This window comes from Oratosquilla oratoria, chromosome 17, assembly GCF_046742065.1.
Source record: "Oratosquilla oratoria isolate Oo_2021 chromosome 17, ASM4674206v1, whole genome shotgun sequence".
NCBI lineage: Eukaryota > Metazoa > Arthropoda > Malacostraca > Stomatopoda > Squillidae > Oratosquilla > Oratosquilla oratoria.
In genome coordinates this window covers 45,594,600-45,666,688 of record NC_134793.1, presented here as the reverse complement: position 1 = coordinate 45,666,688, position 72,089 = coordinate 45,594,600, and the positions used below count along the sequence as shown (strand labels likewise).

Below are 72,089 nucleotides of genomic sequence, written 5' to 3'. Positions count from 1 at the left end.
GAAAGAAAGGAAACAAAGGTCTCCAGCCAGGGAGCGATCAGAATCCTACGAAAGCCAGGTCACCAGAGAGCATGAAAGACGAAGGAACTCCAGATCTCGGTCAACAGAATTGCACCAACATAGGAACAGGTCTCGGTCTCCCTCAGATTCCTCTAGCAGTAGGAAAAAGAAAAAGAAGCCTAAAAAAAAAAACAAGAAGAAGAAGAGGGGTGCATCTTCCGCAAGCAGTTCATCGGAGAGTAGTGAATTGGATGAAGAGATAAGCCTTTTGGAACGGCTCGAAAAGGAAAGGCAAAGACATATCAAAGAAGCGATAATGCGGAAAGAAGCTGGTAAGGCAAACGAGACTCCTGAAGAAAAGCGACTTCGTAGACTTCAAAAGAAGGTGAGAAATTACAACATTTTCTTTCAAAAAATACAAGTCTGGCACTACCAGATTTTGAAAAAAGGGTAGTAAATGTTTTAGTCAAGCAGTTTGTAATTATGATAATTATTATTATTGTTATAATTGTTGCTGGTACCTTAAGTTTCAGTTCTAAGACAGTGCCAGTACCTAATAGGGTGCATAATCAAAATGCTGTGGATGGAACTGTCACATGTATAGGACAATGAGCACCTTCTCTTACACTGCCTCATACTAACTATTCCTAGAGAACAATACAACAATTCTTCTTTGAGTAACCAATGGGACTGTTTAGTGGCCACAGCCAACCTGTAGACTTCCTGCAAGAGAGACCTGGGGCAACAGATTGATTAAATGGAGAAAAAAATAGCAACATACTATTCAAACATCTACAAGAACTGCATCCAGGACCCCAAAACATATCCATGAAAAAACACAAGACACTTTTAGATCACAAAACAAGCACTCCTTAATAGACTTCCAATTTTTATACATCACCAGGCTCCTGAGACATCAGCTCAATCGAGAAATCACTCCCAATACAATTAATGAACACCCTGGTATGACTGATCAGGTCACACCCCCACATTTTAAAACAATACCCATATAGAATTGCCTTGGATAGAGAATCCAACAGCTTTAGATGCAGCCACCACACATAAGACACAAAGCCACCTCATTCCAGACTGTTCTACTCTTACCCTGTCCAGACAATACAAAACATGTTCTCTTAGTGACTTGTGAGCTGAACTGGTGGCTGTGACCATTTAATGGAAGTGATGTATCTCCTTTAAGAGATCAGTCATAATCCATTGTTCCAGAGACCCACAGCCCTCAGTAACTAGCAATAGACACAAAGTTGAGTTACCATTTGGCCAGGATTAGAGCAGGGCAGTGTAAGATGAGGTGTTCAGCATCTTCCATTAGAGCTTTATATATATATATATATATATAGCCTGGCACATTCTTTTGCCATTACAAATGACACATGATACAACAGATTCATTAAAATTCTGTATATAAGTTGTTGAAGTATAGAGCTTTAGATAAATCATTGGCTTGTCATATTTTGTAAGTACATATATATATATATATATATATATATACATATACACCCACACACACACACACCAAGGGCTTTTTCCCTCTTACGAAGGAGGTAGCCAAAGTCAAAGGCATAAATCCACTCTCACCCATGTAGTAAGCGCTGAAACTAACAGTTGTTTTAAAAAACGATTAGACAACTTTATGGATGGGGATGACAGGTGGTAATGGATACGGAGCTGCCTAGTGTAGGCCTTATGGTCTTTTGCAGTCTCCTTTATTCTTATGTTCTTATCCCCTCATACTCCACTCCCATTTAACCCCCCCCACACACACACACACACACACCTCTTTTCTTGGCTCCTCTGGATGATGGGTCATCTTGCATCTTGCCCACTGCCCTGGGTCAAAAGTAATGCCGCAAGACACAGCACATCCACAGCAAGGCTGCGTCATTTAATCAGCAAACACCCCCCCTCCATCCCCTCATATAGAGAAGAGAAGACAGGGAGAAGCCTTTCGGGCTGCATCAAAATACCATTCACATGTACTTCCTCCCCCATCCACTCCCATGCATCATAGCATCATCCATACACAATCATTTTCCACTCATCCATATCTTCTGTCATCTCCCCTCTTCAACAGACATTCCCCTCTTTACCATTGCCCCTTTTACCCCATCCACCCATCTCATCCATGGTCATCCCCTCATGTTCACTTCCTCCTCCTCTGCTGTCCACACATCTTTTACTAATCTTTTTTCACTCATTCTTTCCATGTGTCCAAACCATCCCAATGCTCTCATCAACTCTATCTCCCAACTCCCTTTCCACTCCCACTCTCCTCCTCACCTCATTTCTCACTCTATCCAGCCTAGTAACCCCTTCCATACTTCTCAGGCATTTCATCTCAAATACATTTAAACTCTTTCTTCCTCTCTTATGATTCATGTCTATTTCTCATTACACTTTTTAATCCTCCAAGGCATTTACTTGCTTCTCTCAATCTACATTCTACCTCCACTCCTCCCCTCCTTTCCTGCCACATTTGACTCCAAGTATAAAACTATCCACTTCCTCCAGTCTCTCTCCCTTAATATTCTCTTCAAATTTGCTGCCATCCTCTTCCCATGTACATCTCATCACCTTATTTTTGCCCACATTCTTTCACACACCTTCCCAATCTCTGTCAATAACTTCTTTAATCTCTCCTCTGATCCTGCCACAAGCACATTGTCGTCAGCAAACAACTGGCTTATCTCCCATTTTTCTCCATTTTCTTCAACCATTTCCGATCCCCAACCCATTACCCTTGCATTTACCTCTCGCACCACCCCATCCATGTATAAATTGAACAGCCATGGTGACATAACACATACCTGGTGATGTCCCACCTTTACCTCAAACCAAACTCACCATTTCTAATTCTAGCACATGCTCTACTACTCTCATAGAAATTCTTGACTGCTCTTAACAGCTTTCTCCAATCCCATAAATCTGCAATACCTCCTACAGTGCCTTCCTGTCTACCCTGTCCTAAGCCTTTTCTAAACCCATAAAAAAAATCCTTACCTTTTCTTTTTTAAAGCTTTCTCACATACCAGCCAATTGGGGTCGCCAATTTAATGAAGCAGCCTTGCTGTGGATGTGCTGTGTCTTGTGGCACTGCTTCTACCCCAGGGCAGTTGACAAGATGCAAGGATGACCCATCATCCAGGAGGTGCCAAGATAAGAGGGTAGAGGGGAGTGGAGTATATAGGGAATGGAATGGGTGGGAGTGGTTTCTATGCCTTTATTTTTTGGCTACCTCCCTTGTAAAAGGGAAAAAGCCTTTGATATATGTATGTATGTACCTCATCTTTTGTTATTTCTCCTCCATTTCTTCATTCATCACTGAAGTGTTCAAGTGGATCAAAGGCTATAACAAGGGTGATGCAAACAAGGTCATCATAACAAAACAACAGGGCAGGACTCGCAGTAATGGGTATAAACTGGACAAATTTAGATTTAAGAAGGAAATAGGCAAGAATTGGTTTACAAATAGGGTGGTCGATGAATGGAATAAACTTAGTAACCACGTAGTAAGCGCTGAAACTATCAGTTGTTTTAAAAAACGATTAGACAACTTTATGGATGGGGACGACAGGTGGTGATGGATACAGAGCTGCCTAGTGTAGGCCTTATGGTCTTTTGCAGTCTCCTTTATTTCTTATGTTCTTATGTTCTTATGTCATTTTCTTAGCACTTCCCATTGCAACTACCCATCCCTTCCTATCCTCCTTCACATTTAGTAACTCCCTAAAATACTCTGCCCATCTTCCTCTTATTGCTGTCTCTTCCATTATCATCTCTCCATCTACACCTTTTACCTTTTCTTCTCTACTTGATTCACCTCTTCTTCCTCTCTTAATTTCCTTCCAAAACATCTTTTTTTATTACTTTCTGTCATACTCATACCCCATTTCACATCTACTCTCCTCATTGCCTCCTTTATCTTATGTTTTATTTAGTTTTTTTTTTTTTTTTTTTCTTTTTTTGCCTCTCGTATGATTCCCTCATACTAATTTGCAACCAATCTGTGAATGCTCATTTCCTCTCTTCTACAACCTTCTTTTCTTCATTATCCCACCACTTACTACCCTTCCTTCTATTTCCTCCCATCCTCCTTGTTCCACACCATCTTTGCATACCATGTGACTCCCTCCTTGAACCATCCCCATTCCTCCTCCATTCCTTGTTCTACTTTATCCCTCACCCTCCCACTCTTTTCCCAGCTTCTTGTACTCCTCCTTTTCTGTCTTATATAAGCAGTTTACTCTAAGCACCTCCCTACCTTCTGTCCTTTTCTTTCTCCACCAAAAAATGATCTCATATTCCCCCACTCTCTTCCCTAAGAACATGTACATCCAAAACTCTTCCTACTTTTCTCCTGGTTACCACTATATAGTCAATCAAAGCCCTATCCACCACTCTCTCCCATGTGTACTCATGCTTGACTTTCTTCCTAAATACTGTGTTTACTATCATCAGCTCTCTTTTTAGACATATCTCCACCATCAACTCTCCATAGCATTGAGATCTCCCAATACCACTACATTGGCAGTTCTCCCTAAAGCCTCTATGCACTTTTTTAAATCTATCCAAAAAGCCTCCCTTTCCTGTACACTTTTCTCACTACCAGGCCCATATGCTTGTAAGTAACAAGTATTATTTCTCCTGAAGCAGTGATCAAGAGGTAGTGTGGTGACCCTTAGGTGACCTCTAGTAGCACTACTCCCCTGATTGTACTCCATATTTCTTTCATATACTGGCATGGATGATGGAAAAAAGTAAAGAGAACAAAGATAGGCAGTTGCAATTCTTTATCTTTGGTGGATCTTCCAATGTTATTCAGGACCCCAAAATCAAATAATAAGGGAAAAAGGGAGTAGTATCCTTCCCATATGCAATATGTTTCATTATAGCATTTGTGAAGAACAGCAATTGTATTGTTATTTTTTTCAGGAAGCAAAGGAGAGAGGCCGCAAAGAGAAGATGGGATGGGACAGTGACTACCTCCACTTCACCAATGCTGACAATCCTTATGGGGACAATAACCTCCTGGAGACATTTGTTTGGAGAAGGAAGCTAGAAAAAGAGGGTCTTTCGGACATCAGCAAAGAAGAAATCGAGAAGAGAAATCGGGCTAAAATGGAGGAAAACAAAAGAGAGCTGGAAAAGGTGAAGAAACGAAGACAGGAGAGGGAACTGGAGAGAGCAGAGAGGGAAAAGGCCATGGAACTTGAACAGAGACAGAGAGAAGCCGCTCAGTTTTCACAGTTTTCAAAACAAGAAGATCAGTTTCAACTGGAACAAGCAAGGTCAGGAGAAATTTTCTTTGGGTGTATTCTCAAACTCTATTTTTTCTTCTTTTGATTAAATCCTGATTATCTGCACATGGGGTGCTGTATAAAAGTAAGGGCAATACTATTAAACCTGTGATTTAATAAATGGCATCAGATTTGAACATGTATTACTGAACAACTCCCAACCCCTTGACATAGCAACAAGCATTTGGTAAAGACCCATAGATAATTAATGAACTGGCTTTACCAAATCCTGAGCTTTGTTGATTGAACCCCCATGTCCCAATCCATTCATTACATCTAGGATTTACTGTATTTGATGACTTATTCCATATATTTGAATGATGCCTGATGCAATGATTAGAAATTGAGTTAGTAAACCAAATGTGCAGACCTTTTCTATTCAAAATATAGCTGGAACCAATGATAGGTAACCATCATTGTTTCTGTAGCTAGGCATAGGGGCAAGAAATCCTCATCCCTGACATTAATGTCATCCATTTCACTTCTTCCTGCTCTAAACGAAGAGGAAAATTGCATCCATTTTCATCCTCAGCAGTACTGCCAGTTCATCCATAGTACCTCCTCTCATGGAACAGGTTGTCAACTTGATCTGGACATTCATTTTCAACACCTTTACACATTTTAACTTGTTCACAACCTAACCTTGACAAAAGAAGGATGATGATCACTTTCAATTTCTATTATTCCTCCTCTCAACACTTCTCCTTGAATTTCTCCTTCACTTCCTCTTGATTCCACCTCTGGTGTAATGGTTTCCCAAAGGGCAGAAGCACTAGTTATTACCAGTGAATTATATTACTAAGGGACCTTTTCCATGAGAAAGGTGCACCGGAGATAAGTTGGCAGTATTGCCAGGAAAGAAATGAGGTCCAGTTTTCATACAAGTAGGAAAGAATAATAGTTGTGAGATTTTTCATCACCAATGCTCCTTTGCACTAAGATTGGCAGTATGTAGAATTTTGTATTTAGATTGTATGTGATCAACCTGAGAAGACCAAATGATTAAAATATGCTTTTTTCCTCCAACAGGTTGAGATCGTACATTCGTATCCAGGATAGCCGAGCCAAACCAATTGATCTGTTGGCACAATATGTTAGTTCGGAAGGTGATGTGTCAGCAGTGGATATGCACGAACCATACACTCACCTCACTGGCCTTACCCTCAGGGATCTAGAAGATTTACTGGAAGACATCAAAGTGTATATGCAGCTGGAAAAGGAGGTAGGAATACTATATCCTCCCTTTCACTGCTAAATGATTGCCATGGAAATGAATATAATAATATGGTGTGGTAGTCAGAATATAAGGAAAAGGTCACCTAGTATGGAAGGGAGTAATCAAAATAAGCTATACTTTCTTCACTAGTGTGGGGATTCTGTGGAGGTGAATGAAATAGCCTGTCAGTAACCAGAATAAATATTCTTCCTTAAGTTTATTAATATTATCCTGAAGTACTCAGATTAAACCAAATAGTAAAGGGAATAATTGAGTGTCTTAAAATGCCAGGACTGGTTTTGTCTTAAGTCAATCACTGGTGACATTCCTTAGTTTTCACATTAGAGAAACTTGATAACAATTGGTTGATAGAAAAAGCCTTTTCTGAAACTAGAAACAAAGAAACATTGATTATTTTCTTGGTGTGTATTTTATGGACCAAGGACATTATAATGTATGTTGACCCCTATATTTTTCAAGGGGTGATTGTGCCAAATAGAATAGCCTAGTAGCAGTAAGAAAAAAAAATTAATATAGGAGATGATATAACACATTCATTATTCATTTCATTATTCATTTCTGAAAGGAAAATCTCATTGGAGTATCCAAACTCACCAGTCCCTTGTTCAATCCACAGAATGAGAACCAGGCCTACTGGACGGATCTGACCGTCATTGTGCAGGATGAGGTACGCAGGCTGAGGCAGAGAGATCTACCCCCAGATGCCACTGCCCACAGACAAGGCATCCACATGGCTGTGGCAAGTGATGTGTCTTCCATCTTCAAGAACAAAAGTGTAGCAGAGCTGAGCAAACTGCAACTAAATATTGAGAACAAGCTGGCAGGACCCACGGCTGGGTTGGATGTAGGGTACTGGGAGTCACTCCTTTCACAACTCAAAGGTAAGCTGTTTATGGATCTTTGCAGCCTTGCTGTGGATGTGCTGTGTCTTGCGACACTGCTTCTGACCCAGGGCAGTGGACAGGATGCAGGGATGACCCATCATCCAGGAGGTGCCAAGATATGAGGGAGGGAGGAGGGTGGAGGGGAGTGGAATATGTAGGAAATGGAATGGGTAGGAGTGGTTTCCATGCCTTTTTCATTTTGGCCACCCCCCGTGTAGGAGGAAAAAGCCTTTGGTACATGTATGTATGCATCTGTGGTGCAGTCATCACAACAGTCCATTTGTATTTGAGGTTAACCTGTTCCTAGTTGAAAGGATCCTGCAGAGATGAGTGGAATAGCCTGGGAGGATTAAAAAGGTAAATATTCCTTAGTATGGAAGGAGTTAATCAAGAGATGCCTGAGAGAAAGAGGATGAATATTTTTTTAAATAAAGTGTTTGAAAAATATCTATTACAAAAATGGATAGTGAAAAATGTGGTGATGCAGAGTACATGGGTGGAAAGGAAGTTGTTAGGATAAATCGGTGCTGGTCTGGGGATGTAGGAAGAACAAATAAGAAGAAAAAAAGTGGAAAACAGAATTAGATGGAGTTAATTTGAAAGGAAGACAGAATGAGCGGGAAGGTGGGAAAGGGTTTGAATATACATGAAATGTGTATGTGTGTATGTCTATGTATAAAATAAAAGAGACCATAACATGCAAATGTAATTATGGTGAACCACGTCTCACTTTCAGCACACCAGGCTCGCGCTCGACTCCGAGAGAGACACAGAGATAACTTGAGGAAGAAGCTGGAGCTTCTGAAGGCTGAACAAGGAGTGAAGGAAGAAAGAGAAGAGGATGAGGATGTGAAACCTCCAGTCCCAGAGGAAGGTGCTGAAGAACAAACTTCAGAAAAAGATAACGAAAGGTATGTAAGGGAAGGGGGAGGGGGATAGGTGGGGAAGTAGGGAGGGGTTGTGTGTGAATGATATTTTGGTGCAGCCCAGAGGGATTTCTCCCCATCTTCTTTATTTTCTGCATGAGGTGCACAGAGAAGTTGGGGCCACTGATTAACCTCTTCACTACGGGGCACATCGCACGTCTGGCAGCATTAGCTGCCCGACGTGCAATGTTGCGTCATAATAATCGCATTATAAAAAATAAAGTCAGTGCTCAATCGTTCGTTCTCTTTCACCTGTGTATTTTGATAACCATAGAAAACTGATGAAGCCAGTTTAGAGAGAATGAAAATTACGTAGGTATGACTACAATAAATATAATCAAGATGGCGACGTTGGCAACATCGAGTACCCATTTGCTCCTCATGCCGCCTACGTAAGCGTCACCGTATGGAAGTGGTTAAGTGGAGTGACCTTGCTGTGTCTTGCCATGTTGCTTCTGACCCAGGACAGTGGGCTGGAGATGGGAAGACCCTCCATCTACAAAGAGCTCAAATGAGAGGGAGGACAGGGTGGTGCATGGAAGTGGAATGAGTGGGAGAGGGTACAGGCCTTTTGATTTGATTACCTCTCTTATAAGGTATAGATAGATGCAGGCCATATATATATAGATAGCCTAGTTGGAAAGTCACTGTTGCACTTGTCATGAGGATACCGGGTTTGAGTCTTGGGCAGTACCGCATTTCAATTTCAGCATGCTGGCCTTTGATGGCTTAGAATTAAAGTGCATTGTGGTTGTTAAAATGTATCTCTAATCACTGGGACCCATTCAGTGTTGTACATACACTGTAGATATATGTATATGTATATATATATATATATATTTTTTTTTTTTTTTTTTTTTAATATAGTCACAAAGTGTGCAAAGGTGGTGTGTGGAACAAGGAGGATGGGAGGAAATCAAAGGAAGGGTAGCAAGTGGTGGGATGAGGAACCAAAGAAGGTTGTAGAAGAGCATTCACAGATTGGTTACAAAATAGGATGAGGTAGTCATATGAGAGATACAAAGAAAAGAAAAGAGAAGTAAAGCATAAGATAAAGGAGGCAAAGAGGAGAGTAGACATGAAATGGGGTAAGAGTATGACAGAAAATTTTGAAAGTAATAAAAAGATGTTTTGGAAAGAAATTAAGAGAGGAAGAAGAGGTGAATCAAGTAGAGAAGAAAAGGCAAAAGGTGCTGATGGAAAGATGATAATGGAAGAGACAGCAGTAAGAGGAAGATGGGCAGAGTATTTTAGGGAGTTGCTATATGTGAAGGAGGATAGGGAGGGAAAGATAGTTGCAGTGGGAAGTGCTAAGAAAATGGCCATGATGAGTGAGGAAAATGGAGGAGAAATAAGGAAGGATGAAATGAAGGCAGTTGTTAAGATGATGAGAGCAGGTGTCATGCAGAATGTCTGAAAAAAGGAGGTACAGTGATGGTGGACTGACTGGTGAGGTTATTTAATGTTTGTTTAAGAGAGGGTAGAGTGCCAGGGAACTGGAGGAGTGCCTATATAGTTCCACTTTACAATGGAAGAGGGGACAAGTGTGAGTGTAGTAGCTTCAGAGGGATCAGTTTATGTGTAGTTGAGAAGGCATATGGGAGGGTTTTGATTGAGAGGATTAGGAGAGGAACAGAGGGAATAATTGGTGAGGAACAGTGTGGGTTTAGGACAGGTAGGGGTTCCATGGATCAGATTTTTGTGGTAAGGCAAATATGTGAGAAAGTTTTAGGAAAAGGTATGTTTTTGGGTCTTTATGGATTTGGAAAAGGCTTTTGACAGGGTAGACAGGAAGGAACTGTGGGAAGTATTGTAGATATATGGGATAGGAGAAGGGGAACAAAGCCTTTGGTATATGTATGTAGTACAACCTGTGTTAGAATCAGAAATGGAGAGATATGGACCAAAAGGTCTCCTGTCGGCATGCTTCGCCTTTGTGAGTGGTTTGATGTAAAGGTGGGACTTAGCTAAGGATGTGTTATGTTGCCTTGGCTGTTCAATTTATACAAGGATGGGGTGGCACAAGAGGTAAATGCAAGGATAATGAGTCAGGGATTGGAGATGGTTAAGGAAAATGGAGAAAAGTGGGAGATAAGTCAGTTGTTCTTTACTGACAACACTGCTTGTGGCAGGATCAGAAGAGGGATTGAGAAAGTTAGTAACAGTTTGGGGAGATGTGCAAAAAAAGGAAGTTGAAGATAAATGTGGGTAAAATTAAGGTGATGAGATGTACAAGGGCAGAAAGTGGAAGCAGATTGGAAGTGAGTATTAAGGGAGACTGGAGGAAATGGATAGTTTTAGATACTTGGGGTCGAATGTGGCAGGAAAGGGAGGAGTGGAGGTTGAGATATAATGTAGATAGAGAAAAGCAAGTTAATGCCTTGGTGGATTAAAAAGTGTAATGATAGACATTTGGGAATGGATGCTAAGAGGAGATTGTATGAAGGAGTGATTGTGCTGACAGCAATGTATGGTGCAGAAACATGGAAAATAAGAGAAGAGAGGAGGAGTTTGAATGTGTTTGAGATGAAATGCCTGAGAAGTATGATAGGGATTACTAGGCTGGATGTACAGTGATGGTGGACTGACTGGTGAGGTTATTTAATGTTTGTTTAAGAGAGGGTAGAGTGCCAGAGGACTGGAGTAGTGCCTGTATAGTTCCACTTTAATAATGGAAGAGGGGACAAGTGTGAGTGTAGTAGCTTCAGAGGGATTAGCTTGTTAAGTGTAGTTGGGAGGGTCTTGAATGAGAGGATTAGAAGAAGAACAGAGGGAGTAATTGGTGAGTAACAGTGTGGGTTTAGGATAGGTAGAGGTTGCATAGATCAGATTTTTGTGGTAAGACAGGTATATGAGAAAGCTAAAGGAAAAGGTAAGGATGATTTTTGGGTTTTTATGAATTTGGAAAAGGCTTATGACAGGGTAGACAGGAAGGCACTGTGGGAGGTATTGCAGATATACGGGATAGGAGGAAAGCTTCTAGGAGCTGTCGAGTTTTTATGAGAGTAGTAGTGCATGTGTCAGGATTAGAAATGGAGAGAGTGAGTGGTTTGAGTTAAAGGTGGGCTTTCATCAGGGGTGTGTTATGTCACCCTGGCTGCTCAATTTATTCATGGATGGGGTGGTGCAAGAGGTAAATACAAGGGTGGTGGGTCAGGGATTGGAGATGGTTAATGAAAACAGAGATAAGTGGGAGATAAGCCAGTTATTTTTTATGGACAACACTGTGCTTGTAGCAGGATCAGAGGAGGGATTGAGGAAGTTAGTGACAGAGTTTGGGAAAGTGTGAAAGAAGGAAGTTGAAGATAAATGTGGGTAAAAGTAAGGTGATGAGATACACAAGGGGTGAAAGTGGCAGCAGAAGTGAGTATTAAGGGAGACTGGAAGAAGTGGATAGTTTTAGATACTTAGGTGCGAATGTGGCAGGAAAGGGAGGAGTGGAAGTGGAGGTAGAGTGTAATTTGAGAGAAGCGAGTAAATACCTTGGTGGATTAAAAAGTGTAATTAGAACTAGACATTTGGGAATGGATGCTTAGAGGAGATTGTATGAAGGAATGATTTGCCGACAGAACTGTATGGGGCAGAAACATGGAATATAAGAGAGGAAGAGAGAAGGAGTTTGAGATGAGGTGTCTGAGAAGTATGATAAGGGTTACTAGGCTGGATAGAGTGAGAAATGAGGTGAGGAGGAGAACAGTGGTGGTAAGGGAGTTGGGAGATAGGGTGGATGAAAGAGTATTGGGATGGTTTGGACACATGGAAAGAATGAATGAAGAAAGACTAGTAAAAGAGGTGTGGAAGGAGTGAACATGAGGGGTCGACCTAGGATGAGATGGATGGATGGGGTAAAAGGGGCTTTGGGGAAGAGGGGAATGTCTATTTAGGAAGGATGGGAGAGGACAGAAGACAGGGGTGAATGGAGAATGGTTTTGTATGGATGATGCTCTCATGCATGGAAAGTATTGGGTGGGGGATGGTGGGTGAGGGAGTATGTATGAGAAAAATTTGACGCAGCCCAAAGGGATTTCTCACCGTCTTCTCCATTTCTGCATGTGGGGATGGAGAGGGGAGGTCACCAATATAATGAAGTGGCCTTGCTGTGGATGTGCTGAGTCTTGCAACACTGCTTCTGACCCAGGGCAGTGGACAAGATGCAGGGATGACCCATCATCCAGGAGGTGCCAAAATAAAAGGGAGGGAATAGTGTGGAGTGTGATAGGGATGGAATGGGTGAACTGATTTTTATACCTTTGTTTTTTTGGCTTTTTTGGCTATCTCCCTTATAAGGGGGAAAAAGCCTTTGGTATATGTATGTATGTATATATATATACTGTATATATATACATACATACAGCAAAATTCCGATTATCCAATGTCCAGTATAATGGCAATCCTGATATAACACCTTTTTGACAGGCCCTATTAATAAGATTAAATGTAAATATTAATGCACGACAATGCCAGTATTTGAATTTCATGCACATTCTTGGCAGGCAAACAATGTGGGTAGAGCAACAATGTTCTAGTAACAGTCATCCAAGCTACTGGGCACAGCCCTCTGAGTCACTGCTATATTACCTGTTGCATCCACTGTGTTTGTCTCCTCTTTATCAGCTTATATTGGTGTGTCTATGCTAGCTACTATATCTCACCATGGCCCCACCACAGAATAAGACTATGGAGAAGAGCAGGCACTTTGTTGTGACGCTGTCAAAGAAGATAGTGCTTGTAAAACAGATGGAGAAGGGAGAGAGCTGAAGCAAGGTGGTAGTGGAATTCAATGTGAGTTTGTCGATGCTGTATGACCTCAAGAAACAGAAGGACAAGCTCCAGTCTTTCGTTGCTAACACAGAAGCCCCTCTATTGTTAACCACTTCACTCCAGGTCAAAATCTTGAGGGCAGCATTAGCTGCCAGACAGACGATGTTGCATCATAATACTCGCATTATAAAAAATAAAGTCATGACTGTATCGATCGTTCTCTCTTTCACCCGTGAATCTTGTTACCATAGAAAATGTGATGAAGCCAGTTTACAGAGTATGGGGGTCACACAGGTACAACTACAATGAATATAATCAAGACGCCAACATCGGCATCCTCGCGTACCCACTTCCTCCTCATGACGCTTATGTAGGCATCACCGTATGGAAGGGGTTAATTGACAAGAGGAAGTCATTGAAGAGACCTAAGTGGACGAATTGGACTGGGTTCTCTACATTTGGTTTACCAGTCAATGCTCCAAAGTTAAACCTGTCATCGGGCCTATGCTCATTGAGGAGGCCAAGAAGCTATGGGCAGATTTGGAGATTGAAAATGAATGTAATTTTTCCATCAGATGGCTGCACAACTGTAAGACTCGTCACGGCATCAGGAAGCTGGAAATCAGTGGTGAACATTGCTCAGCAAATCATGATGTAGCTGAAAATTATGCTGAAATTTTCTCTAGCCTCATATGTGAGCATAATGTTAACCCAGACCATGTTTATAATGCTGAAGAAACAGCACTTTTTAGGCGTTTGCTCAGCTCAACTGTAGCTGGACTCAAGGAAAAGGGGGCTGTTGGATTCAAGCACAACAAGGACCAGATTACCATTTTTCCATGTGGACTGGAACCCACAAGCTTACTTTATTTGTGATTGGCAAATTTAAGAAACCCAGGGCATTTAAAAATGTCCATCATTTGCTAGTCCATTATAATGCTAACAGCAATGTGTGGATGACGGCAGAACTTTTCAAGTGGTGGTTCTTCCATGCTTTTGTAGTGGAAGTGAAGGAGCATCTTCATCAGCAGAGGTTGAGTAAGGATTCCAAAGTCCTTCTTGTACTGGACAGTTGCACCGCTCATCAACTCTTTTTGAAGGAAAAGTACATAAGGACAGTAGTAAAAGACAAGATGAGCTGGAGAGCAGTAAGGAGTGGAGTTCCACAAGGTTCAGTGCCTGCACCAATAATGTTTCTTGTCTATGTTAACCCCTTCCATACGGTGCCGCATACGTAGGCGGCATGAGGAGCAAGTGGATATGCGAGGCTGCCATATCGGCGTCTTGATTATATTTATTGTAGTTGCCCCTGCATAATGACATACTCTCTAAACTGTCTTCATCACATTTTCTATGGTTATCAAAATTCACGGGTGAAAGAGAGAACGATCGATATAAGCGGTGACTATATTTTATGATGCGAGTATTATTACGACACATACATCTGACAGCTAATGCTGCCCTCGAGATTTTGGCCCGGAGTGAAGAGGTTAATGACATGATGGAAGGAACAACAAGCTATGCCAACATGTTTGCAGATGATGCAAAAATCATGAGAAGAGTGAAGAATAAGAAGGACAGTAGAATATTGCGAAAAGATCTAGATACTATTTTTGCATGGAGCCAAGAATGATAAATTCAGTTCAGTACTAAAAAAAAAAATGCAAAATACTGGAAATTGACAATAGCGGCAAAGGGCCATCCTTAAACAATTCCTTGGAAAGCGAACACATTACAAAAGCAAAAGAGGAGAAAGACATGGGAGGGATGAAAAAAGACAACCTGTCACCTGACATACATACATACATACATATACCAAAGGCTTTTTCCCCCTACACAGGGTGGTAGCCAAAAAGAAAAAGGCATAGAAACCACTCCCATCCATTCCATTTCCTATATATTCCACTCCCCTCCACCCTCCTCCCTCCCTCTTATCTTGGCACCTCCTGACATACATATCAGAAAGATTGTGGGAGAGACATATGGACTACAGCATAAGATTAAAGTGGTATTCCATTATATGGATGGAGAGATAATGAAAAAGCTTATTGAAACCCTGATATGACCAAGACTGGAATAAGTTTCAGTAATATGATACCCACACAGTGAAGGATATAAGCAAGGTTGAGAAAATACAAAGGGTAGCAACCAAACTGGTCCTCTGCCTGGCAAATAAGCCATATGTGGAAAGACTAAAAGTACTGGGTCTGTACCTTTGAAAGATCAGAGAGAAAGAGGTGACATAATTACCATATTCAGGTCACTAAAAGGGATAGATTGCATTATTAGAAGAAATCTCCTGATTAAGGATTGAAGGGCTCTAAGAGGCCATGGAAGTAAATTAAGAAAAAACATATATCAAAAGGATGGCAAGAAATACAGTTTTCCATATAGATGTATATGTGGAATAGCATAAGTGATATAGCCCAAGCTCAAACAATACATGAGTTCAAATTTAAGTATGATAATTGGAAATCAAAGATAAAGATTAAGTTGGAACCATACATGAATGATATTTTGATGCAGCCCAGAGAGAACTCCCCATCTGTCTCTCTCTTTTTTCTGCAAAATGGGACAGAGGGGGGGGGGGCATTTAATTGAAGCAGCCGTGCTGTGGATATGTTGTGTCTGGCTCCATTGCTTTTGACCCAGGGCAGTGAGTGGGATACAGGGACGACCCATCATCCATAAGGACCTACAATAAGATGAGAGGGAGGAAAGGGGGGGGTGGATGGGAGTGGGTGTACTTGCCTTTAGATTTGGCTATCTCCCTTGTAAGGGAGAAGAAGCCCTTGGTTTGTAGATAGATAGATCTGTTCATTCATTTATTGTGTATCTGGCCATGTTGTGCCAAAAAATCCTTCTGCTAGCATATTTATCAATTGTAATCCATTTCATCCAGCAGTGACAAGGAAGACACAGATAGCTGGGACTCAGGGTGTGAAGGTGATGCCATCATAGATGCTGCCATCACAGCCTATGACTCAGGACGCTATTCTCCAACAAGGCTGCAGCAAGATTCTTTAGAGCCGGGAACTGTGGTCGTTGATGAGGCTGAGGATGCGCAGAGACTGGTATGGGCAAGAGGACGGGTGGTAGGCGCAGGCCAGGCAGTGGAAAGTGTCATGACGGCAGAGGAAAAGGCCATGCAACAGGAGGCTCGGCGAGCTATGACCAAGTAAGTTATTTGATTATTCGTTACCTTCTGTTCTCATTACATGAAATCTATTAGCATGGGGTTAGGCCTTCAGTCATTTGACATCTTCCTTTCTTAAGGGATACCATAAAGGTGGATATGTTTGAAAACACATAGTCCTATATTAGTGAGCAATAGTTCTTGTTGCATCAAGAGTCACCTAGTGGAAAACCTACAGCCCCACAGTGGCTGGCAAAATCCACAGGCCCTCCCACATATCTTTCTGGGAGGAAACTTCAGACTGTATTCTATAAGTGTGGGACAGTTTCCATTTCACCAGCTGAAAGTTGTACAGTGAGTCCTCCTTATATGGTAATTCTTTATCCAGTAAATTCACAGTTATGGTATTTGGTAATTACTACCCTCGATTCTATTTACGGTAAGAAAAATTCACAGATACGGTATCCGCTCATGTTTTGGAGGTAAAATTAGATATTTTGAAGAGGAAAGAGCAGGGAGAAGGTACGTCAAAACTTGGGTTCAGTATACAGTAATTTCAATTTGGAGTAAGGTGTTCAGGAATGCATATGTACCGTATAACAAGGACTCACTGTACAGGAAAGGAAGCATTTGCAGGTTGTCAGCTGTCCACATGTAAAAAAGTTTAAGAAATACATTTAAAAGTTGATAGAAAGAGATCCTGGGCCTAGTCTGAAAACCAGGTGTCAGCATCTGAGACCTCCTGATGGAGGTGAAAGGGTGGACAGGTTTTGAAGATGGGTGACAAGAAGAAGATTCTCTGGTGGTATCTGTCTTGCGGGACCACCACACATATAGCTGTCATTAGTTCCAGGGGGTGGTAATGGCTGAATATCACCTTTAGACTTTCCTGTAATTCAAGCTTCTGTATTCCCCATTTCAGTGATGAAGCACAGTTCAGTGTTGAAGCCAAGCTGGAGAACTCCCAGTATCTGTGGTCAGACAAGTACCGACCCAGAAAACCCAGGTACTTCAATCGTGTGCACACAGGCTTCGAGTGGAACAAATATAACCAGACTCATTACGACATGGATAACCCACCTCCCAAGATTGTTCAAGGGTACAAGTTCAACATTTTCTATCCTGACCTTATGGACAAGGGCAAGACTCCACAGTATGAGCTCATTCCATGTGAAGGAAACAAAGATTTTGCCTTGCTCAAATTCACTGCTGGACCTCCGTATGAAGATATTGCTTTTAAGATTGTAAATCGTGAATGGGAGTATTCATACAAGAGAGGATTTAGATGTCAGTTTCATAACAATATATTTCAGCTGTGGTTTCACTTCAAAAGATACAGATATAGGCGATAAAGTTGCTGTAGGGCAGGGTTCATCATATGTGGTCCAGATATTATATTGAACCCTTTGTTCTAACAGTGTTTTTATCACATATTGTAGGAATAACACAAAAATCTTTGATGTAACGTGAAATTTTGTAATCTCACATTGCAGGATTTGTGAATGTAGTACCAACTTTGGAAGAGTCTTACAGCTGTGCTAGTAATCAAGTGTTTACCATTTATAAGCATTGCATAGAACTGAGAATTTGTACATTTCTTAAAAGCTTTGTGATTATATCTCAAGGATTAATATGTTTGATATTGTTGGGATTCAGCAGAAAAGTGTTGGATAGCTGTATTTACAGTATTCTTTTGGAGCTAAGAAATGCTGGTAGATGTTTTATTTCATTGCCTATAAACAGTTTTTATCTTTGGGGCAATATCATGCTGAAGAGGAGAAATTATACAGGTGGTAAATGAAAGATTTAAGAAGGGTAGCAGAACATAGGGATAGTAGAATTTGAAAGTGATCAGCATTCTTTCAGTGGCTGTTAGATAGCATTGAGATAAACATGTATGTAAAAAAAGTGGCAGTAGTGGTATTAGTCTGCAAATTGATCAAATTAGAAGGTTCTTGGAAGGGAAAATTAACATGTTAGTGCTACTGGTGGGATTTTATATATATATATATATATGTATGTATGTATATATGTATATGTAGGTATGTATATATGTATACGTATGTATGTATATATGTATACATATGTATGTATATATGTGTATATATGTATATGTATGTATATATATGTATGTAAATATGTATATGTACATACATATACATGTATATGTATGTATATATATATATATATGTGTATGTATATATATATATATATATATAATATATATAGACACACACACACACAAAGAAAGAATATGTAGCTTGGGACTTTGGTTAAGCAAAGTTTTGAAAAATATCCCATTGTTATATAACAACTGGTCTTTTATTTTTGCTAAAGTAGATTAGAAACATGAATAACAATTTCATCTTCAGGGCTTCATCCCATTGGTATTTGTAGGATGGAAATCATGAAATGATATTCTCAGGAAATTTACCTCTTCCAACATGGATTCCCTGTATGATCCTTATGTGGGAGTGAAATTTGGAGATTGAATTGCTTGGAAGGGGCTTTTTAAGTTATAATTTCATGGAAACCTTGGTATCGGTGAATAGGTATGATCCATTGACTTTTTGTTTGATTCAACTTAACTTTACAAGAGTTCACTCTCAAAAAGGTTTTGGACGGTGCCTCCTTGAAAAGGACTTTTGAGGCAGGGAATTTAATGTAGTGTGCCCTTACTAAAAACTCGCCACCTGGCAGCCTCGAACCACCTCTACTTTAGTTGAGATAGAAGCACATATGTATCAGTTTAAGTGTGAAATCTATGTTCATATTGGGATATAGTATTACATCTGTGCATCCGTTATTGTGAAATCTTTGTTCAAAAGTGCATCCTTTTGTATTGTCTTATGGTATTAGAACGGAACTTAATTTATGTGAAACTCGTTGAAAATTATCCCAGTTCATAATCGCATTAATGCTTTAACTATTACGTCTTCATTTTCTTTGTGAATAAAGAAAATTGTGAATAAACGAAAGTGATCTTATTTGATGAGCACAGTGGTTATGGTTATTTTTAAAGGGCCACTTCTGCCAAGGGAAATAAACATGAATTTTTGTCATCATTTATGTGTCGTTGAGTTGCTCTAATTTCTCAAATAAATTTTATAAATAGTAAAGTTGTTCTCCTTGAGCTTGGTTTTATTTTTGAAACCGAATTTTTTCAAGTACTTGTAGAAAGGGGGAGAAGAGAGGAGGGGATGGCATTTGCCTTCCCTGCCTAACCACTCCTTCCATGCCTTCCCCCTCACCTTCTCCCCATCTCTCTCTTCTCATCTCTCTCTTCTCAGATCTCTCTTCTCATCTCTCTCTTCACTTAGAATTCTTTCTCTATCTCCTTTTCTCCTTCCTTCCCTCCAACCCCTCCTCCTGTTCCTCCTTTCCCTCTTCCTTACCCTCCTCCTCTTTCTCTTTCCCCACCTCATCTTCCTCCTTCCCTACCTCCTCTTACTCCTTCCCCACCTCCTCTTACTCCTTCCCCTCCTCTTCCTCTTACTCCTTCCCCTCCTCCTCCTTCATTTCCTCCTACCCTCTCTTCTTCCATCTCTTCTTCCCCTCTTACTTCCACTTCTCCCCTTCCCTTCTTCCTCCTCCTCCCTGCCCATTTCCCTTTTCCCTCTCCCCATCATCACCTCTTCCCACTTCACTTCCTTGATGCCTCCTGCTCCCCCGGCAGATCAAAGACCAACTTTCCCAGGTATCCTGTACCTGTCAGGAATTTTGGTTTGGGGTCCTGGAACTCTTCATCTCGTCTTCCAGCACAGAAGAGGATCTCGAGGTGAGACTCTGGAATAGGGCAGCTTGGGGAGGAGGGCCAACTGTTGCCCCACCTTGTAGGTGGAGCTCCTTGGTACCTGCTCCTACCTGGGAGGTTCCAAAGGTGAGTCAGTGTCTGAGACTGGCAGTATAATCAGTCATTATCAAATTTCCCTCCAACTCGCTTTAACTTCCCTTCTCCCTTCTCATCCCCAAATGTATCCCTATCTGTCTCGTCTACTGCCTACAAAAGTGGAGGCGAGGTCTTAAGTGGGTTTCAAAAATACATACATATACATATACCAAGGCTTTACCCCCCTTACAAAGGGAGGTAGCCAAAAAGAAAAAGGCATAAAAACTATTCCCACCCATTCCATCCCTAAATGCCCTCCACTCCCCTCCACCCTCCCTCTTATCTTGGCACCTCCTGGATGATGGGTCATCCCTGCACCGTGTCCACTGCCCTGGGTCAGAGGCAGTGTCGCAAGACACAGCACATCTACAGCAAAGCTGCTTCATTAAATCAGTGAACCCCCCTCTCCGTTCCCCCATGCAGAAAAGCAGATGGGGAGAAATCCCTTCGGGCTGCATCAAATTTTTCTCACACACATTACCTCACCCCACCCATTCCACCTCATGCATCACAACATCCATATATTCTCCATTCACCCCTGTCTTCTGTCCTCTCCCTTCCTTCCTCAACAGACATTCCCCTCTTCCCCAAAGCCCCCTTCACCCCATCCATCCATCTCATCCTAGGATGCCCCCCCCCCATGTTCACTCCCTCCACATCTGCCTTCCATACCTCTTTTAATAGTCTTTCTTCACTCATTCTTTTCATGTGTCCAAACCATCCTAATACTCTTTCATTAACCCTATCTCCCAACTCCCTTACCACCCCTTTTCTCCTCTTCACCTCCTCCTTTCTCACTCTATCCAGCCTAGTAACTCCCATCATACTTCTCAAACACAATAAAACTCCTTCTCTCTTCCTCTTATGTTCCATGTTTCTGCCCCATACTGTGTTGTTGGCACAATCACTCCTTCATACAGTCTCCTCTTAGCATCCATTCCCAAATGTCTCTTCCTCATTACACTTTTTAATCCACCAAAGCATTTACTCACTTCTCTCAATCTACATTCTACCTCCACTCCACCCTTTCCTGCCACATTTGCACCCAAGTATCTAAAACTATCCACTTCCTCCAGTCACTCTCCCTTAATGCTCACTTCCAGTCTGCTACCACTTTCACCCCTTGTACATCTCATCACCTTACTTTTACCCATATTTATCTTCAACTTACTTCTTTCACACACTTTCCCAAACTCTGTCACCAATGTCCTCAATCCCTCCTCTGATCATGCTGCAAGCACAGTGTCATCCGCAAACAACAGCTGGCTCACCCCCACTTTTCTCCATTTTCTTTAAACGTCTCCAATCCCTGCCCCACCACCTTGTATAAGTTGAACAGCCAAGGCGACATAACACATCCCTGATGAAGTCCCACTTTTACCTCAAACCACTCGCTCTCTCCATTTCTAATCCTGACACATGCTCTACTACGCTCGTAAAAACTCTTGACAGCAACTAGAAGCTTTCCCCCTATCCCATATATCTGCAAAACCTTCCACAGTGCCTTCCTGTCTACCCTGTCATAAGCCTTTTCCAGATCCATAAAAGCCCCCAAAAAATTCCTTACCTTTTTCTATAGCTTTCTCACATAGCTGTCTTACCACAAAAATCTGATCTACACGACTTCTACCTGTCCTAAATCCACACTGTTTCTTGCCAATTACTCCCTCTGTTCATCTCCTAATCCTCTCAATCAATATCCTTCCGTAAGCCTTCCCAACTACACTTAACAAGCTAATCCCTCTAAAACCCCTTTTCCCTTGTAAAGTGGAACTATACAGGCACTCCAGTCCCCCAGCACTCTACCCTCTCTCCAACAAACATTAAATAACCTTACCAGCCAGTCCACCATCACTGTACCTCCTTTTTTTAGACATTCTGCATGGCATCCATCCAGACCAGGTGCCTTACCTGCTCTCATCATCTTAACAACTGCCTTCACTTCATCCTTCCTTATTTCTCCTACATTTTCCTCACTCATCATGGTCATTTTCTTAGCACTTCCCACTGCAACTATCTTCCCCGCCTATCCTCCTTCATATTTAGCAACTCCCTAAAATACTCTGCCTATCTTCCCCTTACTGCCTTCTCTTCCATTATCATCTCTCCATCTGCACCTTTTACCTTTCCTTCTCTACTTGATTCGCCTCCTCTTCCTCTCTTAATTTTGAAAATAGGTTGAAGGAAAACCACTAACTACTGCCTCTAAGTGGTTCCCTTGGGCTAGACTGCCATCTGGGAGTTGAGGCCGGAAATGACCAACCAACTGAGACTGACAGTATTGCCAGACACTGTCAAACTTCTCCCCCACCTAATGACAAATTTAGTCTTCCAACTCGTACAGCAGGAGCTAGAGCCCCAGTGGTCACGCTGCTTGAGGATCGGGAGTAGCACAGCCCTGCAGGGGCCTAGACAGAATCCTATCTCTCTACCCTGCACAGGGAAGAGACAAGAATACATTCCCTAAACCTGACATATAAACAACATTTTCAAACCTGACATATGAACTAAGACTGGCTGAACTGGAATTGCCAACCCTGGAACAAAGAATAGAACAAATGGACCTACTAGCCATCTACAAAATTATGAAAGGAAAAGAATGCCTTGATAGAGAGGACTTATTAAAGTGGGACAGAGGAAAAACAAGAGAACATGCAATGAAACTCAAAAAGGATAACTACAGAAGAGACCTGAAAAAGAACAGCTTCCCACACAGAGTGATAGATATATGGAACAAATTGGATGAAGAAATAGTGTGTGCAAACACAATACAAGAATTTACGAATTTGATCTTGCGAGATACAAAAACAGGTCACCACGAGCATAGCTCCCCTTCCCGTATAATGCAACTAGGTAAATACACACACATACACCAAAAAACATAAAAAATAAATAAATGAATAAATAAAAGTGGCATACACAAACATGGACGGTATGATTTCTGGAATAAATGAATTAAATGACTATTTGTTAATAGAGATACCAGATATAATGGGAATTGTGGAGACCAAATTGAAAGGTCTTATATCATCAAGTATGGTGGAACAAGGTTTATACAACCACTGGTTGAAAACTAGAATGGATAAGCAGGGGGGAGGAGTCATGTTAACTGACTAGAAAGGGCTTAACTGTGATAAAGATAACAGAAAGTAGATATAATGTGGAATTGATCACAAAGTTGAAAATAGCAGAAAATTTATCAAATTTATAGTAGCATATGTGCCCCCCAAAACACAGGCTTGGTCTGATAGCGATCATTCAAAATCACTGGAAGACACAAAGATTGAATTATCTGAGATACTGATTGAGGAGGAAACAAAGTTATTAAGGGTGACTTTAATGCAAAGGAAATAAATTGGGAAGAAATGACAATGAAAGGTGGAGAGGAACTCTGGGGCAACATTCTACTGGATTTAACCATTGATTATACATTGACTTAATGGGTCAAGGAAGATACCAGATATAGAAACAATGAAGAACCATTGAGACTAGACTTGATATTCACTTCTAAGCCTGAAATTGTGGATAAAATGAATTACAAGACACTAATTGGGGAGAGTGACCACATACTAATAGAGTTCAAACTTAAAGAACAAAATTATGTGAGAAGAATTGATAAACATAGAGAAGGAAGATTACTCTACAACAAAATAGACTTTGGAAAACTAAGATTTTTTATAAAGGTTAACTGGACTTTTTTTTTCAAATGAAACAAAGATGGAAGAGAAATGGAATATATTTAGAGAAAAGTACAATTTCAGGCTTAGAAGTGAATATCAATGTCTGAAAAAGGGAGGTTCAGTGATGGTGGACTGGTTGGTGAGGTTATTTAATGTTTGCTGGAGAGAGGGTAGACTACCGGAGGACTGGAGAAGTGCCTGTATAGTTCCTCTTTACAAGGGAAAAGGGGACAAGTGTGAATGTAGTAGTTTCAGAGGGATTAGCCTGTTAAGTGTAGTAGGGAAGGCTTATGGGAGGATCTTAATTGAGAGGTTTAGGAGAGGAACAGAAGGAGTAATTGGTGAGGAACAGTGTGGATTTAGGACAGGTAGAGGTTGTGTAGATCAGATCTTTGTGGTAAGACAGATATGTGAGAAAGCTATAGGAAAGGGGAAGGATGTTTTTTGGGCTTTTATGGATCTGGAAAAGGCTTATGATAGGGTAGACAGAAAGGCACTGTGGGAGGTTATGCAGATTTATGGGATAGGAGGAAAGCTTTTGGGAGCTGTCAAGAGTTTTTATGAGAGTAGTAGAGCTTGTGTCAGGATTAGAAATGGAGAGAGTGAGTGGTTTGAAGTAAAGGTGGGACTTCGTCAAGGATGCGTTATGTCGCCCTGGCTGTTCAACTTATACATGGATGGGGTGGTGCGAGAGGTGAATGCTAGGGTAGTGGGTCAGGGATTGGAGATGGTTAAAGAAAATGGAGAAAAGTGGGAGGTGAGCCAGCTGTTGTTTGCGGACGACACTGCGCTTGTGGCAGGGTCAGAGGAGGGATTGAGGAAGCTGGTGGCAGAGTTTGGGAGAGTATGTGATAGAAGAAAGCTAAAGATAAATGTGGGTAAAAGTAAGGTGATGAGATGTACAAGGGGTGAAAGTGGCAGTAGACTGGAAGTGAACATTAAGGGAGAGCGACTGGAGGAAGTGGATAGTTTTAGATACTTGGGTGCAAGTGTAGCAGGAAAAGGTGGAGGTAGAATGTAGATTGAGAGAAGCGAGTAAATGCCTTGGTGGATTAAAGAGTGTAATGAGGAATAGACATTTGGGAATGGATGCGAAGAGGAGACTGTATGAAGGAGTGATTGTGCCAACAGCACTGTATGGGGCAGAAACGTGGAACATAAGAGAAGAAGAGAGAAGGAGTTTGAATGTGTTTGAGATGAGGTGTCTGAGAAGTATGGTGGGGGTTACTAGGCTAGATACAGTGAGAAATGAGGTGAGGAGGAGAACGGGTGAAAAAGGATTTGGGAGATAGGGTTGATGAAAGAATATTAGGATGGTTTGGACACATGGAAAGAATGAGTGAAGAAAGACTAGTAAAAGAGGTATGGAAGGCAGATGTGGAGGGAGTGAACATGAGGGGACGTCCTAGGATGAGGTGGATGGATGGGGTGAAGGGGGCTTTGGGGAAGAGGGGAATGTCTGTTGAGGAAGGAAGGGAGAGGACGGAAGACAGAGGTGAGTGGAGAATGGTTGTATATGGATGATGTTGTAATTGCATGAGGAGGAATGGGCGGGGGGGTTGGGGGTGGTGTAGTATGTGTGAGTAAATTTTGACGCAGCCCGAAGGGATTCCTCCCCGTCCTCTTCTTATATGCAAGGGGGGGGGGACGGATAGGGGGGGGGGTCGCCGATTAAATGAAGCGGCCTTGCTGTGGATGTGCTGTGTCTTGCGACACTGCTTCTGACCCAGGGCGGTGGGCAGGGTGCAGGGATGACCCGTCATCCAGGAGGTGCTCAGATGAGAGGGAGGGTGGGAGGGGTGTGGAGTGTATTTAGGGATGAAATGGGTGGGAGTGTTTTTATGCCTTTCCCTTTTTGGCTACCTCCCTTGGAAGGGGGAAAAAGCCTTGGTATATGTATGTATGTATGTACAAGGAGGGAACAGATAAATAAATATGTACCTAAGAAGAAACAAAAAATGGTTTACATAAAGTGTTGGTATAACAAAAAGTGTACTGGTGCTAAAGATAGAAGAGACAAAGCCTGGAAAAGATGGAAAAAAGACAACAACAAAAAAAATCCAAATGGCAAACATACATCAAACTGAGAAATGAATATGTAGATCACAGGGAGGAAAAAAGAATTAAACTACAAAAAATATGTAATAGACAAATGCAAAGACCAACCTAAACTATTTTACAGATATGTAAATGACAAACTAAAAGACAAACATGAAATAGTGAAACTGCGCGAAGGAAATAAAGAATATATAGAAGATGTAGAAATGGCTGAAGTAATGACCAGGCATTTTAGGTCTGTATTTACAATTGAAAGCTCACAAATTTGTGATGAAGGACAGTGAGAAAGATCCCCCGAAATGAAAGAAATAACAGTGATACAGAAAGAAATAAGGGGTTAAATAAAGAACCTAGACTTCAGAACGTCATACGGGCAGGATGGAATTGCGAACTGGATATTGAAAGAATGTATAGATGAACTAACAGACAAAATGCACAAGATAATAGACTTCTCGCTCAAAGAAGGAAAAGTACCACAAGATTGGAAAACTGCAAATAATGTACCAATATACAAAGGAGACAAAGAAAATCCAACAAATTATAGACAGGTATCCCTTACATGCACAATAGCAAAAATATGCGAAAAGGTTATTAAAAATAAATGGATTAAAAGCTTGGAAGAGAACAAAATACTAAATCCTAAATTTGGTTTTAGAAGTAAAAGATCATGTACTACAAACTTTATATGCTTTTGCTCAAGATTAATAGAAATAATACAAGAAAGAGATGGATGGGCAGATTGTGCTTTCTTGGACTTACAAAAGGCTTTTGACAAAGTACCACACAGAAAGCTACTAAGAAAAATTGAAACAATAGGTGGAATACAAGGAAAATTATTGGAATGGATGAAAGATTTATTGAACGGAAGAAAAATGAGGGTGGCACTTATAGACAAGAACTCAAATTGAGAAGATATGATAAGCGGAGTACCCCAAGGCTCTGTATTGGCTCTGATAATGTTTGCTATTTATATAAATGACATGGATAAAGGCGTGGAATGTTATATGAACTTTTTTTGCAGACGATGCGAAACTATTAAAGAGAGTAAGTACAGAGGAAGACTGCAAATCTTTTCAAGAAGACCTGGACAAAATCTGGAAATGGAGTCAGAAGAGTGAAATAAACATCAATATTAAGAAATGTAATATTCCATTATATTTGGAAAAGGCAAAAATAGAATCTTGGGTCAATATAGAATTGGTACAAAGGAAGTTAAAAAAGTAAACATGACACTAAACAGTCAACAAATTAGTCGGAGAAACTTTTAACTTGTTAAAATCACTTAAACTAGCCTTTGACTACATGTAGCATAGCTCTCTTCCCGCAAAATACAAGTAAATGAAAACTATGTGTATATATATATATATATATATATAATATATATATATATGTACATATATATATATATATAAATATATATATATATATATATATATATATATATATATATATATATATATATATATATATATATATATATATATATATATATATATATATATATTTATATCACGAAACTTAATAATTTTTTGTTGCCAATGAAATGTTATGAGGCAGGGTGGGAGTGCAAGAGGAATTTCGTTTTGGGAAGTTTGTGAGCGATTGTGCCGACAACACTGTATGGGGCAAAACATGGAACGTAAGAGAGGAAGAGTTTAAATGTGTTTGGGATGAAATGCCTGAGAAGTATGATAGGGGTTATTAGGCTGGATAGAGTGAGAAACGAGGGGGTGAGAATGAATTAGGGGGTGAGAATGAATTAAGGGGTGGAAAGGGAGTTAGAAGATAGGGTTGATGAAATAATCTGTCCACACACTGCCGCAACCAGTCTCATGCATGATCTCGTGGATGATTACTCGTCGGTCTTCCAGGATAAGATCCTCCACTTTCTTCATTGTGGCCGCATTGTCCGTGAGAGATGGTCGTCCAGTTCTTGGATTGTCTGTAAGGGACATGTGCCCAGTTTGGAAATTCCTTTTCCATCTCACAACAGTGTCATATGACGGGCAATCATCACCATAACCTTTATTTCATCACGGATTTGCCGGGCACTGTAAAACCCTTGAAATGCTGCGAGCCTCAATCTTCTCCATCTTGCAGTTTAGTGACATCTAGCGTCACCTGTATAAAAAAGAGAACATTTTTGCACCATCATTCACATGAGGACCAGTGATTACACTGACAAAATTTCATCGACATAGCTGAATAACTTCAGTGATAATTAACACTTTACGATAAACTGTCGTTTGTGTACACACACACACACACACACACATATATATATATATATATATATATATATATATATATATATATATATATATATATAATTCCGTCTATAGCCCCGGGATTAGAACCTGGGCTCGTAAATTCTTACTGCCGTTGCCTTACCGACTGAGCAATTGTTTTCATTCTGGAAGTTAACCAAGTTCCCGAGGAACTAACTCGACTGCTAACTGCCGTCCGTACTTATTATTTCACAGTGACCCAGGGCATCTTAGATAGCGATTAAGACTGTTACGTTTCCTTGGTGGACTTATCGTCGTTGTCACACCTGAATTGGATTCACCAGCGACGGTGATGTCGATCAAATAATCCCGACTATCGTACCCGGATTTCAACCTGGGCTCATGAATTCCCCCTGGCGTCGCCCTACCGACTGAGCTATTGACCCTATGAAAGTAATCAACCTGGAAGTTAATCTACTTCCCGAGGAACTACGTCGAATGCTAACTGCCGTCCGCACTTGTTATTTCACAGTGACCCAGGGCATCTTAGATAGTGGTTAAGACTGTTACGTTTCCTTGATGGAACTATCGTTGTTATCATACCTGAATGGAATCAGCAGTGACAGTGATGTCGATCAAATAATTCCAAATGTTGTCCCCGGGATCGGACCTGGGTTCGTGATTTCCGCAGCCGTCGCCTTACCTACTGAGCTATTGACTCTATAAAATTCTTTACCTTGGAAGTTAATCTAGTTGCCAAGGAACTATGTCGACTGCTGACTGCCGTCCGTACTTATTATTTCACGAGCCCAAGTTCTAATCCGGGGACAACAGTCGGAATTATTGGATCGACATCACCGTCACTGGTGATTCCATTCAGGTATGACAACGACGACAAGTCCATCAAGGAAACGTAACAGTCTTAACCACTATCTAAGATGTCCTGGGTTGCTGTGAAACAATAAGTACTGACGGCAGTTAGCAGTCGACTCAGTTCCTCGCGAAGTAGATTAACTTCTAGGGTGATAACTTACATAGGGTCAATAGCTCAGTTCATAAGGTGACGGCAGTAGAACTTAACGAACTCAGGTTCAAATCCGGGGACTACAGTCGGATGTAATTGATCGACATCATCGTCACTGATGATTCCATTCATATATATATAAATATGTATATAATATATGTATATATATATAAATATATATATATATATATATATAAACATACATATATATTTAAAGGGGAGAAGCGTAAACACTAGACTTTGAGTCTGGTGTTTACGCTTCTCCCTTTTCAACATGGATTCCAGACTCCAGATCGGCGCATATATATATATATATATATATATATACATATATATATATATACATATATATATACATATATATATATATATATATATATATATATATATATATTACAAAGGATTACAAAGGCGGAGCATACCGACAGGAGACCTTTTGATCCATTTCTAGGTCGGATGCGAAAAAAAATCATATTAATAATAAAATAATAAATAAAAACTATAATAATGTAAATAACAAATAAAATACATAAATAAATGCATAGGTATAGTTAAATAATAAACAAACAGGTAAATAGTAAATAATAATAAATTGACATATAACTAATAATAAATGAAAATCAGACAGACAAAAGATAACAAAACAAAAACAAATAATATATGATAAATTATAATCATTACAGCATCTTACTTAGGTATTTATCTAAATGATTCTTAAAGCTTCGAACTGAACTACATTGCACTACCTGTGCAGGAAGTTTATTCCATTCATTAACTACACGGTTGGCAAAGTTGTTTCTACCCACTTCCAAATTGAATCTATTTCCGGACAGTTTGAGACCATTGTTTCTTGTCTGATTCTCATTCAATGTGAAAATGTTGTCACTTTTGATGTTGTCAATTCCCTTTAAAATCTTAAAGACCTGTATCAAGTCACTTCTGAGTCTACGCTTTTTTAGGGAAAACAGATTCATGCGTTTTAGTCGATTTTCGTATGATTTATTTTTGATATTTGGAATCAGTTTTGTGGCTCGCCGTTGTACTTTTTCCAGTCTGTCAATGTCTTTAATGAGATTCGGTGACCATACGGAAACAGCATATTCCAAATGTGGACGAACTAACGATTTATATAGCTTGTTTATGAGTGATGGACTTTTGAAATCAAAAGATCGCGCAATCAATGAGTGGTAGGTTGGTGAGATATACGCCGAGAATCGTTGGAGTTTTTTTTCACTGACGTTTCACTCTTAACAGAACTTCTTGAGAGAGTGCATACATGGGCAGAAAATCAACATATTTACTCGTATAACTCGCATCATGCCACGTTCCTTTCCTAGCCTACCCTATTCCTCTCTCTCATTACCCTTCAAGTTATAAATGTGTTGATATTCTGTCCATGTATGAGCCCACCGTAGAAACCTCGTGGCGTATGTACCTGTGGCGGGCTTGTGGCCCGAGGATTTGTGTGTGTGTGTGTGTGTGCGCGTGTGTGTGTGTGCCTGTGTGTGCCTGTGTATATATATATATATATATATATATATATATATATATATATATATATATAATATATATATACAGTATATATATATATATATATATATATATATATATATATATATATATATATATATAGTGTGTGGGTTCACAATTATGTATATATGTATGTACTTATGTCAAATAAAGAAAGGAGCACATGTATGCACACTTTGAAGAAGTTCTGTTAAGAGCGAAACGTCATTAACACTCCAGCAAGGGGAGTAAGCATCACAATTTATCCCGGTAGACGGTTCCACTGTACCATCAGTCGTAGTAAACATACAATGGCGTCCTATGAAAACTGGGCAGTTCAGCGTTTAAAAGTTGAATTGGCAACAAGAGGAGCACTTGTCTCAGGGAGGAAAGAAAATTTGATAGAAAAGTAAGATATCGTACTTATTTTTAACACGATTCCAAGTAACAATAGTCCTTTGTTATTGTGTAAATATCCATTTTATTGGTCGGAGTGTTCACCTCAACGTCTAACGAAGCAAATAAATCTTGTACTCTAATACCACGGTCTGCCATAATACTGTCCCCAGATTCAAACATATGTCCTTGTATTAAACAAGATCTTTCGATTATCTGTCTGTCAGATGCGCTGCCACCGTAGCTATCACTCACGTAAGAAATTAGTCCACCTGGAGTGCAGCCGATCATTGTCTTCAATGTGTTGCGATTTTTACAAGTCGAAAAAGTTGCACTTTGTGCATTAACATTACTGGGTTTTTTAATCTGCACCTCTTTTGCATCCAAAATTACTCTTGTTGATGAAAATTGTTTTTTGAAGTTCACTGGCATTAAGTCCTGCACTGTGTTTCTTTCTGGCCAAAAATTGATTTTTTGGAGTTGGAAGAACATAAAATTAATCCATACATTCACAACTTTTGACGCATAAGTTTGACTGATTCTGAACAAAATAGATAATTCAATATCATCTTTAGCTTGTCTTTACTTGATTATAGTTAAAAACAACTGATATTTCGCTAATAATAAACCATAGTCCATTCCATCAATATTATTGACAGCTGGACCAAGCACAGAGAATATTAAGGAAAAATGTGCAAAGTCATTAAATCCTGTATAATACTGAATGGCCTTATTTTCATTTTTAAACCGGAAGATAGAGAATCCAGCATTCATAGAATTTAGTATCTCACACTGGATTCCGTGGTCCTGTGGCTATTTCTCTCCGTCAGCGTCACTTTGTAGAATCTCATTTTCCCTTTCAGCTGACACTACCTCTTCGTTGCCAACAACTTGAATATCTGGTTCATTTTGAAATAAACGTCTCCTCTTAGCTACCCTTTCTACTCTTTCTGCATTTAGTGTTGAGGTAAACGTGGATGGTGTTGTATTAAAATTAAAAATAGATGGAACCGCACCAGGTTTCAGCCTCTTACGAGAACCTGAAATTAAAGCAAAGAAAAATTTAGTTCTTTGTTTATCTTAGGAAGCAATAGAGTAATGTTAGGGTAAGTGGTAAGGTCAGGGTTTGAGTTTGGGAGTCATAAAAGAACTTTGAAAAAAAAAACGTAGCTCTAATGATTTTTACATAATAGACATCACAATGAAAGTGTGTTAAAAACCTACGTAACTGTAGACATATCCTAATTTAAATAGTAAACCTTTAAAATCATAATTACCTTCATGAGAATATAAACAATGTCAGGTACATGGGTTGAAAAATAATGGCTGTTCCCCATAACAAAATTCCTACTACTACACACACTTGACATGATGACACAGCATGGGGAACGGGTTATCTTGCTGAATTGTTAAAAAAAGAATAGTGCCTGTTATTTTTCTTTATATATAAATGGCAACAAAGTTGAATATCACTTACCTAAAAGAACAGCAGGCGTGTTGTCATCTGCTGTAAAATGTTTTTCACAGACAACACTGTATTTCCTTGGAATCCATGACTTATTTGTACCTGGTTCAAGGCGTTTTATCGCTATCATCCACTTCATATTCATCTCATCTGACGGAAACTTGTGTCCATCCTTATGTGCTGAACACAGTGGAACAGAGCAATACTGCGGCATTTTAAAGTTAGTTTTATCACGTTTGGAAACAAGACTGTAAAACAGGAAATGAACTACACGACTCATCACACAGTGCTGCCATCTGGTGAGGTAATGCGTGCTTACTCTCATTCTCGGTGTTAATCTCACCACCCTACCACTCATTTTGTCGTCCATCCTTCCATATATATATATATATATGTATATATATATACATATATATATATATATATATATACATATATATATATATATATGTGTGTGTGCGTGTGTGTGTGTGTGTGTGTGTGTGTGTGTGTGTGTGTGTGTGTGTGTGTGTGTGTGTGTGTGTGTGTGTGTGTGTGTATTTACCTAGTTGTATTTACCTAGTTGTATTTTACGGGAAGGGGAGCTATGCTCGTGGGGTCCCGTCTTCATATCTCATTTTATCTAAACTATTTTTAAATTCATGTATTGTTTTTGCACACACCACTTTCTCATCTAACTTGTTCCAACTGTCTATTACTCTGTGAGGAAAGCTGTTCTTTTTCAAATCTCTTCTATAGCTGTCTTTTTTTATTTTCTTTCCGTGTCCTCTTGTATTTCTGTCATCCCATTTTATCAGATTCTCTCTGTCAGTAAATTCTATGCCTTTCATGATTCTGTAAATAGCTATCAAATCTCCTCTCTCTCTTCTTTGCTCTAGTGTCTGTAGTTCAAGTTTTTCTAGTCTCTCTTCATATGATAGTTTTGAGAGTGTTGGTGCCAGTTTTGTAATTGCTCTTTGTATTCTTTCAAGTTTTTTTATACATTTTTTTGTACTTGGTGACCATATCGTTGCTGCATATTCCAATCTTGGTCTTATCAGGGTGATTAGGATTTTCTTCACCATTTCTTCATCCAGGTATGTAAATGCAACTTTGATTGTTCTTATTAGATTATAAGTTTCTCCAAAAATCTTATTTATATGTTTCTCAGGTGACATATTATTCATAACAATGACTCCCAGGTCCTTCTCATTTTCTACTTTTTTTATTCCTTCTTCTCCCAATTTATATGCTCCTGTTATTCTGTTTTTGCTTTCTCCAAATTCCATTATACTACACTTTTTTGTATTGAACTCCATCTCCCACTTCCTACTCCATTCTTGTACTTTATTTAGATCTCTCTGTAGTGATTCACAATCTTCTTCAATTTTCACTCTTTTCAGTAGTTTTGCATCATCTGCAAAGAAGCTCATATAGCTTTCAATTCCTTCATCCATATCATTAATAAAGATAGCAAACATTATTGGGGCCAGAACTGTTCCCTGCGGAACACCGCTTATTACTTCATCCCATTTTGAGTGCTGGTTTCTTATCACTACTCTCATTTTTCTTTCTTGCAAAAAGTCCTCCATCCAATTTAGTAGTTTGCCCTGTATTCCTCCTTCAGCTTCTAATTTCTTAAGCAACTTCTTATGTGGTACTTTGTCAAACGCTTTCTTTAGATCTAAAAATGCACAGTCCGCCCATCCATCTCTTTCTTGTATTATATCGATTAGCCTTGAATAGAAACATATTAAATTGGTGACGCATGATCGTCCTTGTCTGAATTCAAATTGCCTTGGATTTAACACTTTGTTTTTTTCTAAATATTTTACCCATCTACTTTTGATCATTCTTTCACAAAATTTTGTTATTGTACTTGTTAGAGAGACTGGTCTATAGTTGGTAGGTTCATCTTTATTTCCTCCTTTATATATAGGTACTATATTTGCTTTTTTCCAATCTTCTGGAACTTTTCCTTCTTTCAAGGAACTATTTAGTATGCTATGTATTTTGTCTGCCAGTTCATTCCTGCATTCTTTCAGTATCCAGTTTGCTATTTCATCTGGTCCATGCGATTTTCTGACATCAAGATTACTCAAGTGTGTTAATATTTCATTTTTTGTTACTTCTATTTCTTCCATAGGGGGGACTTTCTCTTTCCATTCAATCTCTTCAGGTTGTAAACACTGATTTAAAATGTTTGTTCATAATTTCCGCCATTTCCATTTCTTCAGTGTATTCAACTCCCTCTTGTCTTAATTTCTCCAAGTCTTGTTTGTTTTTCAGTTTATTGTTTGCAAATCTGTAGAATAGTTTTGGTTGATCTTTACACTTTTCTATGATATCTTTTTCATATTTTCTCTTTTCCTCTCTGCACATATTCATTTCTATAACAGGTATATATTTTCCATTTTTCAGGTCTTCTGTCTTTTTTCCATCTGGTCCAGGCTTTGTCTCTTTTGTCTTTTAACTCCCTACAACTTTTGTTGTACCAGCATTTTACATATTCTTTTTCTTGTTTTTGTCTTGGGACATACTTTTCCACTCCTTTTTTTGTAAATTTTTGTCAAAATATTCCATTTCTCTTCCACTGTTGTTTCTTCTTTGTATATTTCTTCCCAGTTTTCTTGTTGAAAGAATTCTCTTATTTTATCAAAGTTTGTTTTTTCATACATCATTCTTCCTTTTCTATATTGTTCATTTCTTTTCATATATTTTTCTTCATTAAGTTCCAGTTCAATCAATATGTGGTCACTTTTACTTATTGGTGTTTTATATTCAAATTTGTCCACTATTCTAGGTTCGGATGTAATTACTAGGTCTAGTCTCGATGGCTCTTCTTCATTTCTATACCTAGTGTTCTCCTGTATCCATTGTGTCATTGTATGGTCAGTAACCATCTCAAGTAGAGCGTTTCCCCATGAGCCGTCTCCACCCTTTACTGTCATTTCTTCCCAGCAGATTTCTTTGCAATTAAAGTCGCCCATCATAACTATTTTTCCTCCCTCTTCCATTATCTTGTTTAATGTTATCTTTGTGTCCTCTAACATACTTTTATGTTTACTCTCTTTCCATGAGGCTGTTTTCGGGGGCACATAATTTATCACAAACTTTCTGTTCTTCTTATCTCTGTCTTCTACTTCCATCATTATCATCTCTACTGTATTCTTTCCATATGTGACACACTTCACGTTTATATCCTTCTTAGTCAGGAACATAACTCCACCCCCTTCCTTTTTCACTCTGTTTCTAATCCAATAATTATATGCATCATGTCCTACACTGTTGGGTGGTAGTGGACCTTTTAATTTTGTTTCTACAATTCCCATTATGTCCGGTTCTTTTTCTTTCAAATAATCATTCAGCTCATTCAATCCTGTTATTAATCCATCTATATTTGTGTAAGACACTCTTAGTTTTCTGTCACTTCCATTGTGTTCTCTGTTTCCCTTTTGTTTTTCTCTTGTATGTCGACTTTCTTTAGTTTCATATTCACTACTCTCCAATAGAATCTCTCTTTTTCTAACTCCGTTCTTATCTCGTCTTTTCTGTTTTTCTTCCTCTCTTTCCTCTTTATTCATTTCCCTTTTTATCCATACCTTTTTATATTGTTCACTTGTTGCTAGTTTCCCTGTTTTGGATAAGATATTCTCAGCCGTAGTTTGTGACCTGAATTTAATCTTAATTGGTCTGGTCTTGTCTGTACTATATTTCCCTAGCCTGAATTTCTCTTCGATTTGTTTCATTATTTCTGGTTCATCTTCCTGAACTAATTCTAGTAAATTTCTTACTTTTTCATTTTCCTCTTTGATTCTTGTGGTTCTATCTGGGTTATGTTTCTCTTCCATTCCTAATATAATTATACATTTCTTTTTGTCTGCTAAGTCTCTTACTATATTCTCCTTCTGTCTCATCACTTTAATAACTGAGTTTTCAGTTTGTTCATTCATTTGCTGTCTGATTATGTCAGTGAATGCAACTTTGCTATTTTCTTGAATTTTTTCCAACCCTCCTTGTTCTCCTTATTATTCTCCTTTAAGACTTTATTCTCATCTTTTACTTCTTTTAACTGTTTTTTTAATTCTTCAATTTCCTTAGTTAAGTTTTTGTTCGCCTTCTCTAGTTCTTCCAATTTTTCAACTCTCCGTATAATATTGTTAACATGACCGAACCTACGCTCCAAGTCCTCGATCATCTTATCGACCTTCTCTTCTAGTCTTGTCAGTCGGGGGGTGGGGGGTGGGGGGTGGGGTGGGGGGGGGGGTTGTGTCCCCCCCCACCCTCTTTAAATCCCTGGAAAATATTCTCATCACTTTCTACTGTATTGCTCTTATCTATACTTCTAATCTTTACATTTTTATTAGACATTTCATCGTCGCTCAGCTGGTCGGGGGGCCGTTTGTTTACCTTTCGCCTGTCTGCCTGGGCCAAGTCTACTCCTTCTTCATTTCCTTCCATTTCCCTCAGTAATCCCTCCCCTTTTCCTCTTTCCCTACTTTCCTACTACCCCACGAGCAATTCCCCCCCCACCCTGTAAATACAATAGGCACTTCTCTTTGCGTTGGGATTCACAAAACTTCAATTTTCTTCAGAACGTCTTCTAAGCCGTCCATTCGTTGAAGTGTGTGTGTGTGTGTGTGTGTGTGTGTGTGTGTGTGTGTGTTTGTGTGTGTGTGTGTATTCACCTCGGATCTGCTGCAGTCTCTGTCGAGACAGCCAGACACCACCCTACGGCAGTGAGCTCAGAGCTCCTTATTAGCCGATCTCTGGGTAGGTCTGAGACCACTCACACACCACACACCAGGACAGCAAGGTCACAACTCCTTGACTAATGTCCCGTACATAACAGTGACTTCCAGGTCCTTCTCATTTTCTACTTTTTTTATTCCTTCATCTCCCAAATTATATGATCCTGTTATTCTGTTTTTTGCTTTTTCCAAATTCCATTATACTACACTTTTTTGTATTGAACTCCATCTCCTACTTCCTACTCCATTCCTGTACTTTATATAGATCTCTCTGTAGTGATTCACAATCTTCTTCAGTTTTCACTCTTTTTAGTAGTTTTGCATCATCTGCAAAGAAGCTCATATAGCTTTCAATTCCTTCATCCATATCATTAATATATATAGCAAACATTATTGGGGCCAGTACTGTTCCCTGCAGAACACCGCTTATTACTTTATCCCATTTTGAGTGCTGGTCTCTTATCACTACTCTCATTTTTCTTTCTTGCAAAAAGTCTTCCATCCAATTTAGCAGTTTGCCCTGTATTCCTCCTTCAGTTTCTAATTTCTTAAGCAACTTCTTATGTGGTACTTTGTCAAACGCTTTCTTTAGGTCTAGAAATGCACAGTCCGCCCATCCATCTCTTTCTTGTATTATATCTATTAGCCTTGAATAGAAACATATTAAATTGGTGACGCATGATCGTCCTTGTCTGAATCCAAATTGCCTTGGATTTAACACTGTTTTTTTCTAAATATTTTACCCATCTACTTTTGATAATTCTTTCACAAATTTTTGCTATTGTACTTGTTAGAGAGACTGGTCTATAGTTTGTAGGTTCTTCTTTATTTCCTCCTTTATATATAGGTACTATATTTGCTTTTTTCCAATCTTCTGGAACTTTTCCTTCCTTCAAGGAACTGTTTAGTATGCTATGTATTTTGTCTGCCAGTTCATTCCTGCATTCCTTCAGAATCCAGTTTGCTATTTCATCTGGTCCATGCGATTTTCTGACATCAAGATTACTCAAGTGTGTCAATATTTCATTTTTTGTTACTTCTATTTCTTCCATGGGGGGGACTTTCTCTTTCCATTCAATCTCTTCAGGTTGTATGTTCTCCCTTGTAAACACTGATTTAAAATGTTTGTTCATAATTTCCGCCATTTCCATTTCCTCAGTGTATTCAACTCCCCCTTGTCTTAATTTCTCCAAGTCTTGTTTGTTTTTCAGTTTATTGTTTACAAATCTGTAGAATAGTTTTGGTTGATCTTTACACTTTTCGATGACACCTTTTTCATATTTTCTCTTTTCCTCTCTGCACGTTTGTACATATTCATTTATATAACCGGTATATATTTTCAATTTTTCAGGTTTTCTGTCTTTTTTCCATCTGGTCCAGGCTTTGTCTCTTTTGTCTTTTAACTCCCTACAACTTTTGTTGTACCAGCATTTTACATATTCTTTTTCTTGTTTTTGTCTTGGGACATACTTTTCCACTCCTTTTTTGTAAATTTTTGTCAAAATATTCCATTTCTCTTCCACTGTTGTTTCTTCTTTGTATATTTCTTCCCAGTTTTCTTGTTGAAAGAATTCTCTTATTTCATCAAAGTTTGTTTTTTCATACATCATTCTTCCTTTTCTATATTGTTCATTTCTTTTCATATATTTTTCTTCATTAAGTTGTGTGTGTGTGTGTGTATTTACCTAGTTGTATTTTACGGGAAGGGGAGCTATGCTCGTGGGGTCCCGTCTTCATATCTCATTTTATCTAAACTATTTTTAAATTCATGTATTGTTTTTGCACACACCACTTTCTCATCTAACTTGTTCCAACTGTCTATTACTCTGTGAGGAAAGCTGTTCTTTTTCAAATCTCTTCTATAGCTGTCTTTTTTTATTTTCTTTCCGTGTCCTCTTGTATTTCTGTCATCCCATTTTATCAGATTCTCTCTGTCAGTAATTTCTATGCCTTTCATGATTCTGTAAATAGCTATCAAATCTCCTCTCTCCCTTCTTTGCTCTAGTGTCTGTAGTTCAAGTTTTTCTAGTCTCTCTTCATATGATAGTTTTGAGAGTGTTGGTGCCAGTTTTGTAATTGCTCTTTGTATTCTTTCAAGTTTTTTTTATACATTTTTTTGTACTTGGTGACCATATCGTTGCTGCATATTCCAATCTTGGTCTTATCAGGGTGATTAGGATTTTCTTCACCATTTCTTCATCCAGGTATGTAAATGCAACTTTGATTGTTCTTATTAAATTATAAGTTTCTCCAAAAATCTTATTTATATGTTTCTCAGGTGACATATTATTCATAACAATGACTCCCAGGTCCTTCTCATTTTCTACTTTTTTTATTCCTTCTTCTCCCAAATTATATGCTTCTGTTATTCTGTTTTTGCTTTTTCCAAATTCCATTATACTACCCCTTTTTTGTATTGAACTCCATCTCCTACTTCCTACTCCATTCCTGTACTATATTTAGATCTCTCTGTAGTGATTCACAATCTTCTTCAGTTTTCACTCTTTTCAGTAGTTTTGCATCATCTGCAAAGAAGCTCATATAGCCTTCAATTCCTTCATCCATATCATTAATATATATAGCAAACATTATTGGGGCCAGAACTGTTCCCTGCGGAACACCGCTTATTACTTCATCCCATTTTGAGTGCTGGTTTCTTATCACTACTCTCATTTTTCTTTCTTGCAAAAAGTCCTCCATCCAATTTAGTAGTTTGCCCTGTATTCCTCCTTCAGCTTCTAATTTCTTAAGCAACTTCTTATGTGGTACTTTGTCAAACGCTTTCTTTAGATCTAAAAATGCACAGTCCGCCCATCCATCTCTTTCTTGTATTATATCTATTAGCCTTGAATAGAAACATATTAAATTGGTGACGCATGATCGTCCTTGTCTGAATCCAAATTGCCTTGGATTTAACACTTTGTTTTTTTTTTTCTAAATATTTTACCCATCTACTTTTGATAATTCTTTCACAAATTTTTGCTATTGTACTTGTTAGAGAGACTGGTCTATAGTTGGTAGGTTCTTCTTTATTTCCTCCTTTATATATAGGTACTATATTTGCTTTTTTCCAATCTTCTGGAACTTTTCCTTCTTTCAAGGAACTCTTTATTATGCTATGTATTTTGTCTGCCAGTTCATTCCTGCATTCCTTCAGAATACAGTTTGCTATTTCATCTGGTCCATGCGATTTTCTGACATCAAGATTACTCAAGTGTGTCAATATTTCATTCTTTGTTACTTCTATTTCTTCCATAGGGGGGACTTTCTCTTTCCATTCAATCTCTTCAGGTTGTATGTTCTCCCTTGTAAACACTGATTTAAAATGTTTGTTCATAATTTCCGCCATTTCCATTTCCTCAGTGTATTCAACTCCTTCCTGTCTTAATTTCTCCAAGTCTTGTTTGTTTTTCAGTTTATTGTTTACAAATCTGTAGAATAGTTTTGGTTGATCTTTACACTTTTCTATGACATCTTTTTCATATTTTCTCTTTTCCTCTCTGCACGTTTGTACATATTCATTTATATAACCGGTATATATTTTCCATTTTTCAGGTCTTCTGTCTTTTTTCCATCTGGTCCAGGCTTTGTCTCTTTTGTCTTTTAACTCCCTACAACTTTTGTTGTACCAGCATTTTACATATTCTTTTTCTTGTTTTTGTCTTGGGACATACTTTTCCACTCCTTTTTTGTAAATTTTTGTCAAAATATTCCATTTCTCTTCCACTGTTGTTTCTTCTTTGTATATTTCTTCCCAGTTTTCTTGTTGAAAGAATTCTCTTATTTGATCAAAGTTTGTTTTTTCATACATCATTCTTCCTTTTCTATATTGCTCATTTCTTTTCATATATTTTTCTTCATTAAGAAAACACACCTGACTCTCGTGCCGTTCACACCCTCCGCTCAGCGCTCCCGACGAGAAAAGTAATTCAACATGGCACATACCAGAAACAGCAACAGCTCCAAGAAACTTGAAGATATGGTGGAGAGTCTTGTGAAAGCAAGAGAAGAGGACAGACAGTTCCAGATGCAAGCAAGGAAAGAAGACCAACAGTTCCTAAGCGAGTTGAAAGAGATAGTTAAACAACAAAGGCAGGAGATACAATATCTCAAATCGACTGTAGTTAATCTCCAAGCTAGAGTGGAAGACCTAGAGCAGTACACGAGGAGAGAAGATATAATCATTAGTGGTTTAAAGATTGTGAAAACGTATTCGGAAGCTGTGAAAGGTGACTCCGACTATAGTGCAGATAACAGTGGTCAGAACATTGTAGAAAATCAAGTGATCCATTCTCTAAGTAACAAGGGAATACAGATCAGAGACACAGAGATATCAGCTTGCCATACACTGGGAAAAAGAAAACAGGACGGTACCCAAAATGTGATCGTGAGATTCGTTTCAAGAAAGTCGAAGGTGAACGTGCTGAAAAACGCCAAGAAATTGAAGGGGACGGGCGTCTACGTGAATGAACACCTGACAAAACGAACTGGAGAGATTGCCAAAACAGCACGCGACATGAGGAAACAAGGGAAGATCATCTCGACATGGACAAGAGACTGCAAGGTGTATATCAAGTGCAAGGATGAAAAAGTACATCAAGTAAGTAATCTTGAACAATTAGTTGAATTTCAATAGTTCACATTCCTTAATCTTCTAACACAAACATAACCATGAACACTACAACTAACACAAAAACTAAAACAAACATATCAAAAAACTGTTCTTCATGCCATACCCTTGTCCCTACCAATCACCTCAAATGTACATTATGCAAACATTTATATCATCTCATGTGTGCAAATATACCCGTAAATACTGCCAAAAATAACCCCAATATTTTCAATAATTGGTTCTGCCTAGACTGCTCAAAAACATTTCCCTATCATGCCATCTCAAACACAGAAATTAATATTTTGTTTTCCGCGCCAAATCTCGCATCAAAAAACCCAGATGTATATACCGCCATTAAGAAGTATAAAGAAATAGACAAAATATCAGAAAAGGAATTTTCGATATTTAATCACAATAATACCCAAATTGACCCCGAATTAAATTTTTACTCAAAATTAACAAAAGACAGCGATTACTATAGTGATACACAATTTGACACGGTATTTCGTGATATTGATGGTTTCACACTAATTCACATCAATGCAAGGAGCCTAAACGCCAATTATCAGAAAATTGACTGTTATCTCAAGTTACTCAATAAAAGCTTTGACGTTATAGTGATAAGCGAAACATGGATTGACCCAGGATGTCTAGTAAACTTCTTACAAGACTATACTCCTTACAGTGCTAATAGACAGATCCAAAAAGGCGGCGGAGTCTCTATCTTCATAAAAAAATCAATTTCATGCAAACTAATAAATCAATCCACTAATTCGTATGAAAACCTATTTGATTGCGTAGCTGTTGAGATTTTCAGTAAAACTAAAAAGAATACCGTCATAACAAGTATTTACAGAAAGCCAGGCACAAACATCAATGAGTTCACAAATATGCTTGAAGAAATCATAACTCCATTTAGAAATAAAAATCTATATCTCTGTGGTGACTTCAACATAGATTTACTTAAGTATGAGACTCATGAACAAACAAGACACTTTACAGATATGATTTTCTCTTTAGGTATATATCCTTTGATAAATAAACCAACCCGAATAACAAATACAAGTGAAACATTGATAGATAACATTTTCACCAATATTGTAAACTCCGAGATTCATAGTGGTATCTTAATAAGTGATATAAGTGACCATCTACCGGTATTCACTATCAGTCCAAAAGAAATGCACTGCATAACAAAACCCAGAATTGTACTTAAACGTAAAATTGACGAAAAAGATATTGCAAAATTAAATCAATGCTTAAAAGAAGAAAATTGGGATCAGGTTTACGAGTCAGAAAATGCCAATCTATCATATAACGAATTTGTAAGCATTATCATGAGTAATGTAAACAAATGCTGCCCAGAGAGAGAAGTAGAAATAAAACCACGTAACGTAAACTCAAAACCATGGTTTACAAACGGTCTTAAGAACGCGTGTCGAAAGAAAAACCAACTTTACAAGAAATCAATTCAAAGCAAGTCCTTGACAGACGAAAACAAATACAAAGTGTACAAAAACAAACTTACAACAATTTTACGCAACTGTGAAAAAAAATACTATGACACACTGCTTGAAGGTTATAAAGGTAATATAAAAAAGACATGGGAAGTAATAAACAACTTAACTAGGCACAAAATTAATAACACCAATGAATTCATAGACATTATTAAAAAAGGAAAAACTAAAAAAGAAGTGGCAAACGAATTTAATGAATTTTTCTCCCATGTAGGACTTAACCTCGCGAAACAAATAAAGACAACACATCAAACTTACGAGACATTTTTGAAACACCGAATAAATAACACTATGTTTTTAAAACCCGTCACGGAAAACGAACTTATGAACACAGTAAAATCAATGCAGAACAAGAAATCACTCGATTGCACAGGAATCAATATGAACCTCATAAAACAAATTATGCCTATCATCAAAGATCATTTTCTGACAATATGCAATAAATCATTTGAACAAGGGATATTTCCAGATGCAATGAAAATAGCAAAAGTAATACCGATATTCAAATCAGCCGACAAATCAAGTTATAATAACTATAGACCAATTTCACTATTACCACAGTTTTCCAAAATTCTTGAAAAGTTATTCACAATTCGCCTTGACTCATTTCTAAAAAAAAATGACGTCATTTACCATAGTCAATATGGATTTCAACGAAATCATTCAACGTCTACAGCAGTAATGGAATTAATTGAAGAGATAACTAACAATATAGAACAAAAGAAAAAGACAGCCGGCATATTTATTGATCTTAAAAAGGCATTTGACACAGTAAATCATGAAATCCTAATTCGAAAGGCCGAATACTATGGGCTAAGAGGTAAAGTTAATGACTGGTTAAAAAGTTATCTAAAAAACAGGAAACAATATGTGGCCATTGAGGAAGAAAGATCACACATTCTACCAGTTACATGCGGAGTACCTCAAGGTTCAGTTCTAGGACCCAAACTATTCTTACTATACATTAATGACATTACAAATGTATCCAACCTTATGAAATTTATACTGTTCGCCGACGATACCACCATTCTATGCTCCGATACAAATTCCGACAAACTGATCAAGACAATTAATGAAGGATTATGTCAACTATCCAACTGGTTTTCAGCCAATAAGCTATCCTTAAACGTATCAAAAACTAACTACCTGCTTTTCTACAAAAATAATGAAAGTACTAAGCCGATCAAAATAAACAACGAAATTATTGAAAAAGCGTCCGTCAGTAAATTCCTAGGCGTGTATTTAGACGATCAACTTAATTGGAAACATCATATAAATCACGTGATAAATAAGATATCCAAAACTTTAGGAATTATGCATAAAATGAGAAATATTCTCAATGAAAATACCCTACGTACCATTTATTGTAGTCTACTACTACCATACTTAAACTATTGTTCAGAAATTTGGGGTAATACTTATCAAACTAATCTTCAACGCATAATTACCTCTCAAAAAAGGGCACTGCGTATAATCTGCAATGTAGGTCGTTTGGAACATACAAATAATTTATTTAAAAAACTAAATCTACTCAAATTCAATGACTTAATAAAGTACAAAACTGCTATTGTTATGCACCAAATCTACAATAAACACATGAATCAAAACATATTGAAATTTTACTCAACTTACGAAACTCGCTATGCGACTAGGCAAACAAACGACTTCTTTAAAACTCAATACAGAACAACCAAAAAAAGCCAATGCTTATCTATTATAGGTGTTAACACATGGAATAAACTGGAAAAGGATTTACCTAAGACAAAATGTTTATCATCATTCAAACGATACTTAAAAAAGTCTTTAATCTATAAGTATTAGTATATTGAACACTTCAGGTCCATTTCATGGTTGTATTCATGGAGAAACTGCCCAAGTCTGCCGCTCTTTTTTTTTTTTTTCTATTCCAGCAGGTCACGGTGACCCAGATCTGCGCATTAAGCAATTATCGTCCCGTCAACAATCGACCTGACCTCTCACCTCTCACCTGACCCCCACAAGTTGCGATGCTCGCTCGTGCCCCCGATTTCTACGTGAGGTCGGAGTTAGCGGACGTCGTGACGCATGCCATTGTGTGTGTGTGTATGCATGTATGTGTGTATATCGTGGACGGCTCGTCCGCGGGACTGGGAGGTGGGACAGCTCGTCCACAGGAATATGGACATCTCGTCCAATGACTTTTTTTTTTAAGAATAATAAACATAATTTGCAGAACAATTAAACTTTATTTACATATTTATATATACAGAATACAGGTGTGATTATTTCTTTTTTATCATAGTTGGAGCTATTCTAGGGTGTTAAAATAAGCATGTCCATAACATTTATAAACACATCTATTACTTACCAGAATATATCATCTAAAGCAAATTTTAATGAAATAACATGAAATATCATTAAAAAAAGGTAATAAAATAATTGTCTAAAAGTTTTTTGAAATCTTGTCCGTGGACGAGTCGACCACCCATGGTGGTGTCTGTGGACGGGTTGTCCTGCTTTGCAGTTTTGTGGACGGGGTGTCCGTGGACGAGTTGTCCTACGATCGTGTATATATGTGTGTAGATGTGTATGTACCATACTACCATGTAACAAAAATAAATAAATTAAAATAATTTTTTCCTTAAGGGAGAGCAACTCCCCATAAGCTTTGCTTCTCGCTCTCCCTTTTCAACTACCAATTTTATAAAAAAAAAAAATGTATATATGTATGTCTAATTGTATTTAATATTGTTGAATAAACCTATAATAATAATAATAATAAACAGTTCCAGTTCAATCAATATGTGGTCACTTTTACTTATTGGTGTTTTATATTCAATTTTGTCCATTATTCTAGGTTCAGATGTAATTATTAAGTCTAGTCTCGATGATTCTTCTTCATTTCTATACCTGGTGTTCTCCTGTATCCATTGTGTCATTGTATGGTCAGTAATCATCTCAAGTAGAGCGTTTCCCCATGAGCCGTCTCCACCCTTTACTGTCATTTCTTCCCAGCAGATTTCTTTGCAATTAAAGTCGCCCATTATAACTATTCTTCCTCCATCTTCCATTATTTTATTTAATGTTATCTTTGTGTCCTCTAACATACTTTTATGTTCACTCTCCTCCCATGAGGCTGTTTTCGGAGGCACATAATTTATCACAAATTTTCTGTTCTTCTTATCTCTGTCTTCCACTTCTATCATAATCATCTCTACTGTATTCTTTCCATATATGACACCCTTCACGTTTATATCCTTCTTAGTCAGGAACATAACTCCACCCCCTTCCTTTTTCTCTCTGTTTTTAATCCAATAATTATATGCATCATGTCCTACACTGTTGGGTGGTAGTGGGCCTTTTAATTTTGTTTCTACAATTCCCATTATGTCCGGTTCTTTTTCTTTCAAATAATCATTCAGCTCATTCAATCCTGTTATTAATCCATCTATATTTGTGTAAGACACTCTTAGTTTTCTGTCACTTCTATTGTGTTCTCTGTTTCCCTTTTGTTTTTCGCTTGTATGTCGAACTGCCTTAGTTTCATATTCACTACTCTCCAATAGAATCTTTCTTTCTCTGACTCCGTTCTGTTCTCGTTTTTTTTTTCTTAGCTTCAAGTCTTTTCTGCTTTTCTTCCTCTCTTTCCTCTTTATTCATTTCCCTTTTTATCCATACCTTTTTATATTGTTCACTTGTTGCTAGTTTCCCTGTTTTGGATAAGATATTCTCTGCCGTCGTTTGTGACCTGAATTTAATCTTAATTGGTCTTGTCTTATCTGTACTATACTTTCCGAGCCTGAATTTGTCCTCAATTTACATCAAAATTTCTTGTTCATCTTACTGAACTAATTTTTAGTAAACTGCTTACTTTTTAATTTTCCTCATTGGTTCTTGAGGTTCTATCTGGGTTATGTTTCTCTTCCATTCCTAATATAATTATACATTTCTTTTTGTCAGCTAAGTCTCTTACTATATTCTCCTTCTGTCTCATCACTTTAATAACTGAGTCTTCAGTTTGTTCTCTCATTTGCTGTTTAATTATGTCCGTAAATGCAACTTTACTGTTTTCTTTTATCGACTTCCATCCCTCTCTGTTTTCTTTACTATTCCTCTTCAATTCCTCATTCTCCACCTTTACTTCTTTTAACTGTCTTTTCAGGTTTTCTATTTCATCAGTTAAGTTTTTGTTCGCCTTCTCTAGTTCTTCCAATTTTTCAACCCTTTGTAGAATGTTGTTAACATGACCGAACCTACGCTCCAAGTCCTCGATCATCTTATCGACCTTCTCTTCTAGTCTTGTCAGTCGGGGGGGGGGGGGTTGTGTCCCCCCCACCCTCTTTAAATCCCTGGAAAATATTCTCATCACTTTCTACTGTATTGCTCTTATCTATACTTCTAATCTTTACATTTTTATTAGACATTTCATCGTCGCTCAGCTGGTCGGGGGGCCGTTTGTTTACCTTTCGCCTGTCTGCCTGGGCCAAGTCTACTCCTTCCTCATTTCCTTCCATTTCCCCCAGCAATCCCTCCCCTTCTCCTCTTTCCCTACTTTCCCACTACCCCACGAGCAATTTTCCCCCCACCCTGCAAATACAATAGGCACTTCTCTTTGCGTTGGGATCCACAAAACTTCAATTTTCTTCAGAACGTCTTCTAAGCCGTCCGTTCGTTGAAGTGTGTGTGTGTGTGTATTCACCTCGGATCTGCTGCAGCCTCTTTTCGAGACAGCCAGACACCACCCTACGGCAGTGAGCTCAGAGCTCATTATTAGCAGATCTCTGGGTAGGTCTGAGACCACTCACACTCCACACACCGGGAATGCAAGGTCACAACTCCTCGACTAACGTCCCGTACCTACTCGCTGCTAGGTGAACAGGGGCTACACGTGAAAGGAGACAAACCCAACTTGTCTCCGCCCGGCCGGGGAATCGAACCCCGGTTCTCCGGCTTGTGAGGCCAGTGCCTTACCATTCCGCCACCGGGCGGTGTGTGTGTGTGTGTGTGTGTGTGTGTGTGTGTGTGTGTGTGTGTGTGTGTGTGTGTGTGTGTGTGTGTGTGTGTGTGTGTGTGTGTGTGTGTGTGTGTGTGTGTGTGTGTGTGTGTGTGTGTGTGTGTGTGTGTACTTATACTCATGGTTGATGGGTTTATGTTTGCTTGCGTTCTTCCTATGGCTTGTGAATTAAAAACCATACAAGTGATGAAAAACTTCGTCTGAATTGAACGTGCGCACGTCATCGACCTTCGGTTACAACTTTTAAAATATATTTTCTATATACATAATTAATCTTTCAAATAATTAGTAACCGGCTAATTTGATATTTTGCTCTTGGCTGGTCTACGGATTAAGACTGAACGAGTTTGGAAGTTTCATGAACTATTTATGAATGCCCAGTGAACGATTCAGTCTTGTGCCAATGCTTTTATTGTAACAAGTTGCATCATTTAAATATGCCTTACTTTACAAGCTTTATAGCCGGAAATTAAACATATGTATATTAAAAGCTGACCAACTATAAGAGAATTTTAATCAAGTTTCGAATCTTATAACTCAACTAGGTATACGAATCGCCAAGTGAGCCGGTACAACGGCAGGGATGTGATATTAAGGAAATACGTCATCAACGTCGTCTGCTAGAGGTGTTTCTGGACCCTATGACGTCACACTTCCAGACGCAAGGAAATTACGGAAATTTTAAAAACTCTTTGTTTACAGGCACTGAATGGTTAATATATCAACGACATATTTATACCAATTAAGGCAAGAATGACATTCTCTTAATTAGTAATCCTATGGCATCTTTACAGTATCGATGATATATTAAGTGGAATTGGATCATAAAGATATTAACCTATATATTAGTCCATCATTAAATTTACATTTTCTCTTTTCGACAAGAAAATGGATGGAGAGCTGTAGAAGGCTGACTATTGTATAATAATTAATATGTAGCGTCGCACGGGCTTTTACGTCAAATAAAAATTAATGATGCAGATATATTAACATGCAGTTTCTTAACAGGGCACTATATATAATTAAATGTTTATCGACAACAGTCACTGTGAAATTACTGATAATATACGTAAAATCAGGAATATTTGTGGTCAAAACCAGACTAGCCAATCACTGGGCAGGAATGAGGAGCATTGTGGGAGCAGTGACAACCAATCACAACATACGGACAACCAGGTGCGGATAAACGGCAGCCCTGCCCTGTACAACGGTCACTTGGTCAGTTGCCCTCAGAAGCCGGAGCAGCTCATACAACTGGAAGATGGGGACGACAAAACCCGTTAGTTGGTGTACACTTCTTCTAACCCTGTGTGCGTCTCTTAACGTCAGGGGAAGTGTGATATCGTGCCCAACTGGCTCTGCTTGTTTACCCAAGACTCAGTGCGACACAGGTGAGACTAATACGGATTTTGTATTTTCTAAGGAATTGTTGCATCTAGATGGACCTTGCTTACGAAATAAGAGACCTGTATTTACAAATTTGTTCGGTTCCATGAACTTAGAAACCAGAATCGGTTGAGTGTGGATTAATTTGTATGGTAAAATTTTTGTTAGAATGCAGGATAGATAAGATGGGGGAGAGGGAGGGGGAATTGGGGGTTTAGTGGTAGGAAAGAATGAAATGGAAGGAAGTAAGAGTTGATAGATGTGGGGCAGACCCACTTGCTCGACTAGTTTAGTCTTTTGGACTTTTATTTGTGCACAACTACGCGATATAGCAATAGAAAATCACAAATTTTGTGAATTATATATAAACGTAATGTGCAATTTTCGGTAAATTCTTAGTTTCGACCATGGGCGCAATATAGCAATAGAAAATTAAATTTGTAAATTACAATGCATCAACGCAATATGCAATTTTGTGAGCGGAAATAAAAACCAAAGGTACTAAAACAGATTTCGTGAGTAACGAATTCGTGTCGGACGATTGGTACGCCATGTTTGATAGATGCCGACGTCGAAGAAATGAAAGGATGACAAATTCGTCCAACCTAAACTAAACTAACCTGTTTAATAAATTGTTACCCGCAAATTAAATGTCATCCGGCTCGTCCTCGTTGTCGTCGTGAGACGGTGGCGGGCTTTTCAACCACTCGGCTTGCTGGTTATACAAAGTTCTTGCAGCTTATAGGAATGCATTTATCTCCGCTCCATAACATTCCATCAAGAAAATGTACCTGGCGAGGTACTGTCGGAAGTACCGAGGCCGTAAATTGAGGCAAGATGGCTACAGACTTCGTTCATTGGCATATTTGCTTGTAGCAAGGTATTTATTTTCATTTCCGCCCACAAAATTGCATATTACGTTGTTACATTTTAATTTACAAAATTAATAATTAATTTTCTATTGCTATATTGCGCCCTAGTCGAAACTAAAAAAATGCCCTTTTTTATTATTCCTGGCGCATGCAATATAATACGTGCACATCCGCATGCTGATCTGCACTGAAACAGGATGGCTTATTACACTTCGGGCAATTAACCGTGGATGGCAGAACCCCGTGTTCTCTATAGAAGTCTCGCCTTTGCAACACCGCTTGTTAACATCACCTGGAGTGGGAGAACCGGTGCACAAGTAATGTCCATGTAACTGAATTTCAGCTGGACCGGGCAGACGACAAACGCTTGACAAACAATATGGCGTACCGATCCTATGCTAGACTTCGTTAGTATATTTGCTTGTAGCAAGGCATTTTATTTCCCCCAAGAAAATGTCAATACGTTCATGCATTATAATTTACAAAATCAATATTTAATTTTCAAATGCTAGATCGCGTAGCTGTGCACAATTGAAATACCATTGTATATATGAAAGTGCATTGCAAAATATAACTTACTATAGTCTATCTGAAATTGACGGATGGAAAACGACAGGCGGCAACAAGAAAAAGTATGAAGTGGTACGTGTTTAATACGGTGATCCTGGTCTCTTCCCTTGTGTATTAGAGGCTTGTGTATGCGTGTACATTATGGTCATGGCTAAATGTAATGGTAATCTACATTAGTGAAGGCGATGTGTAGCTAAAAGTTTAGTGGACGTAAACGCGTATGGACTTTGCGTACCCATAACGGCTACAAATTAACTTTTCTCTAACATTACTTGCAACGCTTGTTTTGCGGCTAGCAATAAACCGTATTACTTTAATACACACTGGACTACTTTGATAGGCATAAAGTACCGATAAACGGCACCGCTTTAGGCCTAAACTTTCGTGCGAGGCGCAATTACTAGACTAGATCCATATGACGTATCTTATTACTCGATACATTGTAGTTGTAGCAGTGACCCTATTATGCATGTGAACAGGCTTGATCACTTTCAGTGGTTACATTCTGAGTGAAAGGGAAATAGTGTAACGGCTGTAACTTTGTATTTTATGCGCGTATTGTGAGGAATCGTCACGTCAGGCAGCTAATGTTCGCGCCAATTGATTTGTTCTTGGCTTCTAGAGAACAGCGCGTAATTCTCGTAGGTATCCGATCTTAAAGGGCCCCATTCACGACAACGATTTTCAACCCCAACCCAGATTTCGAACATGGTCGGGGTTGGACTTGTGGTTGGCGGCTTCGTCCAATTTTTCGCAGTTGATCCGCAGTTCTATTGTGATAAGATGTCTGATCTCGACTCTGACGATCTTTTTAATATTGCTGTTTTTTTTAGGGGCAGATAGAAAGAGCAAAAAAAAAAAAAAAGTCAGTGGTGTAAGTCTTGGCTTCAAAAAAAGAAACAAGGTATCCCATAATCAATTTATTCGAGTATTCTTTACTTTTAACTTTCCATAGGCATGGATGTTGACGGTATATATCAATAATCTCTTACGAAATCTTTACTGTACGCTTCCATTTTTTTTTTTTTTTAGTTAGGCAGCACAACTGTAGCTACAAACGCACGGTACGAAATTTTGGGCACAAGTGATAGATTTGGTTGTCCGCACCCATCCACCACTCCAACCCCAAGACAGACAGACAGCCCCGCCCACAAAATATCAGGAAAATCTGAACGACTCCAACCCTAACCACGACCTGCAAATCGGGGTTGCGATGTAGGTTGTTGAAAATCGTTGTCGTGAATGGGGCCCTTAAGCTGATTACTAGGGTACCCCAGGGCAGTCTTTGGGACCTTTTCTTGCATGATCTCCCATTATCACTTTCTCCATATTTAGATTTTACGGACGATAGTTTAGTATATAGGCAGATTAAACTGAAGATGGGCTTTGACAAGACCTATGTGCCCTTGAAAACTGAATAACGGTGACAAATGACACTTGGACCTGATAAATGTCGCAATAGATTCACCATCCCATCCAATTTACCTATACACTACACGAATCTAGTTTCCAAACATGTACTTGTGGTCATTTCTGCGGACATGAACTTGGTCAGGAAATGAGGTGCTGCACACGGGCAGCGTCTGGAATACAGCCACAGCCTTGGGATTCTTACGCAGGAACCTTGGGAGATGTATAATGCAGACGTAAAGTCTTGACGCTCGGCCGGCCACACTTGAGTATTGAGACAGTCTGAGGTCCACATGCTAAGACTTGTATAAATTAGTCCACACAAAATAACTGCGAGATGCACGCTACACCAGTCATTAGATTAAAATGTTAAATTTGAACCACTTGAATAGAGGCTAATACAACGAATGAGTATAAATTTGAACGATGTAGTTCATATAAACTGGCTTGCATCAAACGAATGCACGATTTAGAGGTACTCATGGCTTAATGCTATACATACCAGTATCACCTAAGCGATATATCTATTAAAATTCATATTGTAAATTAAAATGTGTCGACGTAATGTTTTTCTTGGAAATCGATCAATGCTAAAGGAGACGGTAGCTACAACTGGGACGTCGGCAAGGTTTTAGACAATGTTGCCGAAGACAAACTAACAGGAGTCTGAAAGTCAATCTTGACCTCTAGATGTCAAATCCATAACCCATGTGTATTTTTCTTAGAAGTGCACACCTGCGCCATATAGGACTAAAATTGAGTTTTAATTTTGTAAACTATAAAATCATCGTAAAACTTTTCTGGTTAGAAACTTGTAACTGAAAGTTGCTAAAAACGATACACAAAATGAAGTCGTGGACTCCTTGATACGCCATATTTTTTTTAGATTCGGAGGTCGAAGAATTGCTTTTAGCAACATTTTCGATTCTTGATTTCCGCCAAGAAAAATGGTACGTTGGTGTATAATAATTTACAAAATTGTTTTTTCTTGCTATACCGCGTAGGTGTGCACTTTCTAAACTATACCGTCCTCTTGACTACCCTTAACAGCTTTCCCCCAGTCTCGTATATCTGCAACACCTCCCACAGTGCCTTGCTCTCTACCCTGTTATAAGACTTTTCCTAATACATACAGGCTCAAACGTTCTTGGCTATTGTTAAAGCTTTCTCGCGTATCTGCTGTACCTCGTAAATATAATCCACACAACCCTACCTTTCCTAAGCCCACACTTCTGTTCCTTTCCTTATTCTCTCGATTAAAAATTCTCCCATAAGCCTTCACAAGTGCACTAACAAACTACCACATTTTCCACTTTTCTCTTGTAAAGTGGAATTATACAGGCATGCCTCTAGTCCTCCGGCAATCTCGTCGTCGTTGGCAGCACTCGTGTCCGAGTATATGCAGCTCACTGACATTTCCTATGTGAGATGAGCCCTATCTGGGCTTGGAAGAGGCGGCCGCAGCCACCACAGGGAATGGTCGGGGGGGTTCTGGCAATCTACCCACTATTTCTGTACCTTCCTTTTTCACGCTTCACATGACGCCCATCTTATCCCGGTGGCTTGCATGTTCTACCGTAATTCATTTTCTTAGCGCCTCCCAGCCATACGTTTCTCTTGTTCTACTTTGCAACCAACCCCATAATTTTCTTTACTTCATTCCACCACTCGCTACCCTTCCTATACTCCTTAACTTGGTCGTTTTCGGCCAACCAAAACAAACCTATCTAGACACTTTATTTTGCTGCAAAATTTGATCCAAGCACCCTTGTTCCTAAACACTTCCCAATTTACATTTGTCCCCTCCTATTCTCAAAGTCCGGACAATCCTACTCCTGTCAAACTACTCATAGATCACTGAAACTACATTAGTATCTAGGCGTCTATGGATAGTGGAGCTAAAACGGCTAGTCTTGTTCCCCCCCCCCCCTCTTAATCACGTATTAACATTTTCAGCCAATACAATTCAACTGTTCATTTATTATACTCCACTTAACACTTGTCTAGCCCAGGTATCTTGCCAGCATTCATCACTTTCTTATGGTTGACATTTTCTTCAATTTTCTAGGAACTCCCAATGCTAATCAATCCTTCCCTGAGCTGTACACCTAACAAATTCCTGAGGTACACTACCATGTTCCTCTTACTGGTCTTACTTCAGTTGTCAGTCTGCGCTTTATCTATCCCAGCTCCCCTTTTCAATCTCGTCTCCCTTCACCCACGTTATCCATGAAGACTCTCCACTCAACAGATATTTATTGCTCATCTTGATGCATTTCTTCCGACCTGATGATCCATGATGACCCAAGATGTGAAGAACAAGAGTTTTTGGCAGTGTAGGTTGGATCTATGCATACTTGACCAACCCACCCCTTTAAAGAGTTTTGGTATACTTTATGAAACTTGGTGCATGAGCAAGGCAACTAATATTGTTTTAATGTACTGGTAATGGTGAATTCTAATTCTAGGGCATGTGGGAGTACCATGTGGGGATGGAGGCTTCTGCTGCACTTCTCTGTAAGTTTCCACTTGTTGCTGATATATGGGTGGGTTGTGGTCGCAAGGCAAGAGTTAACATTTTCCTTTTTCTTAGTCAATCGCCAGTGAGTCCTCAATTGCAAGAAGCAGCATCCCAAGGAGGCTTGCCCACAACTCAACAGGGAACTCCAGTTCTCCAGGTAGATGCTGAACAAGTTGGTACTCCGAAAGAGGGGACAGTCCCTGTCGTCCAGAAAACTACTGCAATACCAGCTGTACCTTCCTACTATGTGGACTACTATGACCCAAAATACCCACACCTGATATCTAAAGAAGCATGGTATTTTATCAAATCATACAGATACACGAAGGCGAGTCTTTTTTTTTTCCCAGTAGTTTTAAAAGAAATTGCGATGGAGCATTAGGTCATGTACCAGTGGCAGACAAACCCCTTATGGTTAATAGTGATGAAAAATTAATTAGAAATGTGAAACTATAGCAAACTAAAATTTGTGCTTGGGGATTGGAGTATGGGGCAGGGCCTCCATGGTGGTGGGGATTAGTATGTGCTTATTAACTTGGTTATAAGAACTTCGAAGGTGTTGCACAAGTTATGGCATGGCTGCACTTGAATTAAGATCTTGTGGCTGTTAACCCATTATGTGATCTTAATTTTACAATTACCAGGAGTGTGGGCTCCGGAAGACTCGTGACCATCACCACCACCACCACCAACACCACCATCACAATCATAATAAATATGGTCATGACCATGGATTTGCATTGTTTGGAGAATTTCCTTGGATGGTAGGTGCAGTTGTAATGTTTAAAACTTGTACTGATATTCTGAATTTGCTATGTATGCATATCTTACAAAAGTACCTTTCACTTTGGTAGACTTCAATACATGTTTGAAAAGTTGTCTGAATACTTGACTAGTACTATTATTGCAGGTTGCAATCTTGGTGAAGAAATCAAAATTATCGTACGAAAAGTTACCAGGTTATGGCCATGATCATTACCATGGCAGTCATGGTCATTATGGTCCTGGTCCCTATCATGGTGGCCATGCTCTGTACTCCGATCCCCACCACCATGGCGGCCCAGGCCCATACTCCGATGCCCACCACCATGGCAGCCCAGCCCCATACCCAGATCACCACCATGGCGGCCCAGCCCCATACCCTGATCACCACCATGGCGGCCCAGCCCCATACCCTGATCACCACCATGGCGGCCCAGCCCCATACCCTGATCACCACCATGGCGGCCCAGCCCCATACCCAGATCACCACCATGGCGGCCCAGCCCCATACCCAGATCACCACCATGGCGGCCCAGCCCCGTACCCTGATCACCACCATGGCGGCCCAGCCCCGTACCCTGATCACCACCATGGCGGCCCAGCCCCGTACCCTGATCACCACCATGGCGGCCCAGCCCCGTACCCTGATCACCACCATGGCGGCCCAGCCCCGTACCCTGATCACCACCATGGCGGCCCAGCCCCGTACCCTGATCACCACCATGGCGGCCCAGCCCCGTACCCTGATCACCACCACCATGGCGGCCCAGCCCCGTACCCTGATCACCACCACCATGGCGGCCCAGCCCCGTACCCTGATCACCACCATGGTGGCCCAGCCCCATACCCTGATCACCACCATGGGGGCCCAGCCCCATACACTGATCCCCACCACCATGGGGGCCCAACCCCGTACTCTCATTCTCACCAAGGTGGACATACTTATGGAGGGTCACATCTGTACAGTGGGCATGGTCATTACCCAGGCCATGTGCGTTTAACAGAATACAAATTCCAATGTGGAGGTACACTGATAACAGATCAGGTGGTGTTGACAGCAGCACATTGTGTCAAAGGTAAACCATTCAAAACTTTAAACCTTTTATTTAGCCAACAGAAGCAAAGATTAAGAAATCTAATTTTATATTCATCCCTTTCTTGCATAGCCACAGCTTGGGTGTTATTGATCTTGGATAAATGGATAATGGGTTTCTACAGCCCAGGATCTCGAGTTGTCTGAACTAGAATAAATTGAAATATGCACTTCTACCATGGTAGACTACACTTCTAAGAGGCGAGTTTGACTATACAAACCTTTCTCTTGCAGCTATAAGGATCTACTACCTACTAGTGACTCTTGGTGACCTTCACCTAGGACACAGCTACTCCGAGATCTTGCCACATCTTGAGCGAGAAGTTTCCTATGTTGCAATTCATGAGAAGTAAGATATCAGGAAGGACATGTAAAACTGATTTACCAGACTACCGTACAGATTTGACTTGATCTAGAATAACTCTAAATGCACAGGAAGTTTAAAGAACATACTTTACAGTTGTACTAAGGAAATTCCTTAACTGTACAAAGTAAATCTGGACTAGCTGATAGTTAAATCTTTGACGAAACTTTAATTTTTCAGATATGATCCTGGCTTGTACAAGAATGATGTGGCTCTCTTGGTTCTGGCAAAGCCTGTTTGGCTCCCATACACACCACACATTGGTCCCGCTTGCTTGCCACCTCCCAAGTTCAACTTTGGTGGAGGCAAAGGATGCATTGTTGTTGGCTGGGGAAAGGCACCATATAAAGTAGGTGTTATAGGATTTCTTTTGTACTGCTGGATTGTTAGGGGTCTATTTCTATTGCTGGTGGCTGCTGCTGGAATGTTGGGGCTTTTGGATTTTGTTTGCACTTTGTTGGGGGTGCTTGGTGTTGGGGGCACCCACCCTTGCGCTGGAGCGTTGGCGGCACCCACCCTTGCGCTGGAGCGTTGGCGGCACCCACCCTTGCGCTGGAGCGTTGGCGGCACCCACCCTTGCGCTGGAGCGTTGGCGGCACCCACCCTTGCGCTGGAGCGTTGGCGGCACCCACCCTTGCGCTGGAGCGTTGGGGGCACCCACCCTTGCGCTGGAGCGTTGGGGGCACCCACCCTTGCGCTGGAGCGTTGGTGTTGGGGGCACCCACCCTTGCGCTGGAGCGTTGGTGTTGGGGGCACCCACCCTTGCGCTGGAGCGTTGGTGTTGGGGGCACCCACCCTTGCGCTGGAGCGTTGGTGTTGGGGGGCACCCACCCTTGCGCCGGAGCGTTGGTGTTGGGGGCACCCACCCTTGCGCCGGAGCGTTGGTGTTGGGGGCACCCACCCTTGCGCCGGAGCGTTGGTGTTGGGGGCACCCACCCTTGCGCCGGAGCGTTGGTGTTGGGGGCACCCACCCTTGCGCCGGAGCGTTGGTGTGGGGTGCACCCGCCCTTGCACTGGAACATTTGGGAGGGGGCATCCGCCTTTGCACTGGAACATTGGGGGGGGGGACACCCGCCCTTGTGCTGGAGCATTTGCGGGGGGCACTTGCCCTTGTGCTGGAGCATTTGCGGGGGGCACTTGCCCTTGTGCTGGAGCATTTGCGGGGGGCACTTGCCCTTGTGCTGGAGCATTTGCAGGGGGGCACCCGCTCTTGCGCTGGAGTGTTTGGGGGGGGACCTGCCCTTGCGTTAGTGTTTGGGGGGGGGGGGCACCTGCGCTTGAGCGTTTGGGGGGGGCACCTGCCCTTGCGCTTGAGCGTTTGCGGGGGGCACTTGCCCTTGTGCTGGAGCATTTGCGGGGGGCACTTGCCCTTGTGCTGGAGCATTTGCGGGGGGCACTTGCCCTTGTGCTGGAGCATTTGCGGGGGGCACTTGCCCTTGTGCTGGAGCATTTGCAGGGGGGCACCTGCCCTTGCGCTTGAGCGTTTGGGGGGCACCTGCCCTTGCGCTTGAGCGTTTGGGGGGCACCTGCCCTTGTGCTTGAGCATTTGGGGGGGCACCCGCCCTTGCGCTGGAGCATTGGGGGGTGTTGCACTGGAGCATTGGGGGGTGTTGCACTGGAGCATTGGGGGGTGTTGCACTGGAGCATTGGGGGGTGTTGCACTGGAGCATTGGGGGGTGTTGCACTGGAGCATTGGGGGGTGTTGCACTGGAGCATTGGGGGGTGTGGCCTGGAGCATTGGGGGGTGTTGCGCTGGAGCATTGGGGGGTGCCTTGCGCTGGAGCATTGGGGAGGTGTTGCACTGGAGCATTGGGGGGTGTTGCACTGGAGCATTGGGGGGTGTTGCCCTGGAGCATTGGGGGGCTGGGGCGCCTGGAGCATTGGGCTGGGGCACTGGAGCCTTGGGGGCTGGGGCACTGGAGCGTTGGGGGGTGGGGCACTGGAGCTTTGGGGGGCTGGGGCACTGGAGCGTTGGGGGGCTGGGGCACTGGAGCGTTGGGGGGGGGGCACCTGGAGCGTTGGGGGGGGGGCACCTGGAGCTTTGGGGGGTGGGGCACCTGGAGCGTTGGGGGGGGGCACCTGGAGCTTTGGGGGGCCTGGAGCGTTGGGGGGTGGGGCACCTGCCTTTGGGGCTGGGGCTGGACTTTGGGGGGGGGGGCCTGGAGCGTTGGGGGGGGGGGGCTGCCTTTGGGCTGGGGCCTGGAGCGTTGGGGGGGTGGGGCCTGGAGCTTTGGGGGGTGGGCCACTGGCCTTGGGGGGCTGGGGCGCTGGAGCGTGTGGGGGGGGCACTTGCCTTTGCGCTGGAGTGTTGGGGGGGGGGGGAGGCACCTGCCTTTGCGCTGGAGCGTTGGGGGGGGGGGAGGCACCTGCCTTTGCGCTGGAGCGTGGGGGGGGGGGAGGCACCTGCCTTTGCACTGGAGCGTTGGGGGGTGGGGCACCTGCCTTTGCACTGGAGCGTTGGGGGGGGGGGCACCTGCCTTTGCACTGGAGCAGTGGGGGGGGGGCACCTGCCTTTGCACTGGAGCATTGGGGGGTGGGGTACATGCCCTTGTGCTGGAGCATTGGGGGGGGGCACCTGCCTTTGCACTGGAGCATTGGGGGGGGGGCACCTGCCTTTGCGCTGGAGCATTGGGGGGGGAGGCACCTGCCTTTGCGCTGGAGCGTTGGGGGGGGGGCACCTGCCTTTGCGCTGGAGCGTTGGGGGGGGGGCCGGCACCTGCCTTTGCGCTGGAGCGTTGGGGGGGGGGGGCACCTGCCTTTGTGTTGAAGCATTGGGGGGAGGGGCACCTGCCCTTGCACTGGAGCATTGGGGGCACCACATTATAATGGGTACTTGTGTTGCAGGTCAAGCTGTTTAGTGCCAGTCCCATAATGATGAAAATACTTTGCACAAGAACTTTTTCATGTGGTTCAGGTGCATGCGCCTACACAATTCTAAACTAAATGAATACTTTGCGCACATATTGTTTTAACTGGTTGGATTGTAATGGTAACAATTTTGTTGCAGTATCACCATTATGACAACTACTTAGGGTGGACTACTGTATCATTCTACAAGGGTGATGACTGTGATGCCAACAAAAATGAATTCTGTATTGTTGGCGAGGACCAACGTGGAGCATGCAAAGTAGGTGGTATTGCTCAACTCTCAACAGAATTTGCACTTGTACAACAAACACTGAAGGCTTAGCATGGGTCATGGGTTGTACTTCTATCAGTGCATGGAGTGGTTTCTGCAGTTGTACAAATGCAATTCTTGAAGTTGCTTTAGTTTTACTGTATGGCTGAAACTGAGTGTCGGGTTACCTGTTGCTTTTAGAACTGGGGTCATTACTGGAACAACTTCATACTTGCATGTAGTTTGTAGTTGTGGCACAGTACTAAAAAGTTTTGTATTAAATTGAACGTTTTAGTCCAGGGTTAATAAAGTATTGGGTGGAGTTAGCTAAGTACTTTGGGTTTGATGTTAATGTTGGTAACTTTTTGCAGGGTGATGGGGGTGGAGCAGTTCTATGTCCAGTGTCCACACAAGAGATACCAGATGTATGTCGCCACAAGTACTGTGCATACGAGCACTACTTTGTGGCAGGAGTCATCAGCAGAGGTCCTGAACATTGCTCAAAATCCTCTGCCACTGTGGTTGTCAATGTTGTCGATCATATAGATTGGATATACGATTTTCTTGATCACTGGCACAAGTACTACGGTGGTTATGGCGGTTACGGTGGTTACAGTGGATATGGTGGCTCTTATGGCAGCTACGGTGGCTACGGTGGACAAGGTGGCTATGGTCACTCTCATGATAGTCATGGCTATGGAGCATATGGCCATGGTGTAGCTGCTCCCTATGGTGGTCCTGCTCATTAAGGAATTTGTACATGAGTACCAATGGTATGGCCAGTGTATAGTCATCAGTCATAAACTGAAGTCATAGTATATGGCCAGATGCAAAATTGTAGCCTGAAATATTGCAATGCCACATTTACCAGCTGTTATGCCAAAGAGTGACTTAAAATAAAATTTAAACTTAAATGTTTGTGTTGAAAGCCTATACAGAAGAGCATTGGTGGCCTTACAAAACATATTGTAGGCAATTCAAACTTGTCTGCTAAAGACGGTTTGTCCTGAGCTGTCCCTACTACATAGTGGGGCCCTTGTTAACTTTCTGGGGATGTTATTGCCAAATTGTCCTACCAAGGCATTCTGGCTAGTTTAAGATGCTAGGAAAGTTTTGAACAAATTGTATGTTTGGTACTAGAAAAGATTGGAAGAGTTTTGGATGTAAATTTATTTAGGGGGCTGAAAACTCCATATTTTGGACAAGGGGGAATGGTGCAAATCAGAGTGGGAGGAAGAAGGGATTCATTGAAATTGAAATTAAATTTAGGTTGAAATAAAATGGCCCAAAAATGTTGAGGTATTGATGGGACAATGAAACTTCAAAATTCCTGTGCATGTACCCACTTCTATCCATCACTTTCCTCCCTCTCATCTTAGCTCCTCCTAGATCATGGGTCATCCCTGAATCCCACCCACTGCCCTGGGTCAGAAACAATGCAGCAAGACAGCTTCACATAACACCCTTAATTGTCCCCTCATGCAGAAAGATGGAGAAATCCCTTAGGGCTGGGTCAATGTTCACACAACTCCCTACTGCCCCCCTCCATCCCCCTCCACTTCCCATCCTTGCATCTCTTGTCTGTACACAGCCATTCTCCACTTGGCCCTATCTCCTGCCTTCTTTGCTCAAGACATTCCCCTCTTGCTCAAAGCCTTTCACCCCATCTATCCATCTCATCCTCACTTGTCCCCTCAAGTTCACTCCATCTACCTGCCTTCCACAATTTCTAATCTTTCCTCACTTATTCTTTCCATGTCCAAACCATCCCACTTTCATTAGCCCTATCTGTTGTCTCCTTTCCAACCCTGCTGTCCTTTCACCTCTATCCAAACTTGCAACTCCTACCATGCTTCTTAGATATTTCTTCTCAAACATGTTTAAACTTTTCTCATTGCCTCAAATTCAAAGTTAGTGTTAACTTAGGTCATTCTCAACCACTCGCTACAGGCACGCACTACCAAAGATGTTGGAATTGGATAACTATAAATGGCAAAAAGGCAAGTTGTGCCAAATTACCCAAAACCAAATTTCTGGTACTACAATGCATTGCTTACGACTCGGGGCAATGGACGAGATGAAGGGATGACCCGTCGGTCAGTAATCAAAAGGGCGAGGGAGGGGTGGTGAATGGGAATGAAGTGGGTTGGGATGAAATGGGAAGGAGTGGAATTATGCCTTTTAGACTTTCGCTACCTCCCTCAACTTAAGTTATTCAAACAAAGGAATGTGATATTCTTAATTTTGGCTCTGTATTCATATAAGCAGTTGAGAGAGGAGTGAGAGAGTAAAGGATAGAGTAGAACTAGGAGTGGAGGAGGGATGGGGATGGTTCAAGGAGGGAGTCGTAAGGTGTGCAAATATGGTGTGTAAAGATGGTGTGTGGAACAAGGAGGGCAGGAGGAAAAAGGAAGGGTAATGAGTGGTGGGACGAGGAAGCAAAGAAGGGTGTAGAAGAGAAGCAAGCATTCATAGATTGGCTACAAATTAGGACGAGGGAATCGTATGAGAGGTACGAAGTTAAGATAAAGGAAGCGAAGAGAGCAGATGAGAAATGGGGAAAGTATGACAAAATTTTGAAAGTAATAAAGATGTTTTAGAAGGAAGAGGAGGCGAATCAAGTAGAGAAGAAAAGGTAAAAGGTGCAGATGGAGAGATGGTAATAGATATCTGGGAATGGATGCTACTAAGAGGTTTTATGAAGGAGTGATTGTGCCAACGGCAATGTACGGGCCAGAAACATGGAACGAGAGGAAGAGGAGTTTGAATGTGTTTGACATGAAATGTCTGAGAAGTAAGATGGGGGTTACTAGGCTAGATAGTGAGAAATGAGGAGAATGGGGTGGAAAGGGAGCTGGGAGATGGGGTTGATGAAAGTATTAGGATGGTTTGGGCACATGGAAAGATTAGTAAAAGTGTGGAAGGCAGAGGTGGAAGGAGTGAATGAGGGGGTGTCCTAGGATGAGATGAGATGGATGGGGTGAAAGGGGCTTTACAAAAGAGGAATGTCTGTAGAGGAAGGATGGGAGGACAGAAGATGGGGGTGAATGGAGAAAGGTGGTGTATAGATGAGGCTGTGATGCATGAGGGGGAGTGGGTGGGGGATGGGGGGTGAGGAAGTATGTACGAGAAATTTTGACGCAGCCCGAAGGTATTTCTCCCTGTCTTCTCCTTTCCTGCATGAGGGGACGGAGGGGTGGGTCGCCGAATTTATGAAGCGACCTTGCTGTGGATGTGCTGTCTTGCGACACTGCTTCTGACCCAGGGCAGTTGACAGGATGCAGGGATGACCCGTCATCCAGGAGGTGCCAAGATAGGGAGGGTGGAGGGGAGTGGAATATATGGGAAATGAAATGGGTGGGAGTGATTTCTATGCCTTTTTCTTTTTGGCTATCCCCCGTGTAAGGGGGAAAAAGTCTTTGGTATATGTATGTATTCATAAATGAAATGCCTCGGAGTAAAGTATAAAATGAAACCTGTGAAAAACCTAAGGTGAACTTGCTACAGTAAAAAAAAAAAGTATAGAGAAACTAACTTTAGGGCCTCACAGTTGGCATCAAAGAATCTTAAAGGAAATGAAAAATGATTGTTCCATTAGAAATTTTCAAGAAATCCATCATATCCGATGTCCCAAGAGAATGGAAGCTAGCTAACATTACTCCCATATTAAAAAGAAAGGACAAAGAAACCAAATAACTACAGGCCTATAAGCTTGATTTCAATTGTAGGAAAAATGATAAACTATCAGATACTATCAAACATCATTTAGAAAGTAACAGTTTGATAAATAATAGCCAACATGGATTCAGACGGAAACTCTCTTGCATGACTAACTTGCTCGAATTCTACAACAGTCTTCTTTAATTATGAAAAAAATATAATTTAATATATTTAGACTAAAAAGCTACTTGCAAAATTAGCCTTTTATGGAATAAGTGGTAGCCTATTAAGCTGGACTAGAAATTGGCTGAATGACCAAAAATGGTTGTTCTAAATGGCAACTTCTAGATGATAAACGTTGAGTGAAGTTCCATAGGGTTCCATTCTTGGGCCACTTCTATTCATAGTATATATGATATAGACCATGGACTAAAATCTATTGTCTCCAAATTTGCTGATGATACAAAATTGTGCAGAATGGCAAATGATCACTTAAATCAATTAAATATTCAAGATTTAGATAAATTACAGTAATGGTCTGAAAAGTGGTTAATGAAATCTAACGAGTAAATGTAAGGTTATGATGGGTAAAAATAACGGTAAGTACGATTACAATCTATTTGGGAATAAGTTAAAAATGGATAGTGAAAAGGATCTTGGCATAATTATCAGTAACAATCTCAAATCATCTGAGAAAGCAAACAAGATTCTAGGACTGATTGCACAATCTTTTGACCTCAAAAGTCCATCTCTCATTAAGCTATATAAATCGTTAGTTCATCCACATTTGGAATATGCTGTTTCCGTATGGTCACTGAATCTCAATAAAGACATTGACAGATTGGATAACTTATAATGGTGAGCCACAAAAGATTCCAAATATCGAAAATAAATCATACAAAAACAGACTAAAACAAGAATCTGTTCTCCCTAAAAAAAACTTTGACTCAGAGGTGACTTGATACAGGAATCCCCACAGGTAAGGAACAGCCATTATAGTATGGAGGGTAACTGGAGTGAAAAATGGGATAATTGATAGATTACCAAGAGTAAGAGAGATATTACGTGGAGGAAGTTAGGATAAGAAATGAAACGCTTCCACAGGAAGGAGAAAGATATTATGACATGGTATAAAAAAGGAGTGAAAACGGAATAAGTGGGCAACCTTGAGCCGAAGCACAAGTCTATCCTAAATGGTGGACACTCTCGAAGGGAAACAAATAGTTATAGCAGGACAGCCTGTGCAATGGTCAACTTGGGTGAGTAGTAAGAGAAGTATAGGGGATATCATCATAAAAGCAATTCAACTTACCCCCAAATTTAGGGAAAGGGAGCCAAAATTCTTTCCTACATTTGAAGGGATAGCAAAACAATTGAGATGGAGAGGGAATCTCTGGTCAGCAATGATAAGATCAACCCTACCCCGAAAAGCCTTAAATGTGTACACAATATTTGATAGAGATGGTATATATGATTATGATCAGATTAAGAGCGAAATATTAAAGACATGAGATTTCTCCAGAGTATTTCGGAAAGAAATTCAGAGAGGTTGAGAAATATATTGGTTATAGATATATGGATCTAGCTAGGAATGTGAGTTGTAACATAGACAAATGGATGCATGCAGAAAATGTGGTAACTATTGAGAAGGTCTTGGAGGTGATAGCAATTGATCAATTCTTTAACTTATTGAACAATGAAGCGTGGCTATATGTGACCACACAGATATGTATGTGAGACCTTATCACAATCATAGTTTTGCGGAAAATTTTGCATTAAAGACAAGTGAAAATAGTAAGAAAAGCATGTTACAAACTCAGAGGGGTGAGAACAGAGGCATGTATGTGATTCAGAGTCAGATATGTGAGGCCACAAGTAAGGGATAGTTGGAGGAAACTAGTCCAGTGTTTTAGCTGTGGGAGAGTAGGGTAAAGAACTCAGGATTGTTATGCTAGGCCAAATGGACAAAGGTACAGGTAGGAAATGGGAAACAAGCAAACCAGGCAAGAGATAATGTATGTAGAAGAAAACAGGAGGGATGTGAATTAGGGTAGAAGATGTTATACCTGTAGGAATTATGGTCATGTGATGAAAAATTACCATGAGGGAAATGAAAACTAAGGGAACACACAAGACTGGAGGCAAGAAAAGGACTCTAGCAAGACAAAGAAGGAAGTAGCAGGCAAGAAGGATGATAGCAATTGCTGTGTAGGTGAAAGTAGGTTAGACAAGAGTGGTTACCTTATTGAAAGATACCAAGATAAGAGTAGAGGGAAGTGAAAAGAAGTATATAGTCGAGGCTTTGAGAGATACAGGGGCATCCTGCACCATTTTAAGGTCAAATGTGATACCAGGATTAGAAAATAGACACATGGGTCACAGTTTACCATGGAAGATGGTGTACTTCTGAGAAAATATAAAAGCACCAGAAATGGTAGGTGATATTGTCACCCAAATCGTAGTTCCACAGAAGATTAGGAGAATATTGTGAGGGCTCATGCAACTACATGCACCCACCTTGGAATCACCAAGACTAGACAATTAATTTTAAACCACTTTTTTGGCCTCATTTGTCAGATGTCAAGAGGATAGAGCAATGATTGTATGTCAAGTGATTGAGAAGCCTAATGACACTCCCAAGAAGGTACCCTTGTGCCAAGTTCTTGTCATTGAAGAACCTTTCAGTAAAGTGATTGTTGATTGTGTAAGACCTCTCCCAAAAACTAAATCTGGGAAGTAATTTCTTCTTACCATAATGTGTCAAGCCACATGGTATGCTGAAGAGATACCTCTTCCAAACACAAAGGCCAGGACAATCACCAAGGCCTTAATGTCTTATTCTAGAAAGATGGGTATACCTCAGGAAGTACAAAGTGACAGAGGCACTAATTTTTTAAGTGGGATATTCAAAGGAGCCCTGGAAGGCTTCAATATAAAGCATGCAATCATATCAGCATATCGGCATATCAACCCAAAAGTTAAGGGAATCTTGAGAGATTCCATGGAACTTTAAAATGCATGATCAGACCATTTGTGTTAGAGTTTGAGAAGGATTGGGATGAAGGCATAGAATTGCTGTTATATGCCAGTAGAATAACTATACACAGGGGTCTAGGATTTTCTCCTTTTTATCTTATGTTCAGTAGAATCCCATGAGAACCCCTTGGATCCTTATATGAGATGATATTGTCAAAGAATTCAGAAGGAAGTACCCCATACACAAAGCTAGTAGGTACTAACTTTGAGAAGTTGAGGAGAATTAGGCAGATAGCTAGAAAAACCTAGAAAAATCACAAGTAATTTACAAAGATTATTATGATAGGAAGGCAATTAGGAGGGAACTCGATATTGGGGTTATGTATTGTTGTTATCTCCTCAGAAAACCTCATTGCATCTAAAGTATGAGGGACTGTTCAAGGTGCTGGAGACTGAGGGTGGAAATAACTATGTGATTAGAAATCTGATGAGATCAGGTGTGCTTGGTTTAAAGGAATACCACAGGAGTGTGTAGGAAGAAGCAGTTGGTATGACTGAGACAGGTAAAGCTGATGGAAACTATGATTCAGACATTGAGGATCTAGATTTTGTTTATGATTTGGACAGGTCAGACATAAGTGAAGCATTAGAGGGGTCTTTGTCATCACTAGCGGGAGAGATACATGAGGAAGTCTGAGTGCTTCTCTGCAAGAGTGCCGAGGGTTTTCTCCTCATGCCCCACTATTACTCAAGCAATAAGCCAGTGAGGCAGACTCCTTAAGGCCTGTCTACACGAGCGGGCCTGATCGGCGGGCTTGCCCGTTAACGGGCATATTTGACGGGCAAACGATCAAATTGCCCGAAAGGCCGCCGAGCGAAATCACTGAGCTGGTGCCCGGTAGCTGGAGTTTCTACCCTGCCAGACGCAAGATAATATCGTGAACCATATCCTTTTCTTCTTTTTCTTCTTGAGACACACAGCTATTATCATAGAGCACAAAATCTTTTTCTTGACAATGCTAGGCACCATGGTTCTCGTACAGCACTCCACCCGCTACTGGCAACATCGTCGGGCAGGCCCAGCTGTTCATCACTTCGGTCGTGTGGACAACATTCACGGGCAGGCCCGCGAGAATTTGCCCGTTAACGGGCAAACCCGCCGATCAGGCCCGCTCGTGTAGACAGGCCTTTACAGATTGTCACCCCAGAAGAAGAGAATCATGGAGAAGGAAGTGAAGCAGCTTATGGATTAAAGATTAGTGGAACCTAGTACTAGTCCTTGGGCTTCACTAGCAGTGCTGGTACCTAAGCCCGAAGGTGAGAGGAGACTGTGTTGATTACAGGAGGGTGAACACAGTCACAAAGGCAGAACCTTACCCTCTCCCCAGAATAGATGATCTCATTGAAGAAGTCGCTGCTGCAAAATTTCTATCAAAAATAGACTTGTATTGCTTGATTGTTAGGTGTATTTGTACTTGTACTGCTGGATTGTTGAGGGTATTTGCATTTGTATTGCTGTATTGTTGGGGGGTATTTAAAGATGTATTGCTAGATTGTTGATGGTAGTTGCATTTGTATTGCTGGATTGCTATGGGTATTTCCACTTCTTTTGCTGGAATGTTGGTATTTGCACTTGTATTGCTGGATTGTTGGGAGTATTTGTACATGTATTGTTGTGTTACTGGGGTATTTGCACTTGTATGGATTGTTGTTCCCCATCTGGGGTATTGGCTGCATGTTATTGTGGCAAAGTAGCATGCAGTTGATACTTTAGGGTCTATATAGGGCGCACCTACGTACCAGAGCCACACATCATTTTGTCTATGATATAGGAAGACTCTATTCATTAAGAAATGATGACACTTTTATCATAATGTGACTGTCCCTCCTTTATGCTGTCCCCCAACCCCTTGTTACTGTCCTGTACCATTTCTCTGAATATTTATTTATTTTTCATTTTTTGCCTACCCTGTGGTGGGGGAAAAGAATGCTGCCACCAAGTTTTCCCACTTGAGTCATACGAGGCGACAAAAAGGGACGGGGGTTAGGACTAGGAATCCTGCTACCTGTAGCCCCATAGGGGACATTCCTAAAAAAGTAAAGGCATAAGAGGGTCTAGGAGTTTTCCAACCAGTACCCTAAGGTTTGGGTCTTTTAATGTGCGTGAATGTGGTACAGATGAGAGTAAAAGGGAAGAGATAGGCAGTATGTTTGTGAGAAGAAAAATGGATGTGTTGGCATTGAGTGAAACTAAGTTGAAAGGGAGGGGTGAGTGTGAGTTTGGGAGTGTAGTTGGGAGGTTCTCAGGAGTGATGAGGGGACGAGGGAAAGAAGGGGTGGCTATACTAGTAAGTGAAGAGATAGGTAAGCGTGTAGTGAAGTGGAAGGAGGTTTCTTCAAAGTTAATGTGGATGAAGGTGAAGCTGGGAAGGGAGATGTGGGTTTTGTAAATGCATATGGGCCTGGTAGTGAGAAGAACATAGAGGAAAGAGAGGCTTTTTGGATGGATTTAAATGAGTAGAGGGATTAGGGAGAAATGTCAATGTAGTTGTATTGGGAGACCTTATTGCTAGGGTAGGAGATGTACCAATAGACGGAGTGATTGGGATATATGTAGTTCCAGGGAAAAAATGTAGTGTAGAGTTGATGGTGGAGATGTGTCTCGAAAGAGAGTTGGTGATAGCAGATACGTACAGTGTTTAGGAAGAAAGTCAAGCATAAATACCCATGGGAGAGGGTGGTGGATGGAAGGGTGGCAGATAGAGAATTAATGCACTATATAGTGGTGACCAGGAGTATAGCAGAAAGAGTTAAGGATATACATGTTCTAAGGGGAGAGAGTGGTGGAATATCAGATTTTTTGGTGGAAGGTAAGTTGAGAGTGGAGAATAGGTGGAGAAAGAGGAAAAGGGCAGAAGGTAGGGAGGTACTTAGAGTGAACTGCTTAAATGAGAAAGAAAGGAAAAGGAGTATAAGAAGCTGAGAGAGGAGTGGAAGGGAGTGAAGGATAGAGTAGAACTAGGAGTGGAGGAGGAATGGGGATGGTTCAAGGAGGGAGTCACAAGATGTGCAAAGATGGTGTGTGGAACAAGGAGGGCAGGAAGAAATAGAAGGAAGGGTAGTGAGTGGTGGGATGAGGAAACAAAGAAAGGTGTAGAAGAGAAGAAGCAGGCATTCATAGATTGGTTACAAAATAGGATGAGGGAATCATATGAGAGGTAGAAAGTAAAGAGAAGAGGAGTAAAGCATAAGACAAAAGGAGGCAAAGAGGAGAGCAGATGTGAAATGGGGTAAGAGTATGACAGAAATTTTTGAAAGTAATAAGAAGATGTTTCGGAAAGAAATTAAGAGAGGAAGAGGCGAATCAAGTAGAGAAGAAAAGGTAAAAGGTGCAGACGGAGAGATGATAATGGAAGAGAAGGCAGTGAGAGGACATTGAGCAAAGTATTTTAGGGAGTTGCTAAATGTGAAGGAGGATAGGGAGAGAAAGGTAATTGTAGTGGGAGGTGCTAAGAAAATTACCATGATGAGTGAGGAAAATGGATGAGAAATAAGGAAAGATGAAGTGAAAACAGCTGTTAAAATGATGAGAGCAGGTAAGGCACATGGGTTAGATGGATGCCATGCAGAATGTCTGAAAAAAGGAGGAACATTTATGGTGGACTGGCTGGTGAGGTTATTTAATGTTTGTTTAAGAGAGGGTATTGTGCCGGAGGACTAGAGGAGTGCCTGTATAGTTCCGCTTTACAAGGGAAAGGGGGACAAGTGTGAGTGTAGTAGTTTCAGAGGGATCAGTTTGTTAAGTGTAGTTGGGAAGGCTTATGGGAGGGTTTTGATTGAGAGGATTAGGAGAGGAACAGAGGGAGTAATTGGTAAGAAACAGTGTGGGTTTAGGACAGGTAGGTGTTGTGTAGATAATTTTTTATGGTAAGACAGACATGTGAGAAAGCTATAGGAATAGGTAAGGCTGTTTTTTGGGCTTTTATGTATTTGGAAAATGCTTATGACATGGTAGACAGGAAGGCACTGTGGGAGGTTTTGCATATATATGGGATAGGAGGAAAGCTGTTAAGAGCAGTCAAGAGTTTTTATGAGAGTAGTAGAGTTTGCGCAAAGGATTAGAAATGGAGAGAGTGAGTGGTTTGAGGTAAAGGTGGGACTTTGTCAGGGATGTGTTATGTCACCCTGGCTGTTCAATTTATACATGGATGGGGTGGTGCGAGAGGTGAATTCAAGGGTAGTGGGTCGGGGATTGGAAATGGCTAAAGAAAATGGAGAAAAGGTGGAGATAAATCAGTTGATGTTTGCTGACGACACTGCACTTGTAGCAGGATCAGAGTAGGAATTGAGGGAGTTAGTGACAGAGTTTGAGAAGGTGTGTGAAAAAAAGGAAGTTGAAGATTAATGTGGGTAAAAGTAAGGTGATGAGATGCACAAGGGGAGAGAGTGGCAGCAGACTGGAAGTGAGCATTAAGGGAGAGTGACTGGAGGAAGTGGATAGTTTTAGATACTTAGGTGCGAATGTGGCAGGAAAGGGAGGAGTGGTGGTGGAGGTAGAATGTAGATCGAGAGAAGTGAGTAAATGCCTTGGTGGATTAAAAAGTGTAATGAGAAATAGACATTTGGGAATGGATGCTAAGAGAAGATTGTATGAAGGAGTGATTGTACTAACAGCACTATATGGGGCAGAAACATGGAACATAAGAGAGGAAGAGAGGAGTTTGAATATGTTTGAGATGAAATGCCTGAGAAGAATGATAGGGGTTACTAGGCTTGATAGAGTGAGAAATGAGGAGGTGAGGAGGAGAACAGGGGTGGAAAGGGAGTTGAGAGATAGGGTTGATGAAAGAGTATTAGGATGGTTTGGACACATGGAAAGAATGAATGAAGAAAAACTAGTAAAAGGGGTGTGGAAGGCAGTGTTAGGAGGAGTGAACTTGAGGGGTTGACCTGGGATGAGATGGATGAATGACGTAAAAGGGGCACAGGGAAAGAGG

At 40.6% G+C, this 72,089-nt stretch overlaps 3 protein-coding genes and 1 non-coding gene across 5 annotated transcripts in view; 3 read left to right on the top strand and 1 right to left on the bottom strand.

The window, feature by feature from the left end:
* cactin (cactin, spliceosome C complex subunit) overlaps positions 1-19,378 on the top strand; it is a 25,313-nt gene extending 5,935 nt beyond the window's left edge. Inside the window, exons 2-8 of the mRNA XM_076201005.1 lie at positions 1-385; positions 4,951-5,306; positions 6,345-6,537; positions 7,169-7,433; positions 8,173-8,347; positions 16,026-16,301; positions 17,182-19,378. The exon at positions 1-385 is cut by the window's left edge and continues 120 nt beyond it. Coding sequence (XP_076057120.1) covers positions 1-385; positions 4,951-5,306; positions 6,345-6,537; positions 7,169-7,433; positions 8,173-8,347; positions 16,026-16,301; positions 17,182-17,611 — 2,080 coding nt within the window. The 3' untranslated portion in view covers positions 17,612-19,378. The remainder of the gene's footprint in view (positions 386-4,950; positions 5,307-6,344; positions 6,538-7,168; positions 7,434-8,172; positions 8,348-16,025; positions 16,302-17,181) is intronic.
* A 21,743-nt stretch (positions 19,379-41,121) lies between these two features.
* Positions 41,122-45,461, top strand: LOC143034646 (uncharacterized). 2 transcript variants are annotated; one of them, XM_076201004.1, is made up of 2 exons: positions 41,122-41,838; positions 45,281-45,461. In XM_076201004.1, the coding sequence occupies exons 1-2, from the start codon at positions 41,173-41,175 to the stop codon at positions 45,356-45,358; spliced, it is 744 nt and encodes a 247-aa protein (XP_076057119.1). In that variant the 5' UTR covers positions 41,122-41,172; the 3' UTR covers positions 45,359-45,461. The 2 variants fall into 2 exon arrangements, with proteins under 2 accessions (XP_076057119.1, XP_076057118.1); XM_076201003.1 differs by having other exon boundaries at positions 45,278-45,461.
* Positions 45,462-48,261: 2,800 nt separating this feature from the next.
* On the bottom strand, positions 48,262-48,334 carry TRNAV-CAC (transfer RNA valine (anticodon CAC)). The gene has a single exon. It is a non-coding gene; the product is annotated as a tRNA-Val (tRNA).
* A 1,218-nt stretch (positions 48,335-49,552) lies between these two features.
* On the top strand, positions 49,553-61,370 carry LOC143034645 (uncharacterized). Its single transcript, XM_076201002.1, has 9 exons — positions 49,553-49,751; positions 55,067-55,115; positions 55,192-55,447; positions 55,764-55,883; positions 56,030-56,957; positions 57,209-57,323; positions 57,519-57,687; positions 60,346-60,465; positions 60,828-61,370. Exons 1-9 carry the CDS (start codon positions 49,622-49,624, stop codon positions 61,203-61,205), a joined length of 2,265 nt encoding a protein of 754 aa, XP_076057117.1. The 5' UTR covers positions 49,553-49,621; the 3' UTR covers positions 61,206-61,370.
* The last annotated feature ends 10,719 nt before the right edge of the window (positions 61,371-72,089 follow it).

Bases quoted from the DNA above. Each gene is read 5' to 3' on its own strand.
- LOC143034646 (XM_076201003.1), top strand. From the start codon at position 41,173: ATGGCACATACCAGAAACAGCAACAGCTCCAAGAAACTTGAAGATATG. The intron at 41,839-45,277 runs GTAAGTAATCTT...TTTCTATTCCAG, and splicing joins AGGATGAAAAAGTACATCAA to CAGGTCACGGTGACCCAGAT.
- LOC143034645 (XM_076201002.1), top strand. From the start codon at position 49,622: ATGGGGACGACAAAACCCGTTAGTTGGTGTACACTTCTTCTAACCCTG. The intron at 55,448-55,763 runs GCGAGTCTTTTT...TACAATTACCAG, and splicing joins AATCATACAGATACACGAAG to GAGTGTGGGCTCCGGAAGAC. The intron at 56,958-57,208 runs GTAAACCATTCA...TTTCTCTTGCAG, and splicing joins AGCAGCACATTGTGTCAAAG to CTATAAGGATCTACTACCTA.